This window comes from Pseudocercospora fijiensis (genome assembly GCF_000340215.1).
Source record: "Pseudocercospora fijiensis CIRAD86 unplaced genomic scaffold MYCFIscaffold_1, whole genome shotgun sequence".
NCBI classification, from domain to species: Eukaryota; Fungi; Ascomycota; class Dothideomycetes; order Mycosphaerellales; family Mycosphaerellaceae; genus Pseudocercospora; species Pseudocercospora fijiensis.
In genome coordinates this window covers 9,019,931-9,090,935 of record NW_006921532.1, presented here as the reverse complement: position 1 = coordinate 9,090,935, position 71,005 = coordinate 9,019,931, and the positions used below count along the sequence as shown (strand labels likewise).

General features: G+C 44.2%; 9 protein-coding genes across 9 annotated transcripts; 3 read left to right on the top strand and 6 right to left on the bottom strand.

The window, feature by feature from the left end:
* Positions 1-42,984: 42,984 nt before the first annotated feature.
* On the top strand, positions 42,985-44,006 carry MYCFIDRAFT_210012 (uncharacterized protein). The gene has a single exon (XM_007923722.1). The coding sequence runs from the start codon at positions 43,059-43,061 to the stop codon at positions 43,887-43,889; it is 831 nt and encodes a 276-aa protein (XP_007921913.1). The 5' UTR covers positions 42,985-43,058; the 3' UTR covers positions 43,890-44,006.
* MYCFIDRAFT_201819 (uncharacterized protein) lies at positions 43,968-44,777 on the bottom strand. The gene is made up of 2 exons (XM_007923721.1): positions 44,676-44,777; positions 43,968-44,619 (listed from the first exon to the last, which is right to left on the bottom strand). The coding sequence occupies exon 2, from the start codon at positions 44,572-44,574 to the stop codon at positions 43,996-43,998; it is 579 nt and encodes a 192-aa protein (XP_007921912.1). The 5' UTR covers positions 44,575-44,619; positions 44,676-44,777; the 3' UTR covers positions 43,968-43,995.
* Positions 44,778-47,585: 2,808 nt separating this feature from the next.
* On the bottom strand, positions 47,586-48,343 carry MYCFIDRAFT_181460 (uncharacterized protein; the record flags this gene model as incomplete). Its single annotated transcript, XM_007923720.1, has 1 exon — positions 47,586-48,343. A coding segment is annotated over one exon (166 nt), but the record flags the coding sequence as incomplete, so codon positions are not given.
* Positions 48,344-48,464: 121 nt separating this feature from the next.
* Positions 48,465-49,752, bottom strand: MYCFIDRAFT_149776 (uncharacterized protein; the record flags this gene model as incomplete). Its single annotated transcript, XM_007923719.1, has 1 exon — positions 48,465-49,752. A coding segment is annotated over one exon (1,287 nt), but the record flags the coding sequence as incomplete, so codon positions are not given.
* Positions 49,753-51,711: 1,959 nt separating this feature from the next.
* On the bottom strand, positions 51,712-52,459 carry MYCFIDRAFT_193149 (uncharacterized protein; the record flags this gene model as incomplete). The annotated part of the gene is made up of 3 exons (XM_007923718.1): positions 51,712-51,759; positions 52,060-52,128; positions 52,178-52,459. 3 exons carry the CDS (start codon positions 52,457-52,459, stop codon positions 51,712-51,714), a joined length of 399 nt encoding a protein of 132 aa, XP_007921909.1.
* Positions 52,460-54,950: 2,491 nt separating this feature from the next.
* MYCFIDRAFT_185566 (uncharacterized protein) lies at positions 54,951-59,527 on the top strand (the record flags this gene model as incomplete). The annotated part of the gene is made up of 3 exons (XM_007923717.1): positions 54,951-56,142; positions 56,282-58,618; positions 58,848-59,527. The coding sequence occupies 3 exons, from the start codon at positions 54,951-54,953 to the stop codon at positions 59,525-59,527; spliced, it is 4,209 nt and encodes a 1,402-aa protein (XP_007921908.1).
* Positions 59,528-59,617: 90 nt separating this feature from the next.
* MYCFIDRAFT_185565 (uncharacterized protein) lies at positions 59,618-61,287 on the top strand (the record flags this gene model as incomplete). The annotated part of the gene is made up of 4 exons (XM_007923716.1): positions 59,618-59,731; positions 59,906-61,004; positions 61,054-61,205; positions 61,261-61,287. 4 exons carry the CDS (start codon positions 59,618-59,620, stop codon positions 61,285-61,287), a joined length of 1,392 nt encoding a protein of 463 aa, XP_007921907.1.
* Positions 61,288-62,452: 1,165 nt separating this feature from the next.
* Positions 62,453-63,649, bottom strand: MYCFIDRAFT_210009 (uncharacterized protein). The gene has a single exon (XM_007923715.1). It carries the CDS (start codon positions 63,600-63,602, stop codon positions 62,991-62,993), a length of 612 nt encoding a protein of 203 aa, XP_007921906.1. The 5' UTR covers positions 63,603-63,649; the 3' UTR covers positions 62,453-62,990.
* Positions 63,650-64,454: 805 nt separating this feature from the next.
* Positions 64,455-65,491, bottom strand: MYCFIDRAFT_76524 (uncharacterized protein; the record flags this gene model as incomplete). The annotated part of the gene is made up of 3 exons (XM_007922275.1): positions 64,455-65,330; positions 65,390-65,428; positions 65,489-65,491. The coding sequence occupies 3 exons, from the start codon at positions 65,489-65,491 to the stop codon at positions 64,455-64,457; spliced, it is 918 nt and encodes a 305-aa protein (XP_007920466.1).
* Positions 65,492-71,005: the final 5,514 nt, after the last annotated feature.

Below are 71,005 nucleotides of genomic sequence, written 5' to 3'. Positions count from 1 at the left end.
ACTATTATAGCCGGCAATCGTAGCCGGTAGTCGAATAAGAGTATCCTTATAGTAAAACTAATACAGTCTCTAGTTTAAACTAGGAATCTATATAGTTCGAAAAAACCAAACCGGAACTAGGGAGCTAGTTCGCCGCTAAGAAACCAAACTATATACGTTTAGTAGTTCGGAAACCGAACTACTGCGGGGTCTACTTATTAGCGAAACGCTTAATAGGCTTAAGGACGCTAAATAGTATACGTCCTTAGACCTCTAGGATATATATTACCGTATTTGTATTAAGCGAGGCGACGAGTAGAAGACTGCGTTCCGTACGCGGTACGGGCACTTCGAGTATAAGGTAATGCCTTTTAAGCTTACTAATACTCCTACTACGTTCTAAGGATACATTAATAGGGCATTAGCTAGCCTTATTAATATTTGCTATATCGTCTACCTTAACGATATTCTTATCTATAGCAAAACGCGAGAGGACTACGTACGAGACGTACGCGCTATCCTTACGCGGCTCCGGAAGTTCGCCTTATATACGAATAGAAAGAAATATTCCTTCTAGAAGAAAGAAGTCGAATTCCTCGGGTTTATCGTTAGTACCGAAGGCGTATCGATAGATTAGCGTAGGGTAAACGCTATTACCGAGTAGCCTCGCCTATTAACGCTAAAGGAGGTTCAATCCTTCCTTAGATTCTATAACTTCTATCGGAGGTTTTACCTAAATTACTCCTAAATCGTTATACCGCTAACTGCCCTATTAAAAGGCGCCGTAAATAGCCGGAAGCTAGGGTAGGTCTAGTAGGGCGAAAGCGAGGAGTAAGCGTTCCGCTAGCTAAAGGCTACCTTTAGCTCGGCCTCGATATTGCGATACTATAATCCTACGAAGCCCCTACGTATCGAAACCGATACCTCTACGTTCGCCTTAGTAGGGATTATATTATAATAGAGCGAAGATAGGAACTAGTACCCTATTGCCTTCTAGTTACGGAAAATAGTCCTAGCCGAGATAAATTATAAGACCTATAACTAGGAGCTCCTAGCGGTTATCGAGTCCTTTAAGTATTAGCGCCCGTACCTCGATAGCGCCTAGTATACGACCCGCGTAGTTATCGACTACGCTAATCTTAAGGGCTTTATAAAGATAAAGCAGCTTATCGGAAGGCAGGTAAGATAGGCAACCTTCCTTATATCTTTTAACTTTACTATTAAATATCGGGCTAGTAAGCGAAATCTAGCCGATATACCTTCGCGACGTAGCGACTACGAGAGCGAGTCGTAGGCGGCGAATAACCTTCTCCCTATATTATAGTCGAAACTAGCTCTATAGTTAGATCTACCCGATAATATCGAGCCGATCGCAAATCGTATCTCGATTATATATATTAGGATACGAGACGCTAGTAAAGTCTATAACACTAGCGGAACGTAAGGGCTTTATTAGCAGTCCCGTAAGAGTAGCGGCTACTATCGTTAGTAACGACGGACCCCTACTACGCGACGCCTAATATTATCCTTAGTTTCGTACGTACCTTATAATAGTTAGAGTAAGCGAGAGGAAGAGGCTTATACGAGACAAGCTTACCGTCGGATAGCTTAGGCTCTTTAAGTAGTTCTAACCTCCCGGCTAGCTATTTACGTCGTAGTAACCTTATCTATTACGGCGATGCGCTATATATCCCTAAGGACTACGTATTACGTACGCAACTAATATATATATACTACGACGACCCCTTAGCTAGACACTTCGGTAATTGGTATAGCTAAAGCTATAGACCTAATACGCCGAAAGTACTTCTAGCCGAAAATAGCCGAGGATATTACGGCCTATATCCGTACCTATAGAATCTATTAACGGTCGAAGGCGAAGCGCTATCGCCTATACGGCGAGCTCGCTACTCTACCTATACCGACCCGACCTTAGTAAGAATTAACGATAGACTTTATTACCGATCTCCTACCGAGCAAGCTCGGTACCTACGTATATACTACGATCCTCGTAATAGTCGACCGCTATACGAAGATAAGCCTCTTTATCCTAACGACGAAGAAGTATATAGTAGTAGAACTCGCGGATATCCTTTAAAGGGAGGTAATTAGGCGTTTTAGAGTGCTATTAGGCATTGTTAGCGATCGTAGATCGTTGTTTACTAGCTAGTTTTAGAGCGACTTCTGCTTCGAAGCGTATATAAAGCGTAGGCTTAGTATAGCCTTCTATCCTTAGACCGATAGGCAAACCGAACGCGCGAATTAGACCCTCGAGTAATACCTTCGATACTACTACTCTAAGAATTAGGATAATTAGGCTAAACTATTGCCTTAGGTAGAGTTCGCCTATAACAATAGCGTCTATCCTACGTTGCGTATAAGCCCCTTTAAAATGCTCTATAGTTTTAATCCTAATTTAATACTAAGTGCGAATAAGCTACTAGCTCGGGACGAGCTAACTAAGAGAAGGGTACTAGTAGCTATCGACGCTACGGAGCGACTATAATAAGTATATAAAACGCTTACGGAACGCTAGTAGAAAGCAGCAGAATACTAGGCTAAGCAATACAATATATACTATACTACTAAGATATATAGTATAGGTAACTTAGTCTTGCTATCGACAAAGAATATTAGCTTAGATATCCTAAAGAAGAAACTTAGCCCGAAGTATATAGGGCCTTTCTATATTATTAACGTAGTCGGAGCGTAGACGTACCGCCTAGCACTGCCGTTAAGTACGAAGATCTATAATGTTTTCTATGTTTCCCTCCTTAAGCCTTAGTATAGGCGCGATAGCGAGGAGTATAAGATAAGTATACCCGTCGCTAAAGGCGATAAGTAGTAGGTAGAAACAATCGTAGCAAAGAAGATAAAGAAGCGGAAGGCGTACTACCTTATTAAGTAGCGAGGTTAGCCTAAAGAATATAACACTTAGGAGCTAGCTATCTATATTAAAGATTCTATAGCGTTAGACGAGTTCGAAGCTTAAGCGAAGCGTAAGCGTAGGTAGTAATTAAAACAAAAGAAAATAAAACTTAAGAAAAATAGTAGATACGTACTCGTTTCGCTACTAAAAAAGGCCTATTAGCTTAGTATATATAAAGAAGGCGCTGCGTAAGCGCGGCGACGGCGAGCCGCCCTCTCTACTTATCCTTAGACTCGACCTCTTCCTCCTCCTCGATGCCTATAGCGGCATCGATAGTAGCGACGGCCTTAGCGCCGACGCGCTAGGCGAGGTTCTAGTACAGTTAGTATACGAAGCGCAAGCAAAACGAGGCTATAGGAAAAACTATACAGTCTATACCTAACGACTAATCTCTACTAAACTAGCTAGGTTAGTACCGATATACTCGAAGGCACTAAGGAGGTTAACGTCTGTAAGGGACCCGCTAGCGGCCCCCTTACGGGCTAGGGCTTTACTGCCTAGGGTTACCTTATTCTTATTAGTATAAAAGACATTAAGCGCAGATAGGATAACTAATATCGAGATTAGTATATAAAGCGTAAGCGAAGCGTATAAGGAATATACGTACGACTACGGAGTCTAGCTTAGCCTAGAGTGCCTCTAAGGCTTCGTCTAACTCCTCGATAGAGTCGTAGCCGTCTAAGTCGTATAGGTCGCGCGTAGCGCGCGCGGCGCGAATACGGGATAGTAGCGATACGAGCGAGCGAGCCGTAAGGGGCGTATAGAGGTAGTAACTATCGCGGTAGCGATCGCAGTTACGCTTAGTAGTAGGGTCTATATTGCCGCCTATATAAACCTTAGTTAGGTCTACTAAGGCGAGTTAGTTACGAAGCGTAAGTGCGTAGCAAGGGGCGAGAATACGTACCGTTAGCTATAACGTACTTAAAGCAGCGGGTATAGCTCTCTAGGACTTTTAGTAGGCGCTATACTAGCGTAGTAGATATCGAGGGCGAAGCGCCTACGGCGCGCTTGCCCGAGGTACGCAAAGGAGTAGCTATACTAGTAATGTTTTTTAATAGATAACTAAAAAAGAAAAAACTTTTAAGTAATACTAGGGGGGCGTAGGATACGAGTAGGCGGGGCGCGGGCGGGTAGTATTCGGAGCGCTTAGAAAAAGAAGAAGTTTTTATGCGGGCTTCGAATGCTTTAAATACTCGCCTCGCTTTCGGATAGCTTACGTTCTCGCGTAGCTACCGCGTTCTTAGAAATTTAGGCAACCTCTAAATAGTACTAGAAGCAGCCGCGCTTTAAATCCGCAAAACAAATAGTAACTACGAGACAAATATAACGTATATAGCAACCGTAGTACCGTAGAAGGTACGCGAGAGATACGTATATAAAGCGTAGGGCGTAAGAATAGTATAATTTACTATATTGCCCTATAGCTAGGATAGCTATACTAGGGGAAGGAGATAATTATAAGAACCTAAGTAAATAAAGTCTCCTATCCTGCCTTAGCAATCCTATATAACAATTATATAATATTATTACGTATACTACGATGCTAGACCGCTAGCGTAGAGCCTGCTTAGCGTAGGTACGGAGATGCCTAGCTACTCGTACGGATTTGCTCGGTCGACCGGCTCGGTAGATATACTAGCCGGGCGAGCCTAGTTAATAGTAAACGCTCTACCCTATTCTTAGAAAGGTATAGTTTAGTTCTACTTTCTACTATAGCGATTAGTAGAGGGTATTCTATACGTTGCTATATACCTATTTTCTTATAGTTCTAAACCGTCTACCCTTCGTAGCGGTCTATAGAATCTCGAAAGATAAACTTAAGCAATCCGAACGCGCTAGGCGCGGGAAACGCGTAGAATAATACCTTAGGAGCGCCTATAGTATTAGAAAACGACGCGGCGATATAATAAGACGAAGCTAAATATTAGGCGTACCGAGAAGCGACCCGCCTACGGCTCGAACGATTTCTAGCTAAGTAGGAAGTACTTAGGCTAGAAGTATAGGCTCGAGAAGCTAAGCGAGAGAATACGCGTCTTCGTACCCTTAGAGACTATAAGAAGGGTTATGTTAGTAGGTAGATAGGGTAGTAGTAGGTACGAGTAGTATTCGATAAGGAGCTAGGAGGAGAAGGAGGAAGGCAGGCTAGTTAGCCTACTACTAAGCGCTAAGCGCTGCCTAAGGCATCGAGACCCTAGCTTTACTCGAGCCCGGTTACATACTAATTACATGTAACCTCTTTAGTCCTAATATACGCTTCCCTTCTAAAGGCCGCGCCCTCGTAGCCGGTCTTTGTTCTAGTCTTAACCTCTATTGCTACTAACTTAGCAGGTCTAATAAGCCGCTTAGTCCGCGCTAAATTGAACGTATAACTACCGATTATATAACTATATCAAACCTTACCTCTAATATAATACAATATTCAACTCTAGCTACGCTATCCTTATATATAATAAAGTAATATATAACTACGAGAATTGAGGGCCTTCGACTAATTACAATACGAGCGCGTCTTCCCTACTATAATAGGTAGACGTACGAGGTATTGCAGCCCTACCTCCGTTCTAAGTAATGTCGTACTAAGTTCTTTACGTCTACTCTAAAAGACCTAGAAATGTCCGCTCCGAGGGTTTGTCCGTTCCGAGGGTTGCTCTTGTTATTACGAGGGCTATTATTTACTATCGTAGTTTCACTAGCCCTAATTAGTTAGGTTTAGCAGCCTTTAATTGTTAATCTTATCTTATCTTTCAAAAAACATAGCTCGTCTAGTTTCTATAGGTAAAGGCTATTATAAGTGTAGTAGTAGAGGTTCGCCTCGCTTAAAGGGTTAGATAGATCGAGGAGTAACCTATTGTCCGTAAGATCGACCCTAGCTAGCTTAGCTCTATAGTTTTGCCCTTAGTTAGTCTATAGGTCGCTTAATCTTTTAGGCGGCTTAAAGTTTTAATTAAAGTTTTGATTAAAGGTGCCTTAGGCTCGTAGTGCAGGTAAGGTTGTGTCCGTAGGTGCAGTAATAATAGCAAGTAATATTAATAATAGCGGCGCTAGTCGTCTTAGTACTAACTTTATCTTCTAATTTCCTTCTTTAACTAATAACAACTCGGTAACACCGTTACTAATATAGCTATATCCTTCCTTTCTTAACTAGCAACACACTCCGCAATACTGTTACTAATATAGCTGCGCCGGCCGCGCTGTTACAAGCGCGACGCCGCCCTCGCCAATCGCCTAGGCCTCGAGGCCTCGATAGAATAAAGGAACAAGAGGGGGGACCTAAATACTAGGAGAAGGGCCTTATAGGGCGCGTTAGTAGAGAGGTAGTTTCCTAAAAGAGTAGTATATAGTTAACGCGTTATAGCGCGCTTATTAACACTCGGTGCGCGTTTACTATAGTAGTATAGTCTTATTGTCCTAGTTTGCCGGCCTCTGATTAGTTAGCTAATAGCACCCCGGGGGTAGCATTATTCCTAGGCGATATTATAGGCCCTTAGCCTTCTTCTTATTCTTTATACTAGTCTAATACTTATCTAATAACTTAGTTATGTCTTTAAAAGAGGCTTTAGCTTCCTACGAGTCCTATTTAGGCGAATAGCCTTGCTATCTTAGGAGGTACTCCTTTTTGCCTTACCTAGTCCGGTGCTTTAGAATACGTTCTATAGACTACAGTTCTTTACTATTAGCTAGTATATCCTCGGATTTAGCAGGTGCTTTATCCCCTTCGCGTAGGTAGTACGGCTTAAGGAGGGATATATAGAAGGTGTTATAGATAGTATAATAAGGTAGAAGCTATAACTAATAGGCCTAGGTGCCCCTAGGTTCTCGGATACAGAAAGGGCTAATATACCTTAGTGCGAGTTTAGGCCTTGTTTTGCTATTAGGCGAAGGGTGTTTGCGGATACGGAGGTTCTTCGTACTAAGTATAACTAGGTCGCCTTGCTTAAAGGTTATTAGAAGGTAGTGTTTGTTATAGTAGGCCTTCTAATAGGCCTAGGCCTTTGCTAGTTTATTAGCTATCTTAGCGTAAATCTCTCGCATCTTTTGAACCCTCTTAATAGCTGCTAGTGTCTTAGGTGTTAGTACTTAACGCGCTTCCCTTTCCTTACGCTCGGCCTCGAGCGATAGGGGGTCTTGTAGCATAGCAGCGTTCTAGCCTATTATAGCTATATAGGGTAAGACCTTAGTTAATAAATGCACACTATTATTATATACGAATTTAGCCGGTTGTAAGAGGTTAACCTAGTCGTTAGGATTCTCGTTAATGTAGCTGCGTAGGTATTGCTATAGGGTAGCATTCTGTCTCTCTGTTTGACCGTTAGTCTATAGATAGAAGGCTGTTAATAGCCGATACTTTAGTCTTAGCTATAGGCATATTTCGCTCTAATAGTGCGATATAAATGTCGAGCCCCTATCGGAGACTATCCCCTTAGGGGTTCCCTAATAGGTATAGAAGATGTTAGTCTATAGCGCCTTAGCTAGGTTAATAGCCGTCTAATCCTTTCGGGCAGGAATGTAACGAGTGCCCTTAGTAAACCGGTCTACGATAACTAGGATAGCATTATATATATCCTTGCTTCCCCTACGCTTAGTAGGCAGAAGGCCTATAATGAAATCTATTATAAGCTTAGCAAATAGCTTCTTTAGAATAGGGAGTAAAGACAACTCGCCAAATGGTAAGTGCTTTAGTGCTTTAACTCGTTAATATACGGTATACGTGTTTACGTAGTCCTTTATGTCCCGCTTACTATTTAGCTAGTAGTATGTATGCGATAGTAGCTCGTGCGACCTCTCTATACTATAGTAACCGGCAAGCTTACTATTATAGTGTCGCTTAAGAAGTTCTTATCGGATCGAATGTTTAGCGGGGACATAGTATCTGCCCTTAAACTTTAAATAACCTTTGTTATCGATCGACTAGTTACTCTTACTAGATCGAGTCGTTCGCCTACTTATAAGCTTGTCGATACGTTTAGTAGCAAAGGCGTCCCTTTGCTAAGTACGTAATAGCTTATCTGTAAACGATTGACTATCCCTATTTGTAAGGTTATTTAATAGTACCCTCGCTTAGACCCCGCAGTAGTTCGGTTTCCGAACTACTAAACGTATATAGTTTAGTTTCTTAGCGGCGAACTAGCTCCCTAGTTCCGGTTTAGTTTTTTCGAACTATATAGATTCCTAGTTTAAACTAGAGACTATATTAGTTTTACTATAAGGACACTCTTATTCGACTACCGGCTACGATTGCCGGCTATAATAGTAACTCTGTTACATTTACTACGCTCTTTTGCCGTTGCTAGGGCGTAGTTGCCGTTGCTAGGGCGTAGTTGCCGTTGCTAGGGCGTAGTTTTGCTATAAGGACACTCTTATTCGACTACCGGCTACGATTGCCGGCTATAATAGTTACTAGGTTGTATTTACTACGCTTTATTACCGTTGCTAGGGCGTAGTTGCCGTTGCTAAGGCGTAGTTGCCGTTGCTAGGGCGTAGTTGCTATTGCTAGGGCGTAGTTGCCGTAGTTGCGAAAGCTTACCTATATAACGTTACGTAGGCGGCAACAATTAGGGCTTCGCGATATTCTTATACTTTCAACTTCTTCCTCTATACCTATACCGACAATAACTACTATACGCTACGCCCCCGCCCCTTTCCCTTATAATAGTAAGAGAGAAACGCGCCGCGCGCTAAATAGAAGATAGAACTAAAGACCGCGAGTTTATTTTGCCTAAGCGTCTAACTAAAAAGCGTAAGACTAAAGAAGAGTACTCTACGAAGAAGAATTCCGTACAAGACCGCGAGAGAAAGGACAAGATAGATAAGGATAAAAGAGCTAAGGATAAGAGAAGAAAGGCGTAGAATAAGGCATTCTATCGATAGCTAGCGCCTATAGAAAAAAGTGAAGGTTAGAATAAGAAGACAACCTAAGAGAAGGCTAAGAGGAGGAAAGAATTGCGGCTAGTTTTCGAGCGTAAAGTTCTAGTAGCGTAAGTCAATCTAGCTAGCGGCCGTAGCTAGCAGCTATAGCCGGCAGCCGTAGCCGGCAGCTATAGCCGGCATATTTTTCTTTAACACGTTAACTAATAGCATTTAGACCTATAGCCGCTACCTCTATCGATACGACCGATAGTAACGGAGATATTTAGATAGCCGAGAACAATAATACTAGAGTTTAGGATGCCGCGATAGAGCTTAATGCTACGAATAAAGGAACTAAAAAAAGCGAGGAGATACTATACGTCGATCTAGTAATAGGTGTAGTCTTAGGGCCTAACGCTATAGACGATAAGCGCTAGGAGTAGATCGAGTATAGTTAAAGAGACGAGATACTAGTAAAGAGCTAAGGCATAAGTCCTATTAATCTAGAAAATTATAGTTAAAGCTACTACGAAAAGCTAGCAAGGATTAGAATCGAGACTAGTCGTCTTTATATCCTCGATATAGAGTAGAAGTTTCTTTATTAGTATTAGAGCGAAGCCTTTGCGTCTATAAAGGCAAAGTAGCTTACGATTAATACGATCGGGGCTAGGTATCTAGGGACGGTAGAAGTGTTACTATAGGAGGAAGGGGTATAGGTAATTATTCTATACTCGGCATATATAGCCGGCGTTCGTAGCCGGTAGATACTAACAGTTAAATAGAAAGCGTTTCTCGAAGGCAGAGTGCTACTACTATATAAAATCTTTACTAAGGTAGAGAGGGCTTATATCCGGAATCTAAGCTGCTAGTAGGATAGGTTAGCGTTAGAATTCTCTAAATCTCTATATAAGCCTCCGAAGGATTACCTATTTTAGCGATACAGCTTTATCTCGACTACTCCGTAGGTACCCGAAGAAGCTCGAGCGCTCTTTAAGGTCTTTACTAAGAAGCGGAAGGAGTTCGAGGATTAGGATTAGTTAATAGAGCTATTAGTTAGTCTTAGGTTTCGTAGTTAGACTCGGCCTAAGCATTTGCTTATCGAGTATCTTATACCGAAAGAGGATAGATTAAGACTAAAAACGAGCTTAGATTCGTTAGGTATAGTAGCTCGGTTCCGTTAGTAGGAGAGAGCCGCCGTATAGAAGGCAAAATTCAGGTAGTTAGGGTAGCTAGGAAAGAAATTCTAGTAGTTAGGCTAGCTAGGGTAGCTAGGAAAAAAAATCTAGTAGTTAGGTAGCTAGGAAATAAAAAAAAAAGGTAGCTAGCTATTTACTACCTAGCTATTCCTAACGATACGATGCTATAAAAGAAAGGGTGTTTCTCTATAGCTACTAGTATACATCTACTACTCCTAAGTCCTTACCTTACCGTACGAAACCTTAAAACATGCCGACCGACATTGTATATATACTAGGCGCTATACTAGGAAGGGTAATAACGAGACGATAGTCGAAACAGTCTAGTATACGAGCGAGATTGCGATAACGTCGAGAGGAGGTCGCATACTTACCTTCGAGCCTATCGAGTCCTAGACTACGATTAGGGCTAGATTTATCCTCTCCGAATCCTAGTAGTAGGAATTCATTATAGGGTACTACTACCTAGTCCTTACCTTTACGGAGTCTAAGCAGAAGGTTATTCGGAGACATAAGAATATCGAGTATTAACCCGGAAATCTTCGAAAAGGCTAGCTAGGCGTATCTTTAGAAACCCGAGTATATAGAGCAGTTCAATTAATAGGTCTATAAGATATAGTTCCCTTTATACTTACGTTCGAAGGAGTGTAAACTCCGGAAGTACTCGATACGATAGGGGAGTAAGGAGCGAACGGATACATTCTAGAAGTTCTTTATAGAGGGGGCATTATACCGTTATACGACTTCTCGACTTAAAGGTTAACTAGTAATTGTCTACAACTTCTACGGTTTAATCTTAAAATACCCGAAACTAGGGGATAGGAACTTATCGCCTACGAACTATCTCTATTCTAAACGGTATCGGGAATCTTAAGGAGAGAGGAAAGTTAATATAGATATAGCGTTCTAGAAAGAGGTATATCTTCTAAAATGCCGGCTATAGCTACCGGCTATAGCTGCCGGCTACAGATTCCGGCTACCTAAATTAACCGTAGAGATCTAGCTTATTATTATAGGCTACGCTTAAGGAAGCTCTAGGATTAAAGGCTACCGATTTCTCCCCCGAAGACTTTAAGCAACTAGCAAACGAAATACTAGCTATAAACGGTCTTCCGGAAGACTTCTACGAAAGGGAGTCTATATAGAAGACATACCTATATCTTATAAACTACCCTCCCCTATTTCTCGGCGCGATAACCTAGCGTATTATATTCGAAAAGAACAAAGAGGCTACGTTAGACGATATTCGGGAGATCCTCCGTAATACTCGCCGAGTAGCTATTACTATCGATAGCTAGTTAAGCCGGACTATAAGAGCCTCCTTCCTCTCGATTATACTATACTTTATCAATTCGGATTAGAAACTCTAGGAACTTATAATCGGATTCCCTAAAATTCTAGGTTCCTATACTAGTAAGGATATAGCGAAGCTTGTCTATACGGTAATAGATAGGGTTAGCGTAACAACGAAACTGATCTCGATTACTACGGACAACGCTAGTAATAATCGAACATTGTATAAGGCGTTATATATACAATTCACTCGTATATATCTTTAAAATTACTAATTGTATCGATAGGGTCGAGTACGTAGAGGAGATTATAAGGTCTATAATCTAGCTTAATCTTCCGAATATTAAGCTCGCTACGATTCCGGATACGCACGACAATACGCACGATAATAACGATAAAGAGGAGCCTATTAATAGCCCTAGCCCTATTAAATCGGAGCCGACGTCGTTGCTAGTTATATCCCTATAGAAGTTTCCCTACCTCGCTTATATAGTTTAAATCGCGATCCGAGCCCTCTTTAAGACGCTTAAAATTGCACTATTAAACGACGACTAATAGAAGATCCTAGATAAGGATAAAGCAAAGTCGAAAGTCGAGAAACTTATTATAGTAATAAGACGGGATAAGGCAGAGAGCCTCGCTCTCGTTTTATATAAGGTATAACTTTTGTCCGTAGCCGGTACCTATAGCCGGTAACCTAGTATAGTTCTAACTCTTTTTCTCTAGCTTCGTCGTCTAGTAATATATACGAACTCGAGCTTATAGAGATATAACCGATTCGAGGCTATTTAAAAGAACCTAATCGAGCGCCCTAAAACCGATGCCTAGAATATTGTATAGAATAAGCGATAGCAAAAGCGGCCTCCTTAGCGCCTACTCCGTTTTACCTAAGACGTTAAGACCCGGTTCGATTCGACTTTCTATATAGTTACGAGGGGATATACTTTACGTACCGCTCTCGAGATCTATTAGAGTTCCGAGGGTATTAAGTAGCTCGGCCTTACCGCCGCCGAATAGCGCTAAGCAGAGTATCTCGTCGATATTAGTAAGTATTACGCGAAGGTTACTACTACGATTAGAAGAACCCGAGGACCGACGATCTACCTTGTCTTTATATACTATAACTAGCTCTTTAACGAGCTCGAGGAAACCGTAGCTAAGCTAGCTAAGAAGAGCGTTCCCTAGAAAGTAGCTATAACGAAAGCTATAGACACCTCCTATACTAAGTTATATAAATATTATAGTACTACCTTTAACTCGTTCGGGGATATCTATAGCGTTACGTACTTGCTTAACCCGGTAGAAAAGGATATATACTAGTAGAGGCCGGAATAGAAGGCGGACGAGGTATAGCCGAAGCATTACTAAACTATTCTAGAAAAGATGTTCTACGAGCGTCGGAAAGAAACTAGTCTAAATATAGCTCCTATAAAGAAAAAGAAGGTTTAGAAGGCTCCGATATTATATCTATTTCGTAGGTAGGAAGTAGAGGCAGAAGAGGAAGCAACTACTAAAGTAAATAAAGAAGAGTTCGATCTCTATCGGCGCGCGAGTAAGTATAAACCCGTAGGCTCGGAAAGAGGGCTAATAATCTCTAGATCTTACTAGTCTTCTAGACGAATTCGGAGACGATATTCTCGCTATATAGCAGCGGTTAGAGCCTAAGTTTCTAACGATAGCGTCGGTCGCTCGGGACGTCCTCGCTATCCCGAGCGTAGGTATAGGCTATAAGAGGTCTTTTAGTATCGCTCGTTACTAGGGCCGCTTTAATCGAATATACTCGCTTACTACCTTCGAATCTATTATAGTATTCCGATACTATCTCCTCTACTAGAATCGCTAAGGTAGGTTACTAAAGATTATACTAAAGGAGTTAATCGAGGAATTAGAAAACCTTAAGATCGAAGAAACCTAGGAGCGCGAAGAGAATGCGAAATTTAGTCTAAGCGAAACCCTAATTAGCGATAACGAAGAGGAGGAGGGCGGAGGTAGAAGGCGATACCGGGTCGAGAAGCGGAAACGTATATAGGCTTAGAGTAGCTTTAAGGAGACGAAGCGTTTATATATAAGGTAATATAGCCGGCGTATATAGCCGGCATATATCCGAAATATATTTCGAATTCCTAGGACCTAAACAGACTAGTTGCTATAGCAACCGACCCCGCTTACCTACGGACTATTTCTAATTCTCTATTCGCTCTTCCTCTCCTTCTTCCCTTTCCCTATATTCTTAAAGACAAATATACCTTAAGGATTCGGCTCTTCGGGCCTTCCTAAGCCGGCTACCTCCCCTTCCTTAAGCTACTATCCTTTATTCGAATCTAACGATAACCTAATAAGGCGGTTTAATAGAAGACTATTTGTTCTAGAAGGCAAGAAGTATTAATATCTCCTTACGATTATATGCTTATTAATTTTCTAGGTCCTACCGATATACCCTCGTCGCCTAAACGCGTAGATAAATATCTTTAGAGGCTAAAGGGCAAGGGTAAAGTAAGCTAAGTATAGGGAGACCGTAGCGAGAACGAGATATCGGAAGAGTAAGGCTCTCTATAGTATATACGAAGGAAGGGGGTTCCTCGGAAAACAGTACCGAAAAATAAGAAGGCTATAGGTAGATAGGAGAAGGCTAAAAAGAGTAGGCGGACGAAGACTATCGCGAAGAAAAGTTATCTTTCTATTAAAAGAAAGGGAATAAGGCAGGACTCGACGACAAAGAAGCGGCGCTTTAAACTAGGTACTATTACCTTTCGCTAGATCCGGCTTTTCTAAAACAAAAGAGGGACCGAGCTTTTAATCCCTAAGACTCCCTTCTAGCGACTCGTCCGAGAAATTATATTAGATTTTTAGTCTAGTATACGATTTACGGCTAAGGCGATTAGTACTCTTTAGGAAGCTACGGAGGCATTTCTCGTAACCGAGCTTAAGCTTTTAAACCTCCTTACTATCTATACGAAGCGGGTTACTCTTTAAAATAAAGATATATAGCTTCTAGCTAAAATTCGGCGTCGGTTTATAGCGGATTAGTTAGAAATTGTATTTAGTCGTTAGATTAACCTAGGAGGAGGCCTATTTTCGCATCCTTTTACCGGCTATAGGTACCGGCTACATTTCTAATTTTATCTCCGCGCCGTCCCTAAATCTAAGGTACGAAGTAGAAACCTAGCGCTCTATATTTACCCGGCTATTATAGAGACGAGCTATATTTAGATTAGTTTCTTCGTATATCGCGACCTAGCGGGTAGTAAGCAAAAGGGCGATAGAACGTTTATAATACGTCTCTATTTAGACCTAAAATACAAAGGTCCTAAGGAGCCCTAGCATCCTAACTATAAGGAGATTCTTTAGTATTAGTACTTTAATCCTCTATACTACGAGGTAGATAGTAAGCCTACGAGAGAGAAACTTTAACGAGAAATTCTCTATAATACGTAGCGCTATTGTATAGCTATAGACACGTACTAAGTCCGGCAACTCGAAGAAGAATTAAGATAGCGTATTAGCGACCGAGGAAGAGATCGATAGTATACTAGTAGAGTCGAGGTCTTATAAGCGAAGTATAAGATAATATAGGCTCTTAGTCGTATAGAGTAACGTACTATATAAATAACTAGGCGTACTACTCTTATTCACTTACGACCTATATCCTAGGATACTCTTCTCGTACTTTTTATACTCTTTTCTAATACCTTACCTATAAGCGCTCCGCGACAACCGAGTAAATATAAGCTATAGGGTTTCCGCTCGGTACCTTAGCCTCCGAGATAGGGCGGAGTTGAATTTAGAGCGATAGCCGGCACTCGTAGCCGGCATATAGAGACGGTAGTAGGCCTTTTCCTACTAAATGACTAGCTTGTTTAGTATAGCCTACCTAATATTTCTTATATTTACTAGCAATAGGCCTAGGTTACTTATAAGATTACTATAGCTAGTAAAGGCATTACTAAAGAATATCTATACTATAGTAAGATACTATTATTACGCCGGCTATTTATTAAAAGGAGGCTTTCGCCTATTACTATACCGGCTATATATGCCGGCTATATTTCAAAGTCTCCCGTACCTGCCTTTTTTAGCCGTACCTGCCTTTTTTAGCCGTGCCTGCCTTTTTTCCTTGCTCTAACGTTACTATAATATAGGCTTACGCGAAGCTTACTCTATTGCCTAGCGATACCGCGATATTACCGCTATATTTAACCTTCGTATCGATACCTATACCTCTACGCTCTATATCTACTACCTCCGCAATACCCTCGCTCCGCGCGCGCCTTCGTACACCTTCGTAACGCACTTTTTTCCTTAATTCGACGACTTTTATAATAGCGAGTCTACTTAACTAAGTTACGACGCCTCGTAAGAAGGGACCTAGTACTTCTACGGGTCGCAATAAGACCGGAAATAGTAGAACGAGTATAGTATATTAACGTAAGAGGGCTGCTGCTACTGCCGCTAGCTCCGGTGCTAGAAAGGGCGTCGCGAGCAAGGCTCCGCGTAAAACAACGGCGGGCAAGGCTCTACGTAAGACGACAACTAGCGCTTCTACTACTAGTAGTAATCGTGCGAAGCGTCGATAGCGCCTAGGAAGTAAGTCCTATTTATAGCCGGCAGCGTAGCCGGCAGCGTAGCCGGTAGCGTAGCCGGTATTCTTACTGTCTTTTTACTAATCCTTCTTTAGCCGTAGCCCTCCGTAAGATTCGGCAGTATTAGAAGAGTTCTTAGCTCCTAATCCGCAAAACTCCTTTCTAACGACTTATTCGCGAAATTGCCTAGGATTATAGAACGGACCTTCGCTTCTAAGCCTCCGCGATAGGCGCCCTTTAAGAGGCTATAGAAGCCTACCTAGTTCGTATCTTCGAATGTATGTTTCTCTTCTACCTCTTTTCGGACTATACTAATACTATTTTAGCGGTCAACCTTATAGCTATCTACGCGAAGCGTATAACGATTATAGACAAGGATTTTAAAGCACTCGATCAGATTCTAAAAGGCTAGAATGTCTATATTCGAGACGGTGCTAGATAGGATAGATGTTCTAGTAGAAAGGATGTTCGTAGTATTATCTACAAGCTTTTCTATATACGAAATGAGCCGCTATTATACGGCGCTATATACCGCGCTCTAAATACTCTCTAAGTATATATATATAGTACAGTATGCTTTATTAGCCGTACGGAATAGAAGTCTCCTAAAATCCCGTTAGTACTAAGGAGTAAAAAGGCCGGCTACGCTGCCGGCTACGCTACCGGCTACGCTACTAGCTACGCTACTAGGTTTTTTAAAGAACTAAAAGAAGATAGACATTCCGGTTGATTTGTATTAGTTTAGATTTTTATAAAAAGAAAACAGGGAAAAATAAGGAAGGTTAAAGAGCCTAATAGTTATAGTTATAGGCACTATCCCTGTTTTCTAGAGCATATTATATACCTGCCTTCGCAACTCTACCTAATACTCCCTCTAAATATCCTTATACTCTACCTACTAAAAATTCAACTAGGTACCTAGACCTATAGCTACCTCTATATCTTTCACTATCTTCTATAGGTTGAAGGCCTCTTCTATAGCAGCCTCTACCTCCTTATATAATACGAAGTCACTACCTGCCCTACCCTTTATATCTCCTAAATAACTAAGAGTTCTAAGGAACGAACTAGCATTCGGCCTTAGTATAGCGAGTAACTAGTAGAACGTTCTACAGAGCTGCCTTATAGCTCTTTCATATACTATGCCGATACCGAGGGAGGAGCTATCCTAGTACTTAATATTATCGAATAGTTCGGTAGGAAAGTGTATAAACTTCTTAAGGAGGAGGACTTCTAGGGAAATCGATAAGTTCTACCTAGATCTAGATAAAGACATTCTACTAAGCAGTTAGGGAATTGAACCGTAAACGAAAGGATGAAATTCATACCTAAGGAGTACAGTTTCCGAACTAAACTATAATGCCTTGTATATATGTGTATATACTTTTGATTAGTTAGTGCCCTTAGCTAATTATCTATAGATTTGAGGTTATATAAGTACCTTTATACAACTACGTAGCCTAAGTAGGATTCGAAAATTCTATAAGTACTAAGGACTAAAAATGCCGGCTACGCTGCCGGCCACACTGCTAAGTCTTATAAAGGGCTTACTTGAAGCTACGTATACATTCGTACACTTCTTAAAAACCGATAAATTATACAGTTCGAACTAGCTACTTATATAGTTGCTTAGCAAACCAACCCAAACCAAACTAGAGTTTCGGCTTAGCAAACCAAACCAAACCAACCCGAACTACTGCGGGGTCTACCCTCGCTATTAAACGAGGTACGTATTGTATATATCTAATAGCACTAGCAGCCGGATTAACTATAGCAGTACTTTAATCGCTGTTACTATATATAGCGATATCGACTAGGGAGTTATTATAACTTCTCCTGTCTGTATCCTTAATACGCACTATTAATATAGTAAGAGCATTAATATGCTTCGAGCCGTCGCGGAGTCCGGTAAGCCGCTTATCCTACGCGTACTTATTAACAATACGGGCTATAGCAATCTTATGCTACAGGGTTGGAAACAATAAATTAATAGATTGCTAAGTCTCGCTATTGTAATTAGGTCGCCTCGATAGGCTATTAGCAGGGTTACTTACGCCTAGCCGATATAATATATTAAAATCGAACCTAGCGAGGTAGACGGCCTATCTAGCCTATCGACCTATAACCCTAGTAACCTTCGTAATTCTACGGAGGTTGTTATAGTCCGTATAGACCTAAATAGGGTGCTAAGCACTATCGAGATAATAGCGCTAGTACTTAAAGGCTTCTACGATTGCTAAGAGCTCTTACTCGTAGGTCTCGTAACGACGCTTAGTATTAATTATCTTCCTTAAGAAGAAGGCAATCGGGTGCTAGTAATTGTTATTAGCCTGTTGTAATATAATAGCTAATACAGCAAACTATAAAGCGTTAGTCTTAATACGGATCTGCTTGCTTAGTACGAAATAGTATAACAAGGGGACTTTGGTAAAGCGCTTCTTTAAGCCGTTAAAAGCGGCTTGTGCTCTGTTAGTCTATTTGAACTCTCTAGTTAGGTTGGCCTTGGTTTTAGTAAGCTTAGTTGGAGGCATTATATGCCGTAAATGGCCCTTAATAAAGCGACGATAGAAATTAGCGGAGCCGAGGAACGACTGTAGCTCCTTAATTAACGTAGGAATAGGCTATTTAGTAATAGTTTTAATCCGATTAGGATCAGCCTTAATACCCTTAGTTAATATAAGGAAGCCGAGGAATAATACCTCTTTAGTAGCAAAGGTGCATTTAGAAGGCTTGCAATACAAGCTATAGGCCCGTAGGCGGTCGAGTACCTTACGTACGGCGGCCTAATATTCCGCAATGTTAGGTAAGTGTATATAGACTAGGATATCGTCTAGATAGACTACGTAGAGGTAGTCTAATAGGCCTAATAGGGCCCGATTAATATAGGACTAGAAGGTCGCAGGGGCATTAGCTAGCCTAAATAGCATAACTAAATACTTAAAATAGCTATAACGAGTGCGGAAGGCTGTCTTCTATTCGTCGCCCTTACGAATGCAGATACGATAGTACGCATCCTTAATGTCTAGTATAGTATAGAAGTAGGCCCTAGAAAGGCGATCGAGGGTCTTATTAATAAGCGGAAGTAGATAGCGGTCTTTAATAGTAATAGCATTAAGCCTACGGTAATTAACGTATAACCGTAGGCTACTATCCTTCTTTAGAACAAACAGGATTAGTGCACTAGCAGGGCTGTTACTATACCGAATGCGGCTATTAGCTAGGTTCTCCTCTAGGTATTTACGTAATATAGCAAGCTCTCGCTTACTAAGGTTATAGAGGGGACTAAAAGGAACCTCTTTGCCCTCTATAATATTAATCTTATAATCCGTCTCTTTAAATATAGGCAATGTCGATGCTAAGTAGTATTTGAACACATTAATATAGGTCTCTCGAATAGGCTCTAGTATACGCTCGAGCTAATTAGGGTCTATGCTATTAGGGGGCATAGGCTTATTATCGTCGCCTAATAGGTCGACTATTAGGTCGGCTAAGGCAGAGGCTAGTATTAGGTTGCTAATAAATAGAACCCTAATATCGTTAGGACACTCGCTAATGTTAATATATTTAATGTCCTCTCTTCTAGCGATTCTAAATCGCTACTATTAAAGGCCTAGGTCTATAACTATAGCATAGTGCTTAAGAATAGGGTTGCTAATAATAATAGTAGCTCCCCTATGTAGGTTGTCTATATCTACCGCGTAGGCAGTAAAGTCTAGTAGGCGTTTATTTCCGAGGTCGTCCTTTAGAACTATAGGAATATAGTAGGCCCTATAGGTTAAGTGCCGAGCGTTATTAAACTAAGCAAGGGTTAGCATATTAGTTCTAGGCAATTGTCGGAGGTCTAATTGCTTAACTAGGCAGTAGCTAATAAGGGTACTAACTAAATTCCCTAGGTCTAGCATAACCTTAGTCTTATAGTTGTCTCTATATGTGTCCTATATAAGACAGGCGCGTGTAATAGCTAGTATAATATCGATAGTTTTACGCCGCATAAGGCTAACAGTTAGTCCGGCGCTTACTCTTTTTTCGAAGGTTAGCCTATAGGGGTAGCGTTAGCGGCTGAAAGGTGCTTACGGTGCTTAGCGGCAGTACGGTCGATTCGGGCCTAGTCCTTAGGTTTGTCGCATTAGCCTAGCAAATAGCTAGTGCTGTTACAATTAAAGCACTTCAATCTAGTTAGGGGGTTGCTATAGCCGCTATTGCTACTATTGTTAGTTAAGCGATTAGTACTATAGGGATACAAGCCCCTTCTACGGCCCCTATTACGGCCTCCTCTATATAGCCGTCGGCTACGGCCCCTTCTACGGTCGTTGTTACTATTCCTATTGTTAGTATTATTGTTCTAGTAGGAACCTTAGTTTCCTCCGCGGCTACGATAGGTAGCTAGGCGCATCTTAGATTCTAACCGTTATTAAAGCTAAACAGCTCGTTTAGCTGTCTCTACTTCGACTATGAATTAAATGCATGTAAGATTAGCCTGTTCGAATACACGGCGGCGGTCTAATTTAAGGACTAGTTCCTATCTTAGTTTAGGTCGTATCTTAGATATCTAGATAGAGTCGGTCTTAGGTAGCAAGTCGTCCTTAAGGGTCTTTAGATAGGCCTCGAAGGATCGAGAGGTTTAGTCGGCCTTTTGTTTAGTACGTAGGTATTAGTCTTAGGCGTGCTACTAGCGTAATATAGGGTTGCTAAGGGTATTTAGTATAATAGTCTTATAATCCTGCTATTGAATAGCGGTCTAGTCGTAAAGGGAATCAAAATGGTTATCCTATATACGCTTAGGGTTACCGTTAATGTACTATATAGTATAGACGACTAACGAATAGTCGTCTAGAAGGGCCCTCGGTGCGTTTCGCTAGTTAAGCTTATAGTTACGAATATAGTCGTTGTATTGCTTTCGACTAGAGCTATTAAATACGGTGCAGTCCTTAAGTTTAGCATCCTTCTTCTAGACTAGGACTAATAGTAAGGAAGGCCCTATTGTCGGCTTAGTATTAGTTGTTAGGGCCCCCTAAAGGCGGCGAATTTCGAGGAGGTTGTCCTTTAGCTATTATTCTTAACGTAGAGTAGCGAGCCTGTTTTAGGTAGCTTCTTGAAGTCTCGCTACTAGCTAGGGGCTAAAGGCTAGTTAGCTATATCGTCGATTAATAATGTTATTAAGTATATCGTTAACAGGCAACTCTAGGTCGTTACCTAGAACTATAGGTTCTTCGGCAGGCCTAGTAGTAGGCTCTTTAGTAGGTACCTTAGCAGGTGCTTTAGTAGGCACTTTAGTAGGTACTGTGCTACTAGCGTTATTGTTGCTAGCGCTGCTAGCGGTAGCACGGTTATTGTTACTTTGTAATAAGCCGGCTATTGTAAGGGGTAATACCGATAATATATTATAGGCCCCTAAGATGCGGATGTAGCGGAATTAGTAGATATCGGCTTAGTGCGATTGATTTAGTATAATAGGCCGTATAGAAGGCCTTGCTTAATAATTAGTACGGTTGTTTTAATAGAATAGTACGTATAGGTCCCGTTCTTCGGGCGCAATATAGTTAGATTAACGGTTTTCGGGGCTATACCGCTAAAAGCTTGAAATACAGACTATTTAGCTACTACCCTTAAAGGGTAGATCGAATACTATATAAGAAGGGTTATGTTAGTAGGTAGATAGGGTAGTAGTAGGTACGAGTAGTATTCGATAAGGAGCTAGGAGGAGAAGGAGGAAGGCAGGCTAGTTAGCCTACTACTAAGCGCTAAGCCCTGCCTAAGGCATCGAGACCCTAGCTTTACTCGAGCCCGGTTACATACCAATTACGTATAACCTCTTTAGTCCTAATAGAGACGCCGGCGATACGCTAGCTCCGAGTAGCGGTACCGCCGGCGAGGGTCCTATAATAACCCTATCCCTAGGCGACGACGATAACGAAGACGAAAAAGAATTAGCTAACGAGTTAATTTAGAGGCCTAAATCTTAGAGAGCTAAATCTATCTCGTATTAACTACCTCTTTCCGGAAGTACGCTAAGCGTAGCTACTATACCTAGTATAAGCTATATAGTTACTAGTCTTGCGGCTATTAAGCCCCGCCTAAAGGAACCTAAGCCCTTTAAAGGCGATACGATTAAGGAGTCGAGACGATTCCTTCGAGAACTTTCTATTACCTTTACGCTATCCGGAGCTACCTATTATACGGACGAAAGCAAGGTACTTTATAGTATTATATACCTTATAAGCGATACGTAGGAGCGATAGTATAATAAAAACAGCTTTAAGGACCTATAGAATTATACCTACTAGGACTTTAAACCCTTCTATCGGGACTACGTCGGGGACCCTATAAACCGTATACTAGACGTAACCCTCGAGTATAAGGCAGCCCGTTAGCGTAAGGGATAGTTAGTCTAAAGCTTTGCCCTTAAGCTCGTAGTACTCGAAGATTAACTTAGTATAAGAAGGGTTATATTAGCAGGTAGATAGGGTAGTAGTAGGTACGAGTAGTATTCGATAAGAAGCTAGGAGGAGAGGGAGGAAGGTAGGCAAGTTAGCCTATTACCAAGCGCTAAGCCCTGCCTGAGGCACTAAGACCCTAGCTTCACTTAGCCTAGTTATATACTAATTACGTATAGCCTCTTTAGCCCTAATATACGCTTCCCTTCTAAAGGCCGCGCCCTCGTAGCCTATCTATATTCTACGACCTCTATCGCCGCTAACTTAGCAAGTCTAATAAGCTGCTTAGCCCGCGCTAAATTAAATACTTAACTACCTAATTATGTAACTATGTCAAACCTTACCTCTAATACAACACAATGTCTAACTCTAACTGCGCTATTACTACGGCTATAGTAACAATAAGGTGCTATATAGCTATATAAATTGAAGGCTAGCAACCAATTACAATACGAGCGCACCTTCCCTACTACAATAGGTAGGTATACGGGGTATTGTAGCACTGCCCCTGTTCTAAGTAAGGTTGTCTAAGTTCTTTGCGTCTACTCTTAAAAGACCTAGAAATGTCCGCTCCGAGGGTTTGTCCGTTCCGAGGGTTGTTCTTATTATTACGAGGACTATTATTTACTGTCGTGGTTTCACTAGCCCTAATTGGTTAGGTTTAGCAGCCTTTAATTGTTAATCTTATCTTATCTTTCAAAAAAACATAGCTCGTCTAGTTTCTATAAATAAAGGCTATTATAAGTATAGTAGTAGAGGTTCGCCTCGCTTAAAGGGTTAGATAGATCGAGGAGTAACCTATTGTCCGCAAGATCGACCCCGGCTAGCTTAGCTCTATAGTTTTGCCCTTAGTTAGTCTATTAGTCGCTTAATCTTTTAGGCGGCTTAAAGTTTTAGTTAAAGTTTTAATTAAAGGTGCCTTAAAGTTTTGATATAGGTAAGGTTAATAATAGTAGCGACTAGGTAATGTTAATAATAGCGGCGCTAGCCGTCTTAGCGCTAACTTTACCTTGCTTCCGGTCTCCTTCTTTAACTAATAACAATATTAGCAATACCGTTACCGATATAGTCGCGTCGTTTTCCTTCTTCGAAACAGTAATACACCCCGTAACACTGTTACTAATATAGCCGCGCCGGCCGCGCCGTCCTCGCCAATTGCCTAGGCCTCGAGGCCTCGATAGAATAAGGGAATAAGAGGGGGACCTATAGGGCGCGTTAGTAAAGGGGTAGATTCCTTAAAAGAGTAGGCGATTAATTAGCGGTTGTAGCGCGTTTGTTAACACTCGGTGCGCGTTTGCTATAGTAGTATAGTCTTATTGTCCTTCGTTGCTAATAGTTGCTTGCCTCTAATTAGTTAGCTAATAGCACCCCGGGGGTAGTATTGTTCCTAGGCCTTCTAGTAACATTATAGGCCCTTAGCCTTCTTCTTGTTCTTTATACTAGTCTAATACTTATCTAACAACTTAGCTATATCCTTAAAGGAACCTTTAGCTTCCTACGAGTCCTATTTAGGTAGATATCCTTGCTATCTTAATAGGTACTCTTTCTTACCTTTCCTAGTCCGGTGCTATAGGATACGTTCTACAGACTATAGCTCTTTACTATTAGCTAAGACTTCTTCTAACTTAGCAGGCGCTTTATCGCCTTCGCGCTAGTAGTATAGTTTAAGGAGGGAGATATAGAAGGTATTATAGATAGTATAATAGGGTAGAAGCTATAACTAGTAGGCCTAGCTATTGCCCTTCGGTTCTTAGATGCGAAATAGGCTAATATATCTTAGTGCGAGCTTAGGCCTTGTTTTACTATTAGGCGATAGGTGTTTGCGGATGCGGAGGTTCTTAGTACTAAGTATAACTATATCGCCTTGTTTAAAGGTTATTAGTATATAACGCTTATCGTAGTAGGCCTTTTAGTATTCTTAAGCCTTTGTTAACTTCTTAGCTATCTTAGTATAGATTTCTCGCATCTTCTAGATACGTTCTATTGCCGCTAGTGTCTCTAGTACTTAACGCGCTTCCCTTTCCTTACGCTCGGCCTCGAGCGAGGTAAATAGATCTTATAGCAACGCGGCGTTTTGACCTATTATAGCTATATATAGTAAAACCTTAGTTAATAAGTATATACTGTTGTTATATACGAATTCTATAGGCTGTAGGAGATTGACCCAATCCTTAGGATTCTCGTTAATGTAACTGCGCAGGTACTGCTATAGGGTAGCATTCTGTCTCTCTGTTTAACCGTTAGTCTATAGATAGAAGGCTGTTAATAGCCGATACTTTAGTCTTAGCTATAGGCATATTTCGCTCTAATAGTGCGATGTAAATATCGAGCCCCTATCGGAGACTATCCCCTTAGGGGTTCCCTAATAGGTATAGAAGATGTTAGTCTATAGCGCCTCTGCTATATTAATAGCAGTCTAATCCTTGCGCGCTAGGATATATCGAGCGCCTTTAGTAAATCGATCTACTATAATAAGGATAGCATTATATACGTCCTTGCTACCCCTACGTTTAGTAGGCAGAAGGCCTATAATAAAGTCTATTATAAGTTCTACAAATAGCTTATAAGGGATTAGTAAGGAGGACAACTCGCTAAAAGGCTAATGCTTTAGTACCTTAACACGTTAGCATACGGTACACGTATTAACGTATTCCTTTATATCCCGCTTACTATTTAGCTAGTAGTATATGCGCGATAGTAGCTCGTACGACCTCTCTATACTATAGTAACCGGCAAGCTTACTATTATAGTGTCGCTTAAGAAGTTCTTATCGGATCGAATGTTTAGCGGGGACATAGTATCTACCCTTAAACTTTAAATAACCTTTGTTATCGATCGACTAGTTACTCTTGCTAGATCGAGTCGTTCGCCTACTTACAAGCTTGTCGATACGTTTAGTAGTAAAGGCGTCCCTCTACTAAGCACGTAACAGCTTATCTATAAACGATTAACCATCCCTATTTGCAAGGTTATTTAATAGTACCCTCGCTATTAAACGAGGTACGCATTGTATATATCTAATAGTACTAGTAGCCGAATTAACTATATTAGTGCTTTAATCGCTATTACTATATATAGCGATATCGACTAGGGAGTTATTATAACTTCTCCTATCTGTGTCCTTAGCCCTTGCCTTAACACGCACTATTAATATAGTAAGAGCATTAATATGCTTTAAGCCGTCGCGGAGTCCGGTAAGCCGCTTATCCTACGCGTGCTTATTAACAATACGGGCTATAGCAATCTTATACTATAGGGTTGGAAACAGAGAATTAATAGATTGCTAAGTCTCGCTATTATAATCAGGTCGCCTCGATAGGCTATTAGTAGGGTTACTTACGCCTAGCTAATATAATATATTAAAATCGAACCCGGCGAGGTAGACGGCCTATCTAGCCTATCGACCTATAACCCTAGTAACCTTCGTAATTCTACGGAGGTTGTTATAGTCCGTATAGACCTAAATAGGGTGCTAAGCACTATCGAGATAATAGCGCTAGTGCTTAAAGGCTTCTACGATTGCTAAGAGCTCTTGCTCGTAGGTCTCGTAACGACGCTTAGTATTAATTATCTTCCTTAGGAAGAAGGCAATCGGGTGCTAGTAATTGTTATTAGCCTGTTGTAATATAATAGCTAATACAGCAAACTATAAAGCGTTAGTCTTAATACGGATCTGCTTACTTAGTACAAAATAGTGCAATAAGGGGACTTTAGTAAAGCGCTTCTTTAAACCGTTAAAAGCGGCTTGTGTTTTATTAGTCTATTTGAACTCTCTAGAAGGGTTAGCCTTAGTTTTAGTGAGTTTAGTTAGGGGCATTACATGCCGTAAATAGCCCTTAATAAAGCGACGATAGAAATTAGCGAAGCCGAGGAACGACTACAGCTCCTTAATTAACGTAGGAATAGGCTATTTAGTAATGGTTTTAATCCGATTAGGATCAGCCTTAATACCCTTAGTTAATATAAGGAAGCCGAGGAATAATACCTCTTTAGTAGCAAAGGTGCATTTAGAAGGCTTGTAATACAAGCTATAGGCCCGTAGGCGGTCGAGCACTTTGCGTATAGCGGCCTAATATTCCGTAATGTTAGGTAAGTGTGTATAGACTAGGATATCGTCTAGATAGACTATATAGAGGTAATCTAATAGGCCTAATAGGGCCCGATTAATATAGGACTAGAATGTAGCAGGGGTATTAGCTAGCCTAAATAGTATAACTAAGTACTTAAAATAGCTATAACGAGTGCGAAAGGCTGTCTTCTATTTATCGCCCTTACGAATACAGATGCGGTAATAGGCGTCCTTAATGTCTAATGTAGTATAGTAGTAGGCACTAGAAAGGCGATCGAGAGTCTTATTAATAAGCGGAAGTAGATAGCGGTCTTTAATAGTAACAGTATTGAGCCCTCTATAATTAATATATAGGCGTAGGCTACTATCCTTCTTTAGTACGAATAGGATAGGGGCGCTAGCAGGGCTGTTGCTATACCGTATCCGGCTATTAGCTAGGTTTTCCTCTAGATACTTACGTAATATAGTAAGCTCTCGTTTACTAAGGTTATAGAGGGGACTAAAGGGAACCTCCTTGCCCTCTATAATATCAATCTTATAATCCGTCTCCTTAAACATAGGCAATGTTAATGCCAAGTAGTGTTTGAATATATTAATATAGGTCTCTCGAATAGGCTCTAGTATACGCTCGAGCTAATTAGGGTCTATACTATTAGGGGGCATAGGCTTATTATCGTCGCCTAATAGGTCGACTATTAGGTCGGCTAAGGCGGAGGCTAGTATTAGGTTGCTAATAAACAGGACCCTAATATCGTTAGGACACTCGCTAATGTTAATATATTTAATGTCCTCTCTCCTAGCGATTCTAAATCGCTACTATTAAAGGCCTAGGTCTATAACTATAGCATAGTACTTAAGAATAGGGTTGCTAATAACAATAGTAGCTCCCCTATACAGGTTGTCTATATCTACCGCGTAGGTAGTAAAGTCTAGTAGGCGTTTATTTCCGAGGTCGTCCTTTAGAACTATAGGAACATAGTAGGCCCTATAGGTTAAGTGCCGAGCGTTATTAAACCAAGCAAGGGTTAGTATATTAGTTCTAGGCAATTGTTAGAGGTCTAATTGCTTAACTAGGCGATAGCTAATAAGGGCACTAACTGAATTCCCTAGGTCTAGCATAACCTTAGTCTTATAGTTGTCTCTATATATGTCCTATATAAGACAGGCGCGTATAATAGCTAGCATAATGTCGATAGTTTTACGCCGCACAAGGCTAACAGTTAGTGCGGCGCTTACTCTTTTTTCGAAGGTTGGCCTATAGGGGTAGCGTTAGCGGCTAAAAGGTGCTTATAGTGCTTAGCGGTAGCACGGTCGATTCGGGCCTAGTCCTTAGGTTTGTCGTATTAGCCTAGTAGATAGCTAGTGCTATTACAATTAAAGCACTTCAATCTAGTTAGGGGATTGCTATAGCCGCTATTGCTGCTATTGTTAGTTAAACGATTAGTACTATAGGGATACGAGCCCCTTCTACGGCCCCTATTACGGCCTCCTCTATATAGCCGTCGGCTACGGCCTCTTCTACGGTTATTGTTACTATTCCTATTGTTAGTATTATTGTTTTAGTAGGAGCCTTAGTTGCCTCCGCGGCTACGGTTGTTAGATAGTCGTATTTTAGATTCTAACCGTTACTAAAGCTGTACTATACGCTCTGTGGTTTCTACTTCAATTATAAATTGAATTCGTATAAGATTAGCCTGTTCGAACACACGGCGACGGTCTAGTTTAAGAACAAGCTCCTACCTCAATTTAGGGCGTATTTCGGAGATCTATATAGAGTCGGTCTTAGCCGGAAGGTCGTCTTCGAGGGTCTTTAAATAGGCCTTAAATAAGCGAGCCGATTAATCAGTCTTTTGTTTAGCTCGAAGGTACTAGTCCTAAGCGTGTTATTGCCTTAGTATAGGGTTTCTAAGGGTGTCTAGTATGATAGTCTTATAGGTTTTCTACTAAACAGCGGTCTAATCGTTAAGGGACTTAAAATAGTTATCCTAGGTGCGTTTTAGGTCGCTATTAATGTACTGTATAGCATAGACGACTAGTAAATAGTCGTCTAGTAGAGCCCTTAGTGCGTTTCGCTAGTTAAGCTTACAGTTACGAATGTAGTCGTTGTACTGCTTTCGACTAGAGCTATCGAATACAGTGCAGTCCTTAAGTTTAGCATCCTTCTTTTATACGGAAGGTCCTACTACTAGTTCTAGTCTAGTAGTAGTTGTTAGGGCTTCCTACAGGCGGCGAATCTTAAGGAGATTATCCTCTAGCTATTGTTCTTAACGTAGGGTAGTAAGCCTGTTTTAAGTGGCTTCTTAAAGTCTCCCTACTAGTTAAGGGCCGAAGGCTAGCCGGCTATATCGTCGATTAACAATGTTGCTAAGAATGTCGTTAATAGGCAATTCCAGATTATTACCTAGAATTACAGGTTCTTCTTTAGCAGGCCCTCTAGTAGGCTCTTTAGTAGGAGGCACTTTAGTAGGTGCTTTAGTAGGCACTTTAGTAGGCACTGTGCTACTAGTATTGTTATTGCTAGCGCTGCTAGCGGCGCCGCGGTTGTTGTTACTTCGTAATAAACCGGCTATTATAATAAGGGGTAGCACTAATAATGTATTGTAGCCCCTTATAGTACGGATATAGCGGAATTAGCGAGTATCGGCCTAATATGCTTGACTTAGTATAATAGGCCGTGTAGAAGGCCTTGCTTAATAATTAGTACGGTTATTCTAATAGAATAGTACGTATAGATCCCGCCTCGGGCGCAATATAGTTAGATTAACGGTTTTCGTAGCTATACCGCTAAAAGCTTAAAATAAGGACTATCTAGCTACTGCCCTTAAAGGGTAGATCGAATACTATATAAGAAGGGTTATGTTAGCAGGTAGATAGGGTAGTAGTAGGTACGAGTAGTATTCGATAAGAAGCTAGAAGGAGAGGGAGGAAGGTAGGCAAGTTAGCCTATTACTAAGCGCTAAGCCCTACCTAAGGCACTAAGACCCTAGCTTCACTTAGCCTAGTTACATGCCAATTACGTATAGCCTCTTTAGCCCTAACACTTAGCGACTATAGCGAGGAGTATAGGATCCGCTATCTCCTCGTTAAACTCTAGCCGGCGATTTATAGCGCGATTATTAAATACTACGCGGTACTAACGACGCGTTACGAACTCGTAGAGCTTGCGACGCGTATCGAGACCCCTAATAAGCCGTCTAGCAAACGTAAGGATCGTAACTACGATAAAACCGGAAGTAGTAAAGGTAAGAAGCGCCGATCTAATAGTTAGGCCTGTAAGTAGTAATTAAATCGCGACCGTAAAGCAGGCGGAAAGTATACGAAGGGCGATAACTCGTAAGGCGGGTATAATATTAGTAAGGTCGAATATTATAGCTATCGTTAGAAAGGCTATTATAAGAATGCGTACCCGAACCGCTATCTCTAGAAAGACGATAACCCTACGGTACGTAAAGTAGCCGCTAACGCTAAAGAAAAGAAGAACGACTCGAAGGCTAAAGGAAAAGATAAGGCACCTCCTAAGAGCTAGTAATAGGTACTAAAGCCTAATAAAGTAGCTTAATAGTAGTAGTACCTATAGGACGCGTACGCGGAGTAATCGTTATATAAGAAGGGGAAGTAGCCGTCGAATACTTATTAGATAATGCTACTAATATTAATATAGTATCTTAAGAATTCGTTCTACGATAGTAGCCTTAGCGGATTATTAATGCTATACTACCTAGTACCGATAGTTTCTAGGGCGACCGAGGATACTACTACGGAGCGTATTATTTACGCTTACGGATCGCCGACTCTATAGGCTAAGAACGCATTACTACCGGAGTATTCTACGCTTTCGAGATGCCCCTCCCTAATATTATCCTTAGTAGGCCTTAGAGGCGCGATTAAAAGGTAATCGTCGATAGCTTAATAGATACCTAAACCTATAGGACCGAAGCCGTAGCGCGTACGATACGCGTACGGGAACTATAGGAATTCTAGAAGGATGTACGTAACGCTCTACATATATACATATATACGATTTCGGATTAGCGTTCGCTAACTTCGCGATATTGCTAAGGGTTCTTCCTTACTAGAAGAATTTAAAGACTTCGAAGACCTCGAAGACGTCTTTACTATAACGCCCGAAGCGCGATATAAGCTCCCCGACGACGTAGAGTATACGATCGACGTAATCCCTAGTACGAAGCCGCTATATAAGCCCCTCTACTATTCTTTAGGAAGAGAGCTTAGCGACCTTCGTAATTACCTAAGCTTAGCCTTAGATAATAATTAGATCTAGCTTAGTATAAGCGAGGCGGGTACGCTGATCCTATTCGTACTAAAGAAGGATAGTAGTCTAAGACTCTACGTCGATTATAGGGGGCTAAACGAGATTACTATTAAAAATCGTTATCCCCTATCCCTTATTAGCGAAACGCTTAATAGGGTTAAGGACGCCGAATAGTATACGTCCTTAGACCTATAGAATACGTATTATCGTATCTATATTAAGTAAGGCGACGAGTAGAAGACTGCGTTCCGTACGCGGTATAGGCACTTCGAGTATAAGGTAATACCTTTTAGGCTTACTAATACTCTTGCTACGTTCTAAGGATATATTAATAGGGCATTAGCTAGCCTTATTAACATTTGCTATATCGTCTACCTTAACGATATTCTTATCTATAGTAAAACGCGAGAGGACTATATACGAGACGTACGCGCTATCCTTACGCGGCCCCGAAAGTTTATATTATATACGAATAGAAAGAAATATTCCTTCTAAAAGAAAGAAATCGAATTCCTCGGGTTTATCGTTAGTACCGAAGGCGTATCGATAGATTAGCGTAGGGTAAACGCTATTACCGAGTAGCCTCGCCTATTAACGCTAAAGGAGGTTTAATCCTTCCTTAGGTTCTATAACTTCTACCGGAGGTTTATCCCTAATTACTCCCGAATCGTTATACCGCTAACCGCCCTATTAAAAGGCGCCGTAAATAGCCGAAAGCTAGGGCAGGTCTAGTAGGGCGAAAGCGAGGAGCAAGCGTTCCGCTAGCTAAAGGCTACCTTTAGCTCGGCCTCGATATTGCGATACTATAATCCTACGAAGCCCCTACGTATCGAAACCGATACCTCTACGTTCGCCTTAGTAGGGATTATATTACAATAGAGCAAAGATAGGAATTAGTACCCTATCGCCTTCTAGTTACGGAAAATAGTCCTAGCCGAGATAAATTATAAGACCTATAACTAGGAGCTCCTAGCGGTTATCGAGTCCTTTAAGTATTAGCGCCCGTACCTCGATATCGCTTAGTATACGACCCGCGTAGTTGTCGACTACGCTAATCTTAAAGGCTTTATAAAGATAAAGTAGCTTATCGGAAGGTAGGTAAGATAGACAACCTTCCTTATACCTTTTAACTTTACTATTAAATATCGGGCTAGTAAGCGAAATCTAGCCGATATACCTTCGTAACGTAGCGACTACGAGAGCGAGTCGTAGGCGGCGAATAACCTTCTCCCTATATTATAGTCGAAACTAGCTCTATAGTTAGATCTACCCGATACTTTAAAGGGAGGTAATTAGGCGTTTTAGAGTGCTATTAGGCATTATTAGTAATCGTAGATCGTTATTTACTAGCTAGTCTTAGAGCGACTTCTACTTCGAAGCGTATATAAAGCGTAGGCTTAGTATAGCCTTTTACCTTTAGACCGATAGGCAAACCGAACGCGCGAATTAGACTCTCGAGTAATATCTCCGATACTATTACTCTAAGAATTAGGATAATTAGGCTAAACTATTGCCTTAGGCGGAGTTTGCCTATAATAATAGCGTTTATCCTACGTTACGTATAAGCCCCTTTAGGATACTCTATAGTTTTAATCCTAATTTAATACTAAGGGCGAATAAGCTACTAGCTCGGGACGAGCTAACTAAGGGAAGGGCACTAGTAGCTATTAACGCTATAGAGCAACTATAGAAAGTATATAAAACGCTTACGGAACGCTAGTAGAAAGTAGCAGAATACTAGGCTAAGTAATATAATATATACTATACTACTAAGATATATAGTATAGGCGACCTAGTCTTACTATTAATAAAGAATATTAGCTTAGATATCCTAAAGAAGAAACTTAGCCCGAAGTATATAGGGCCTTTCTATATTATTAACGTAGTCGGAGCGTAGGCGTACCGCCTAGTACTACTATTAAGTACGAAGATCTATAATATTTTCTATATTTCCCTTCTTAAGCCTTATTATAGGCGCGATAGCGAGGAGTATAAGATAAGTATACCCGTCGCTAAAGGCGACGAGTAGTAGGTAGAAACAATCGTAGTAAAGAAGATAAAAAAGCAGAAGGCGTACTACCTTATTAAGTAGCGAGGCTAGCCTATAGAATATATTTAATATAATACTTAGGAGCTAGCTATTTATATTAAAGATTCTATATATTATAAGTAAGCAACGCGTACGCAGATACTAGATATAAGACTTAATAGGTTCGATAAAGAGCTAAGTCTATCTACGTAAATCCGAATAGTTTTATATAGTACGCTAAGTGCTAAGTAGTAGGTTAGAGTCGCGTAGGCCGAATGCCTAAGGCTAGCGCTTTCTGCCTAGGGTATAGCCCTTTATATTACCCCCGTCCTCCTCCCCTTCCTTAGTAGGAACCTTATTTAAGCTTTCTAAAGTAACGCGCTCGTAGTTTCCTCCTTCGTAACTAGGGTTTCCGCTGCTTTCCGGTCGGGGTTGCCGTATCCTAGGTTTTAAGGACTATAACTTTCTTCGCGACTACTAAACCGCGCTCTTTTGTCTGCTTACCGCTTTCTAAAACGCGCCGTAATTGCCCTTTTAAACGCTTTATTTGTATTCGCGCCTTCCTTTACTTTAACGACCTTTACTTCTATATCGCTTTCTAGGAGTATTAATATTTCCCTCTTCTTCCTCTTCTTCTTCTTTTCTTTATATATACCCCTACTACTACTACCGTAGATAGTTGCCTCGTACCTATTAGCCTACTATAGTTAATTTAACGTCTATATCGTTATAGGAAGAGTTATATTATATAGAATATAATAGCGGCTTATAACTTTAATATAAAGGTCCAGCACGTACTTGTTAGATACGAAGGAGTTAGAAACAATAGTTAGGTATTACGGAAGGTATATTAGAAGGGATCTAACGTACCTGCTAGCAGGTTCTATATATTAGATAGTAGCTATTCCTTTAAGGATAAGCGGCTTCTTATACTATATAAAAGGACAAGGTATTGCCTTTAAGAATAGAAGGCTACTAGACGTAGGCCGGATAATAAGAAAGAGCTATATAACCTTCGGCACGCTTAGCTTCGTAACGTTATAGAGCGGCTATAGAGTAATATAGAAGCGCTTCGAGATTGTCCGTATCGGCGTTCGCAAGAAGTATTCTATCCGCTTGTAGTCGAGGTTTATTATATCCTACTTTATAGTCTACAACTTTATCCTTTACTATAGTAGACAACCGCTTCGTACGGAGCTACTAGCGGTTCTAGATCTACTAGTCGAGGAAGGGCTAGACGAGGAGGACGAAGAGCCCGTTATTATAGCGGATAACGAGGACCTATATTAGCGATTTCGAGAGGTATTTACGTAGGGAATATATAATAATTATAAGCAGTATTTAGAAGACAATAGAATAGACGAGCGAGAAGTCTAAGATCCGGAGTTTTAGGCGTAGGGGACTAGTAATATTAATATAATAATATAAAAAACAGGATTAATTAGATTGTATAAGGAGTTTAGTAAGGACCGCTATTTCTATATTCTAACCGTTATATTCTAGCTATTGCTCGCTCTCCTTCGATATTTAGTATACGTCTAACTACTAGGCTCTTAGTACTAGAAAGTAAAGTTTAATAATTCGTATCGCCGGGATATCTTTTCTCTATATATAAAAGACCCTATACGTAACCGCGATTTGCTAGCAAAAACTAATAACACCTCTATATAAATTAATAGTATAGACGATAGCGTATATTTTAAACGAAAAAGTAATCCTAATTATCGAACTTCTCGACCTTCGGTAGTATATTAGTACTTTAAAAACAACCTTATTACGCGATAACAACCTCTCTCTATATTACAGGAATATAACTAATTACTAACGACTATATCTATACGGCAGAGGGCTATTCTATATATACGGATAGTTAGTATAAGAAGGGTTATGTTAGCAGGTAGATAGGGTAGTAGTAAATTAGTATAGTATTCGATAGAGATCTAAGAGGAGAAGGAGGAAGGTAGGCTAGTTAGCCTAACGCTAAGCGCTAAGCCCTGCCTAAGGTATTAGGACCCTAGCTTTACTCGAGCCCGGTTATATACCAATTACGTATAACCTCTTTAGTCCTAATATACGCTTCCCTTCTAAAGGCCGCGCCCTCGTAGCCCTTTATATTCTTATTACGATCTCCCTATGCTAACTTAGCAAGTCTAATAACTAACTCGCTTCTAAGCTAAATTAAACGCTTAACTAACTAATTATATTATTCTGTCTAAACCTTACCTCCTACAATGTCTAACTTCTAACTAAGCTATCCTCGCTAATATAGTAACAATAAGGGGTTATATAGCTATATAAATTGAAGGCTAGTAACTAATTACAATACGAGCGCACCTTCCCTACTATAATAGGTAGGTATACGGGGTATTGTAGCACTGCCCCCGTTCTAAGTAAGGTTATCCGAGTTCTTTGCGTCTACTCTAAAAGACCTAGAAATTTCCGCTCTAAGGGATTGTTCTTATTATTACGAGGGCTATTATTTACTATCGCAGTTTCGCTAGCCCTAATTAGTTAGGTTTAGCAGCCTTCAATTGTTAATCTTATCTCTTTTAAAAAAACACAGTTCGTCTAGTTTCTATAGGTAAAGGCTATTATAAGTACAATAGTTAAGGTTCGCCTCGCTTAAAAGGTCGGAAAGATCGAGGAGTAACCTATTATCCGCAAGATCGACCCTAGCTAGCTTAGCTCTATAGTTTTGCCCTTAGTTAGCCTATTTAATCTTTTAGCTTAGTTAGTACGGTGCCTTAGGCTTATAGTACAGGTAAGGTTGTTTTTGCAGGTATAGTAGCGATAATAAGTAAGGTTAATAACAGCAGCGAGCAGGTAATATTAATAATAGCGACGCTAGCCGCCTTAGCGCTAACTTTACCTTATCCTTCTTTTCCTTCTTTAACTAGTAATATACTCCGCAACACCGTTACTAATATAGCCGTACGCCGTCTTCTAATATACCGCTAGCTCGTGCTACGACGCTATCGTTATTATTGCTATTCGCGCGCGCCGCCCTCGTCGATCGCCTAGGCCTCGAGGCCTTAATAGGATAAAGGAATAAGAGGTAGAGTCCTTAAAAGAGCAGTAACTAATTAACGCGTCGTAGCGCGCTAGGTATAGTCTTATTGTCCTAGTTTGCCGGTCTCTAACTAGTTAGCGAATATTACCCCGGGGGTAGCATTAATCCTAGGTCTCTCTTAGTAACATTATAAGCTTTTAGCCTTCTTCTTGTTCTTTACGTTAGTCTAATACTTATCTAACAACTCGGCTATATCCTCGAAGGAGTCTTTAGCCTCCTACGAGTCCTATTTAGGTAAATAGCCTTGCTATCTTAAGAGGTATTCCTTCTTGCCTTGTCTAGTCCGATGCTTTAGAATACGTTCTATAGACTATAGCTCTTTACTATTAGCTAGTATGTCTTCGTATTCGGTAGGGGCTTCTTTAAGGCCTCCGCGGTAGTAATACAGTTTAAGGAGGGAGATATAGAAGGTATTATAGATAGTATAGTATAGTAGAAGCTATAACTAGTAGGCCTAGCTATTGCCTTTTAGTTCTCGGATGCGGAATAGGCTAATAAACCGTAGTACTAGTTTAGGGCGTGTTTTGCTATTAGGCGACGGATGTTTGCGGATACGGAGGTTCTTCGTACTAAGTATAACTATATCGCCTTGCTTAAAGGTTATTAGCGTATAGTGCTTGTTATAATAGGTCTTTTAGTACTCTTAAGCCCTTATTAGTTTCTCGGCTATCTTAGCGTAGATTTCTCGTATCTTTTAAACCCTCTTAATAGCCGCTAGTATTTTAGGGGCTTAACGCGCTTCCCTTTCCTTACGCTCGGCCTCGAGCGATAGGGGGTCTTGCGGCAGTATAGGGTTGCTTCCTATTATTGCGAAATAAGGTAATACCTTAGTAGATAAGTAGACACTGTTATTATACACGAATTTGGCTAGTTATAGGGTCAACCTATCTATTAGGGTCCTTATTAATATAGCTTCGTAAGTACTACTGTAGGGTAGTATTTTGCCTCTCGGTCTAGCTATCTGTTTATAAATAGAACGCTATAGACAGGCGATACTTGAGTCTTAGCTATAGGCATATCTTACTCTAATAGTAAGATATAAATGTCGAGCCTCGGTCGGTAACTATCCCCTTAGGGGTCCCCTAATAGCTATAGAAGATGTTATTCTATAGTAACTTAGCTAGGTTAATAGCCGTCCAATCCTTCCGAGTAGGGATATAACGAGCCCCCTTAGTAAATCGATCTACTATAACAAGGATAGCATCGAAGATGTCCTTGCTGCCTCTACGCTTAGTAGGCGGAAGGCCTATAATAAAGTCTATTATTAGTTCTACAAATAGCTTCTTTAGAATAGGAAGTAAAGACAACTCGCCGAATAGTAAGTACTTTAGTACTTTAACTCGTTAATATACGGCACACGTATTTACGTAGTCCTTTATATCCCGCTTACTATTTAGCTAGTAGTATATGCGCGATAGTAGCTCGTAAGACCTCTCTATACTATAGTAACCGGCAAGCTTACTATTATAGTGTCGCTTAAGAAGCTCCTATCGGATCGAATGCTCGGTAGGGATATAGAGCCTACCCTTATAGCGCAAATAGCTATCGGCATTAATCGACTAATTCTTACTAGATCTAGTTTTGCGACTATTAGTAAGCTAATCTATACGGACCGTAGCAAAAGCGTCCCTTTGCTAAGCGCGTAACAGCTCGTTTATAAACTTGAAGGCTTAGCTATCTCCGTCCGCAAGTTCGCTTAATAGCACCCTCGCTGTCTTGCGTAGTACGTACTATATGTATCTAGTAGCACTAGCAGCCGGATTAACTATAGTAGTGCTATCGCTATTACTATATATAGCGATATCGACTAGGGAGTTATTATAACTCTTCCTATTAGTGTTATTAGCCCTTGCCTTAATACGCACTGTTAATATAGCAAGAGCATTAATATGCTTTAAGCCGTCGCGGAGTCTAGTAAGCCGCTTATCCTACGCTTACTTATTAATAATATAGGCTATAGCAATCTTATACTACAGGGTTAGAAACAATAAGTTAATATATTAATAAGTCTCGCTATCGTAATTAGGCCGCCTCGATAGACTATTAGTAGGGTTACTTACGCCTAGCCGATATAGAATATTAAAATCGAACCTAGCGAGGTAGACGGCCTATCTAGCCTATCGACCTATAACCCTAGTAACCTTCGTAATTCTACGGAGGTTGTTATAGTCCGTATAGACCTAAATAGTATGCTAGGCACTATCGAGATAGTAGCGCTAGTACTTAAAGGCTTCTACGATTGCTAAGAGCTCTTGCTTATAGGTCTTATATCGACGCTCTATATCGATTATCTTCCGTAAGAAGAAGGCAATCGGGTGCTAGTAATTGTTACTAGCCTACTGTAATATAATAGCTAATATAGCGAACTGTAAAGCGTTAGTTTTAATACGGATCTGCCTGCTTAGTACGAAATAGTATAACAAGGGAACTTTAGTAAAGCGTTGCTTTAAACCGTTAAAAGCGGCTTGTGCTTTGTTAGTCTATTTGAACTCTCTAGATAGATTAGCCTTAGTTTTAGTAAGTTTAGTTAGAGGCATTACATGCCGTAAATAGCCTTTAATAAAGCGGCGATAGAAATTAGCGAAGCCGAGGAACGACTGTAGCTCCTTAATAGATATAGGAACAGGCTATTTAGTAATAGTCTTAATCCGCTTAGGTTTAGCCTTAATACTATTAGTTAATACAAGGAAGCTAAGGAAGGCTACCTCTTTAGTAGCAAAGGTGCATTTAGAAGGCTTGCAATATAGGCTATAGGCCCGCAGGCGGTCGAGCACCTTACGTACTATAGCCTAGTACTCTATAATATTAGGTAAATAGGTATAAACTAGAATATTATCTAGGTAAACTATATACAGGTAGTCTAGTAGGCCTAGCAAGGCCCGATTAATATAGGACTAGAATGTTATAGGGGCATTAGCTAGCCTAAATAGTATAACTAAGTACTTAAAATAGCTATAGCGAGTACGGAAGGCTGTTTTCTATTCGTCGCCCTTACGAATACAGATACGATAGTACGCATCCTTAATGTCTAATATAGTATAGAAACAGGCGCTAGAAAGGCTATCGAGGGTCTCGTTAATAAGCGGGAGTAGACAACGGTCCTTAATAGTAACAGCATTAAGCCTACGATAATCGATATATAGGCGTAGGCTACTATCCTTCTTTAGTACGAACAGGATAGGTGCACTAGCAGGGCTGTTACTATACCGAATACGACTATTAGCTAGGTTTTACTCTAGGTACTTACGTAATATAGCAAGCTTACGCTTACTAAGGTTGTAGAGCGGCCCGAAAGGAACCTCTTTGCCTTCTATTATATTAATCTTATAATCTGTCTCTTTAAATATAGGCAACGTCGATACTAAGTAGTGTTTAAATATATTAATATAGGTTTCTTAAATAGGCTCTAGTATACGAGCAAGCTGATTAGGGTCTGTACTATTAGGGGGCATAGGTTTATCGTTATTACCTCTAAGTAGGTCGGTAGTTAGATTAGCTAAGGCAGGTATTAAGTTGCCGATAAATAGGACCCTAATATTATTAGGGCACTCGCTAATATTAATATATTTAATATCCTCTTTTCTAGCAATTCCAAATCGCTACTATTAGCTACCTAAGTCTATAGCTATAGCGTAGTACTTAAGAATAGGGTTTCCGAGGACAATGTCGGCTAAGAGATTGTCTATATCTACTGCGTAGGCAGTGAAGTCTAGAAGGCGCTTATTGCCGAGGTCGTCTCTTAGTACTATATAAATATAGTAGGCTCTATAGGTTAGGTGCCGAGCGTTATTAAACTAAGCAAGGACTAGCATATTAGTCTTAGGCAATTTTCAAATTTCGGAGGTCTAATTGCTTAGCTAGTCGATAGTTAATAAGGGCGCTAACTAAATTGCTAGGATCTAATATAACCTTAGCTTTATAGTTAGTATCGCGCCTAGATATAAGATAGGTACGTATAATAGCTAGTACAATGTCGATAGTCTTACGCTGTACGAGGCTAACGGTTAGTACGGCGCCTAATCTTTTTTCGACTAATTAGAAGGTTAGCCTATAGGGGTAGCGTTAGCTACTAAAAGGGCTTTTCGGTACTTAGCGGTAGTACGGTCGACTCGGGCCTAGTCTCGAGGCCTATTATATTAGCCTAGTAAATAAGTAGTGCTATTACAATTGAAGCACTTGTATCTAGTTAGGGTACTGCTAGGGCCGCTCGAATTAGTGCCGGAATTAGATAAACGATTAGGGGCATATAGAAATAAGCCCCTTCCTTATCCTCTTCCTCGCTAGAGGCTTCCTCTATAGTATCGACCCCTACCTCTTCTACGTTAGTAGTCGTTGCTGTTTCTATTATTAGTAGTGTTAGTTTAGGGAGTACTTCCTTAGTTTCTACTACGGCTACGGTTGTTAGCGGCTAGTCGTATCTTAGATTCTAACCGTTACTAAAGCTATACTATACGCTCTATAGTTTCGACTTCTACTATAAATTAAATACGTATAAGATTAGTCTATTTAAACATACGGCGGCGATCTAATTTAAGGACTAATTCCTATCTTAATTTAGGTCGTACTTCGGAGATCTAGATAGAGTCGGTCTTAGCTAGCAAATCGTCTTTAAGGGTCTTTAAATAGGCCTCGAAGGATCGAGAGGATTAGTCGGCCTTTTGCTTAGTACGTAGGTATTAGTCCTATATATATTGCTATCGCAATATAGGGTTGCTAAGGGTGTTTAGTATAATAGTCTTATAGTCTTGCTATTAAACAGCGGTCTAGTCGTAAAGGGAATTAAAATAGTTATCCTATATACGCTTAGGGTTACTATTAATATACTATATAGTATAGACAACTAAGGAGTAGTCGTCTAGCAGCGCTCTTAGTGCGTTACGCTAGTTAAGCTCGCAGTTACGAATATGCTTATTGTACTACTTTCGACTAGAGCTATTAAATATAGTATAGTCCTTAAGTTTAGCGTCTTTCTTTAATACGGCTACGGGGCCTATAGGCAATAGTGCCGCTACTAAGTCGACGGTAGACGCTAATTAATCCTAGATACGTCGTATCTCGAGGAGGTTCTCGCGTAGCTATTGCTCTTATTATATAGTAGCGAGATAGTTACGAGCGGCTTCTTCTAAACGTTCCCTCGTTAGGGGACTAATTAAAGGGGCGCTATAGCGGCGACTAATAATATTAGTAAGGATATTAGCGTTAGTCGCGGTACGGTCTTCTTTATCGTTTTAGTTGCTTCTTAGCGCTATAAGGATAGTCTAGTCTGAATCTCGACCGTTAATAATACGGATATAGCGGAATTAGCGTATCTCGACGCGGTAGGTTTGCTTTAGTATAATAGACCGTATAGAAGGTCTTAATTAATAATTAGTACGGTTGTTTTAATAGATAATAGGTATAGGTCCCAATCGGGCGCAATATAGTTAAATTAATAGGTTTCTTAGCTATACTACGAAAAAGAATACTATCTAGCTACTGCCCTTAAAGGGTAGATCGAATACTATATAAGAAGGGTTATATTAGCAGGTAGATAGGGTAGTAGTAAATTAGTATAGTATTCGATAGAGATCTAAGAGGAGAAGGAGGAAGGCAGGTAGCAGGCTAGTTAGCCTAACGCTAAGCGCTAAGCCCTACCTAAGGCATTAGGACCCTAGCTTCACTCGAGTCCGGTTATATACTAATTACGTATAACCTCTTTAGTCCTAACAGTTAGGATATATATAGCTATTAATACTAGGTAGCGGCTAAGGTCTAGGTTTGATATCCTATAGCACCTAGCGGAAATACTCGTCTAAATAAGACCTCTTCTTCTTATCTCGTACCTACTTCCTTACGATAGCGATATGCCCTATATTAGGCTTGCCTACTTCTATCGCAAGGAGGATACGATCCGCTATACTAATACCTACTAGAATATCCTCGTCTATAATACGATTAGCGACATCTCCGGTATTAATATCTATACTATACTCTACGCGTTTCTTTAGCGCTTTAGCCTCTCTATTACGTACCCTCTTACGCTCGATAGTAGTATCCTTACGAGCCTACTAAGCGTCGTCTCGAGTAGCTTTAGGGAAGGCCGATAACGTCTATAATAGTAGAATCTAGCTCTTCTTTATAAGACTAAGTATAGTATTATTATCCTTCTTACCTTTCTTCTCGGCGTCTAATTTAGCCTACTTCTTAGTAGCCTCTCGCTTCGTAGTATACGCCTTTACGTACCGCGCGGCAACTAGTACTTATACTTCTAATTCTAATAGCATCGATAGATCTAACCCGCTATTAACGTCGGCTGTAATTAACTTATTTCGTTCCTTAGCGGTTATTCCTTCTAGAAGTAGTACTTTAGTAGTCGCCTTGTCTTCTTCCGCCTCTTTATCTTTACTATCGTTTTCCTCGTCCGATCCGCTAGTATCTGTATTACTATCTTACGTAGGATTAGTACTAACCCCCGCCTTGTTACCGCTCGCTATATTTAACTTAATAATATTAAAGAGCTAGGTTACAAACTCTAGACACTCGTCGCGCTACTATTTATACTCTAAATGCTTCTAGAAGTGCTCGTTAGTAACCTCCTTATTACTAGGCTTTAGAGGGTATCTATTCTAGCCGCTTATATACTTTAAGTAAGCGGCATATAGATAGTACTTCTCTTTAAAGATCCGCTAGCGCACCTTATAGCCTTCTTCCTTAAAATATAACTTAAACCCTAAGCTTATCTATATAGTAATATAGCGGTAGTATTTAATATAGAAGCTATTACTATAGTTTATTAACCCCTTATCCTTTAGCTTCTTTACCTCCTTTAAGAAGTATTCCTTATAGACCGCCTCCTATCGAATAATCTCTAGAAACTTAGAGAGTCGGAGTCGGAGCTAACTATAGGCTTAGTACTCGGCTTAGACTTCTTACTAGCTAGTATATTCTTACTAGTAGTATTCTTACGCTTCGTAGGAGTCGTAGAATTAGTCGTTTTAGCCTTCTTCGGCGCTATATTTAGTAGATACTATATTAATAGTAATATATAGATATAATAGCTTTATAATAGCTTAAATTTTGCGCGTTAGCTATATACGTGCTACGGTCGCGACTAATTTACCGCCTTAGCGACTAGTAGTGTATAGTCTTTCTAATCCACCGATTTGTCTAACTTAAAAAGCGGTTATCGGAAATTGATTGCATCGGTAGAAGATTACTAAGTATTAACAATCTACCGATCCACCGACGAGCAAGTAGACACACCCTAAGGGGTAGGGACTGCAGATGCGTCTGTTTTCCTTTATACTGGTAGGGCCCGCGGCCTCATTTTCTTCTTCTTCTTCTCGCTAGGTCTGACTTTTGGACTCAAATCTCGAAGCAATGCCCTTTACTAAGACATATTTCTTGTGTCCAACATCCGACTTCATACATCCACCACCAACTGGGCCGCTATGTCTTGGGTCTATAATCCGCTCGACGTCGACACCGCAATATCCTCTGAACAAAGCAAGCGTTGTATACATTCCTAATGAATTGCCACCTGTCGTGGAGACCGACTGGAAGAAGACAGTTTCCATCGAGAAAGGGCTAGGCGTGGGAGTCTATGCGCAATTCTTACAGCTGGCTACTGCTGGACTGCCCGTTGGCTCTGAGCTGGACGTTGAACGTTCCAACAAGGCGGCAGATACGTTTGCCTTCGACACAGTTACCACACTCGCGTTCGAACCGACTCAAGAATACGTAGAACGGGCGGTCAAGGCGCCAGCCGTGCAGGCATGGCTGAGAGAGCCGAGGCAGAGATTTGCACTTTTCAGTGAGCTTTTCCTCGTCACTGGCATGAAGCTCGTCAAAGGCGCCAAGATCAAATACTCGACATCACAGAGCACCGCAGTCAAAGGAAATCTCGGGATCGATGTGCCGACGCTGGGAATGACTGTTGGCCCAAAAGGTCATTGGACTCGTACCAGTGACGATGAGACGGAGTCCAATCGTGAATCGGAATTTGTTTTTGCGTTTCGAGTGAAAAGGCTCAAGATTGGCCGCAGAATAAAGCTTGAGGAGTACAGCAAAGGTGCGTTCATGAATGCTGGCGAGAAGAAGGATGATGACGAATGTGTATTGTTCGAAGAAGTGGACGGAGGCAACATTCAGACTGCTGAGACTGTTCCGGATGTGACAGAGAATGGCGATGTCTATTGCGTTCGCCCTTGATTGCTCTAGATGAATGCTGGAATGCGAACAGCTAGAGTATCAGTTAAGCATGCGCGATCGAAATTCCGTGAACAAGTTGACGCTTCAACAGCCACTCGTACACTGACTAGTATTTGTACATGCTTCGTTTGATCTCTTTGATTTTCCCGTACACATCCCCCCTTGTCGATCCGCTGTCGAAGAGCACATGAGGTGTGATGTAGTCATAGCCTGCTCCTCGCCTCTGCCTGACCATGCTTTTGAAAACTGCATCCATGGAATTGTCTCTCTTCAGCCACGGGCCCAACCTTTCTTTTTCTATGGCAATATGCTGATCCTCCTGTCGGACAAACGATAGGACCGATGCGGCCAGGCCAGCGGCAATTGGCGTGGCCACCGATGTCCCTGACATGAAATTGACGGTCTGATCGTGTCCGTTCATGCCAGCCGGCCAGTGAGAAGAGACATGCTCTCCAAGTAGACTGAAATTTACATCCGTGTTGCTTGCTGTAGGGTTGAAGCTAGACGGATTACCATTTCCATCTGTCGAGTGTATGCAAAAGACGCTGGGATATTTAGCTGGAAAAGCTCTGCCGAGGTTTGCTCCATCATTCGATGCCGCCGCGAACAACAGCGTTCGACTGTTGAGTGCATTCGAGATGGCTGTGCTCATCAATTCGTGATATTCACGGATGCCAAACGACATTGATATAACATCCACTTTCCATTGTTTCACGGCGTGGTCAATGGCCTGTAGATGTCATTAGCTTCGCACAAAAGTTTTCACTGGTATCAACATAGCTCTACCTTTGCAATGTCATCGTAAGTATTTGGATCCAGAGTCTCTCGCCGTGCGATTCTGGCAACGTAAATCTCAGCGCATGGGGCAACTTTGAGAAGGAGACCAAGAGCATGAGTGCCGTGTCCTATCTCATCTCGGACATCGCGCGGCTCTGTGCCATGCACGAAACTTCTGGCTTCCTTGATGCGTGGGCTAGGTAGCTGCTGGTCTTCGATCAGGAATGGGCTCTCTAGGTCCAGTCCGGAGTCCAAGATCGCTATCCGCACCGGTTCGACAAGATCTGAAACAGGGTCGACGTATTGATAGATTGAGGACAGCAGCATGTCCATCCATTTTTCTGAAAGGGGATTCCTAGAAGATCATCAGTACAGGATGTTACGATCCAGCAAAGAATAGCTTACTCTTGTGCAGGACCTGTTTGGTGGCTTGCATCAAAAAAGTGCAAGCTCTTCTCCGAAGGTTGAATGATATTGGGAGATTTCGCCAACGTCCGCAACACAACATCTGAATGAAGGGTCGCGTAGCTCACGGCCGCTGTGTCGGACTTCGAACGATGCGCACTTTGCCTCGCTGTCGGATTCGCAGGAGGCGCATCGACCTTGGCTGTGTGGGAGCGGACAACATCTCTACCAATAGAGCCCCAGCAAGACTCATTCTGTCGAGTGTCGAATGAACGAAGGTTGTCTAATCGGATCCCCCACGCCTTGAATATTACGGCCTCTAGTCGTTTGACGACATTTTGGTAGAAGAGCCGCTGGACGATAACGTCTTCGAAGTCAGCGTGCTTTCCGAGAGGATAGTACTCTCCAGTAAGGCATGCTTTCGTAGCAAGGTAGTAATCCACGCCCGCATCGTCTTCCAGCATTTGAAGTTTATCGAGGCACGTGTAGAAGTCATCGTTGACATTCCTAGGAGCCTGCGGATCCTTGGCCATCAGCTCCACAGGAGTGCAGTAGTGAAGTTCGCACAAGAGTATGCCTAACGCAAGTACGCTGGCGTTCGGATGAACCATGTGTTTCGAAGTGTCAGAGCTGTCCCCAATCTCTGTGCTGCGGGCTGATTTTATTGGAACGTGCTCGAGAGCCAGGAACGGCTTGGTTATGTCTGGTAGCTCTCCATCCTGTCGTGGCTCAAAGAACTGGATCATTGCGTGATTGAAGGAGAATTGCAGCCATGGTGTCTCCAAGAACGGAAGGAGTGCAGAGGCGAGTGTGACAGCCAGGACTCGCTTTCCCTTCAGTGGCAGGACTGATTCACCACGAAGCAATTCCTGTTGGCGATTGAACAACGCTGATAAAGACACTGTACGGGGCATTTGGTCGCTTCCAAAAGTCTTTGGTTGCGGGCGAAGCCGCTGAAATATCCCATCCTCGAGGGCGAAGTGTAGGCAATTCCGTTGGCCGAGCGAGTCCGTGATGCTTTGGCATATATGAGCAAATTCGGGCGGGCTGCTCATTATAGGCTCAGATGTACGCCTCCAAGTGCTGCTGTGTAAATTCCTACAATGACAGTGTTAGCGACCAGAGATCATCATCACTATGCCTCGATAACTTACTTGACCGTGATCTTAGCTTCTTGTGACGCACATGCAGGTACGGACCGCATGCCAAAGAATACTTCAAAACTTGCCTCTGCTTCAAGGTCCTTCTTGTGTTGGGGCAGCGACAGTCTCACGCTCAGTCCTGAGCATTTCTGGCAAACACATACCCAATGCCTCCTCAATGCATTGTCCAGAGACACCAAATGCCTCCTCATCAAGACGGCGAAGTCGGCATCAGGGTCATCTAGACTAGGTCCTTGAGTTGGCTCTTCGCGAGGCAGGACTCGGCGTCTCTTTTTCTCCTGTTCCAGATGTAGAAGTTCTTGAATGGCATCATCGCATTCTCGTCTGCGCTTGCCAACACGAATGATAGAGCCTGTGTCGGCATGTGGATCGAGCCCTGGGTTCTCGATCATGCGACGAAGCTTTGGATACCGCTCATATCTGGATTGTGGAAAGGTCTGCTACAATAACAGTCATTAGTGGACAGGAAACAACGTGCCAGGAGACTAAGGGACTGGCACTTGTATGCAAAGTACCTACGTGATCTGCTCCTGAATAATCCAAGTCGTCTGGGACAAGTTGTTCAAACGCTCTTAGCGTCCTTGCGACACTCTCCGGGTCGGCTTCATCGAGATCGTCGTGTTGGAGAAACGCATCTGTCCGTAGCCAAGCCTCACGCTGCCGTGATCTCAGCGAAGAAGGCTTTGCTGACTTTTGTGGTCGTTTTCGAACGAATAATGCAAGCACGGATTGCAGCAGGCTTTGTGAATCAGTTTCATCGGCCATGTTGACCCATTTGTAATGATGGGTCTGAAGCGGTTGCTTGACTGGAAGAACATTGATCGATCAGTAGAAGGGTGCCGTGAATTAGAGGAGAGATAGTCCTCAGAGCCTTACAACGAAAGATGATCTCACGTACTCTTAGCGTTAAGCCAACTGGCCCCTCGTGGATGGCATTGCGTGAGCCCATGCTTCTATGCCGGGTGATACTTTGCGGACACACTAGGGGCATAAGATAAGCTGCCGCCGAGCTCAAGACTGCCAGATTCAGCTGCGCGTGATTGGAGAAGGCTTCCAGTACTTGTAAATGCGGCACAAGAGTACACGGTCTGATTCGCTTGCAGTGGTACTGGTGGGTCGCCTTCATTGGCTTGTGAGGCTGAGCGAATCGCAACATGGAGTGCAAGACTGGGGAGGCCATGTATTGTATGCATGGAGACCTGATCTTGCCGTTGGCTTGTGGTTTTGTGATCACGGGATGATGACTAACAGAGATCTTGAACTCGGAAACACCAGCGGTCAGGATATAGCCGCCTACAGTGACTGCCCACGAGATTCTCCGTCAGCGGGTACATGTAGCATGTTGTTGTTACGTTGATCTCGGACCTGCATTGCTCGTCTTCAACTAAAGTCTACCCAATATCAAAGCTAGGTGGAAGCAAGTGGACTCATTCCCATGCAAATTCGAAAATATGCAAAAGGCCACTGTCAATCGAAAGCAATCTGGGTATCGTCACCGACCAATCGTCCATGCCGCTATGCTATTAATGCCACCCAAAGCAAGAAATCTTCACGCACAGAATTCCAATCTCGAAAACATATCGAACCGAGCGAAAGCCACCGCGGGGAACATAGATCAAACCCGTACGCAACGCGACGCGTGAATCGAAAAGCAGAAAGCCGAAACCGTGCGTAAAGAGAACGCCGATGCAGTTGAATATGAGTGCAGAAAGCGCCACCGGTCAATTCGGGCGCACAGCATGCATGAAACAGTGATTCTGGGGTCGTATGTGGTTGATGCCAAGCAACAACCCGTCAATGTGAAATAAAACGCCAACGCCGTTTCTCAAGGGGTATCGATGCTGGTAGCCCTACTGGAGTAAAGCCTCGATCTGTCCAAGGATTTACAAGAATTTGTGAAGGTGGTGTACGTGTGCGACGAGACCAGCTCAGTGGGTTCGCGGTCATTGGTAAGCGCCGTAGTTCTGGGGCATGCTGCCAGGAGTCGACCATCCTTGCATACCTGGCTGTGGCCCAGCTCCCGACTGTGGTCCCATGTTGTACTGCGGATTCGGCTGGTACATGCTCCTGTTCATGCCTGAGTATGCCGGATTGCTCATTTGGTTCATTTGATTCATCTGATATTGTTGCGGCATCTGAGGAGGTGGCATCGGAGAATTATGCTGTTGCTGTTGTTGACCGTACCCAGATACATGTGATTGTGAGAGTGGTGAAGGCTGAGGTTGAGGAGGTGGCCACATCTGGCTGGGGTTATATCCGCCATAAGAAGGCGTTTGTCGATGACCGCCCATGCCCATTGGAGACCCTTGCATGGCATTCGTTTGACGTTGCATTGCCGCCTGAACAGGAGATGCCATCGGGTTCTGCTGGTTCTGATAGTTGGGATAATTTTGCTGTAGCATCTGCGAGCCAGAGTGTGAAATCGATTCCTGCTGACGATGCTGACCAATACCTGCAACGGCCTGTGGACTCTGCATGGTTTGAGGGGCGACTGTGCTACTCGTCGCCTGCTCGGTTGAACTCTCTGTGGTGGGCTGCTCATGTGGTCTTTTCCAATAATTGTCCAAATAGCCAAAACGATGATCTCTCTGTGCTGCCAGCTGCTTGTTATACTCAGCAGCGCCGGCCGCTTGACTCATGATTTCTGCCGTACCACTGGACTGTGTACGGTCGATGTATGGTGGTCCTGTAAGTTCCTGTCTCGGTCTGATGACATTCGCTCCTGCGACGCTGGCTCGGAGGTCCTCACTAGGGAGATGGATCATGGGAAGCGGCGCCAGTGAGACGGGGCCCATGCCTGGCGGGCCTCCGTCAATACCTGGCGCATTGCTGTAGATGATCTCTCCCTGCGGCAGCGAAGTAAGAGCATGAGTGTGTGCGGCGGCCTCAGCAGCAGCCTGTTCCCTGGCCTTGGCTGCTCCTGGTCGCTTCTCTCCAGCTGGGTCTTCCTCGGTGAAGCCTTGCTTCCTGGCCTTGGCTTCCCAGTAGTCATCTCTAACGCGTCTACCACCCTCGATCAAACGAGCTCCAAATTGTCGAAACATGGATCTTGCCGTGACGATGGCAATTTGTCGCGATCGATAAGAATAAGGGAGTATTTCTTGGTGAATTAGGTTGTCTTTCTCCTGTTGATTCGCAATGATCTTGAACAACGAACGATTCTTGTTGAATAGAAGATATGAATCTCTGTATCCTAGCACGCGTGCGCACTCGGTCGCAAGCATGAAGAGCTTCTCGCCCCGGTTGGGGACCTGGAATGTCCGGCATTTGTATCTACGGCCGTCGAGAGGGTATCCGTCCTTGGAGACCTTGGTCTCTCCGTCGACATCAATTTCACGAGGTATGTATTCGTCTCCTTCCGGTCCGAGTTGGTCAGTCGTGTGGTCGCGTACAGTTGGTAAGGCCTTCACAACCGGTGGCTTCGCTGCTGAGCCGGGCGTAGAGCGCGCAGGCGACGCTTGGGTAGGCGAGCCTTGCGGTAAGGCGGATGTCTTGATGTGTGGGGTGTGCACAGGCATGGCTGCTGTGGCAAGCGACATGTTTGAGGAAGGCGCGGGACTTTCACCTGCCTTCAGTTTTCGAACTTTGTTGGTCTTGGCGTCATCTGATTGGACATTGTCAGTGTTCCTGCGTGCGCGTTTCCTCCTCTGAAGCGTAGAGCGGATGCCGCGGTCTGGCAGTGTCGCTGCTCGACGACAGATTGATGTTTGTTTTGGGTATGAACGTACCACCTTCGCCCTCTTGACCAGTTGCGCCGTAGCTATCGGGCGAACGGCTTCGCTTGATGCCACGAGGGCTCGACGTGGACAGCAGGTTGGGAGCAATCGTGCTTTCTGCAAGAGGAGCACATGGATCAGCACATGCGACAATGTTAAAGAGTCCAGGCGGACGCGGGTCTGCGCCGTCGTCGCTGTAAACAAGCCGCCGCACGCCAGTCCGATGAGGCCAGTGCTTACCGGGCGCATTCAAAGCTGCTGGATTGATCGTGCGCGAGTCTTCCATGTCAAGACCGTGGTGTAATGTAGGTAACGCTGAGATGCTCCGATGCGACACGGCCAGCATCACATCCCGCGACCTGGCATGAGTGCGCGGAGAGTCGGAAAGAGGCGTCGCACAAGGTCGTGGTCTTAATCACTGCCGTCTCAAACGACGCGACGGTGGCGGTGAGGCCCTGGAGATACTCGGGGTTGCGCGCTGCTGGAGCATGGACAGGAGCAGCGACGGCGGTTCTCGCGAGCGCAATGTCGAAGAGTGGAGATACCAGAGCAGAGCTCGCGAGTCGCGACTAGGGCCGAAGCGCTGCGCAGCTGCACGATCCGAAAGTTTGAAGTTTCGCAGATAAGCTCGCGGTTGATGCTGGAGAAACCCTGACGGCTGGGGCGAGGGAGGGGTGGAGACGGTATTGCTGGACGACACTGAAGAGCTTCACTCATGCAAGGTCGTCGAATCTCGAAAGTGAGGGTCGATGCAGGTGGCACCGAGCGCTGCAACACCTCTCGCACAGAGCGTCTTAGCGGGCGAATGACGCACAAGCCGCTCACTGCGCTGGGCTGGGCTGAGCTGCGCTTCTTGTCAGCATCTCATCCTTCACCCCGCCGTCGCCGGTGACAGTAATATCCCGGAGTCATTGGGAGCATTCGTAATGCCGCTGCGAATTGCAACAAAACACTCGGAGCAGCCCGCGTTGCCTTCTTTGCGGCCCTATACGGCTCGCTCACTCCAGGCCATCGAGCAGTATGATGCATTTGGTTAATGCGACGCTCCCTCCCTGTGCCTGGGGTTACACGTGCCGCCCAGAACGCTGGCGGAGGACGCAAGGGGTTTTGCGCTGGGCAGCGTTGTCCGAGAAGAGAGGCCCAAAAACCAGGCCGGCAATGAAGGATAGATTGTGTGACTGAGCCCGGTGTGCTGGCGCTGCTCGCGACGGCGACGATGGATTTGATAGGAGACAAATTGTACTCACTGGTGAAAGTTGCGCCAAGGTCCTGTAACTAAAGTAGCTTGCGCAGGCGGTCTGTCTCGAAGAGAGTAGTTGCACCCCAATTCTTATACTGGATGTTGTTGATTCGCCGTCGGGAGGACCGTTGGCCAGGGCGGCGGTAGCGACAGTGCCGTGTCGCTGCAGACGAGCGTCGCTGTGAAAGCCGAAGCTGTGGTGGTCGGCTGTAAGGTGTTGGCGTTGGATGGAATCGGCCTCTCGACTTGAGACGGGCCTGAACGTCCAACGGTTGCAAACCAACCCGCCGTTCAAATCGTTCAACGGGAGATCGCCTGAGGCTGAGGGCCAAAAGGCACTACGTCGGCGTTCGCGTTGCTGGAAAGGTGAAAAGAACACTCGCGACAGGCCTGCAGCGAGCAAGGCTTCCTTTCTTTGGGCAAGCAGAGCGGAAAGTAATGCACGCCTGCAGCAATACAATTTGCGCAGCCTATCGAAGACGCCCGGCGGGGAGGTGCTGGTGGCACTATAAGCCACACGTTCAGAGGTCAGTCTGCTCATCTGTGATCGAACCGTCCCGCTCGGACGCCTACGCAGTATTTCTCACATACAATCTCACTAAGGTGGGCGATCGAGCCGCTTCAGGGTTTGCTGCGGCGCCATCGCGTACGCACCCAGTTCCTACGCTCGCGACAAGTCGACCCGAAACATGAGGACTTGGCTCTCAGCGATAATGCATCTGGTCTTTCCACCGGGCATACAACGTCGCAGCTAGAGCTTCGCCACCTATGGACACTATCGAAAAGCATCATGCAAGGATGCACATGGCCAATGATCACGACGACGCACAAATGAGGGGCGAGGCGACGTCCAGCCTTGGAGCTCTTACCTGAGCACTGTGAATCTCATCCCGCGCCTCTGTTTCTGGCGAATCTGGTCCTTCGGAGTTGTCGCCAACCTGATTATTACAGGAGAATGCCGACCGAAACGAGTCATTGCGCAGCTACCTTGAGCATGATTTGCTTGCTGAAAGTGACGTTCTGTCGGACAGCTGCATGCTGAAAATGCAGATAGCCGCTGTTCTGCGTGGAGGATCGCCGGTACATGACGATATCCCACGCCTTGAGAGCTGCAGCCAGCTGCAAGCCAGAAACTCTTGCTTCCTTCCTCGGCATGAAGCTACTCTCTGCTGCTGTCCGCCGTTGCACGCGCCGCTCCGCAATGTACTTGCCACATGTATCATTTGTCAAAGTAGGCCATGGAGCGGTGGAGCGCACGATCGAGGGCATGTGCTCCGGCGTTGATCTGGAGAGTCTGGTAACTCGAATCCTTCGCCTCTTCCCTGACATGTCGCATACGTGAACCAGGATATGATATAAAAATCCCGACACGTTCGGCTCAATCATTGCAATCATTGTCTCGGTCAAGAGAGCACATGGCCTGGGGCATATCGATGTTTCGGGTAGGTACTCTGATGCAGCTGTCCGCCATGCAGGCAGAGAAAGATGCTGTGTCGACCATTCACCATGGCTCTATGCAGTGGAGCCATGCTTGATAATCATAGGTGCAGCTGCATAATGCCTTGCGAGCTGTGTCTGACGGACCGTCGCGCAGCAACATTGCCGATGGAAAGCGTCCTACTATATGTACGCATAGATGGCTGACCAGATTCTATGAGCATAGATCGCATGAAACGGGAAATCGAGACGTAGGCCGATGCTTGATCACACGACTTTGACGGTCCTTCGGCTTCCATACCGAGACCGACAGATACACCATGAACGGCTGCCTCACCAACCGCGAGGCTTGCGCAAGCCCTGTCGCGGCTTCCCGTTGTCTCAGATGAGTTTACGAGGCTGAGAAGCCAACGCCTTCAGACCGTCCACGCAATAATCTCTTCGAAATGGCAAAAGCATTTTCTGGAGAATTATTGGCCCAATCAGCCCAGCAGATCGATCCATACGCACGCGTTCTTTGGCTCGACTCCACTTCTGGGCTTTCGGCTTGCATATTCGCCTTTCTCTGGTAGAAGCTGACCTGACCTGACCTTGGAAGCGGACGAGGGTCACATGAAAGCGCGCAGGATATAGTGCTGCATCATGACTTTGGTAGCCTGCAAATCATGCCATGCGTATGAAGGCCTTCACCGCTGCGTTGCAGCAAATCAGAACCGGTCGCGCCAAAGCGACTGCATCCCAGCCTCTCATGTGTTGATTCCGTGGTTCCGATTTCGTCCGTACTCAGTATACTCGCGTCTGGGCCAGACAGACTTGCGTGGACGAGTACGTCGTGAGCGCGGAGGCGGCTCCTGTGCAACTTCCGAGCGCGCCGAGATTGCCGAGTATAGCAGCGCGACGCACTGTCAGCATTGAGGGTAGACGAGACCAGCCCTGGCTGACGCATACTGAGTGGGAGAACATGCTTCACGCTGCAATGCTTCTTGGGCTCTAGGGCTGCACGGCGCATTTTCGAGTCGGGTTCTGACCGTTTGTGGCCATTGTCTCCTTCACTTTTTAGCGCAACTTCGGCGCTACTGCTCAATCTTGCGCAACGTCGTTAAGTCCAAACCAAAGCATGTCCGACCATACCATTTCCCCCTCTGAGAGTAGCATTTGTTAGCTCCCATTCCACGTAGCTGACCATCTTCCCACTTGCTTGTCACGCGCCAGAATCAAGATATGACTCGTTTTCAGTTGCCCTGGACCAATCGATGCGTCTCGCTATGCCGGAAAGTCGTGGGGTCGAATGCACCCAGCTGCAGAGTCACGAATTCTAATTTGGTCACTGGCACCACGATGGCAATGGCAATGGCGATGGCCTCGAGACTGTCTACAACGAGCGTTTCGATCGTGCAGCCGTATTTAGAGAAAATCTTGACCTCAAACTCTCGGCTCCATTTGCAGGTTGACGTCCGGCCGAGTGGCTTGGTAATGCTTGATCCAGCTGAGCAGGCTCCTTGTCTTTGTAGACAATCCAGGATCAGGTGTAAGCGAGGGCTCCATGGTCCGAGGAGGATAGACGTCCTAGACAGGTGAGTGGCAGCAAGGTCAAGTGTTCTGCCCGGACGTCTGCGGCAAAGCCATGGCGTTCAGAGCATCCTCCTGGCCGAGTACCCACAGCAGAAAGGTATTTTTATGATTTTTTCTCAGATGAACAACGGAATGGTCATTGTTAAGATACTTGTTCCTGGCAGCATGCTGTGAAATGAGGAGGCATGAGGGAGACAGATCAATGGCTTATATATGTGCAGCGAGAAATTTAAGTTCAATGAAAGGGGAAACGGTGTGTGACGTGTCAATCGTGTCAATCGCTGCGACGTCCCATTCAGCTCGTCAATCCCCGAAGAGGGCGCTCTGAATCCAATAGCTAGCTGCTGCGCCTTGTGATTGTGGCAGAAGAATCATATTGTTCGTCGAATGACTGGTCAACGCCTCAGGCTCAGTTTCCGGTTCGTGGTGCTCTTCCTGGTGAGAGCCTGAGAGGCCATATGATGTCTGTTCACTGCCAGCAGTTGCTAAGCTCGGAGCACAATCGCAGAGCACATCTGTGGCCGTTCACTCAATTCTAGGCCGTATGATGTGTGTGTGTGCATGCGAGATCGAGGTCTGTGTTGCAGGTGGTGTTTGCTGTGGTATGGGGGGAGCAGTGCAGTAGAGGGAGGGAGAAGGTTTGAGAGTTTGGCTCTGCGTCAGCGGAACAATTTCCGCGCCGCGCCCAAAATTTCTCGAGCCCACCACCAAGCACGAACTTCAGTGCAAGCTATTGCGGCTCGATGCAATCATGGCTCTACAAGAGAGGCTGGACAAGATTCGCTCGTCGCCTAAGCTTCAGAATCAACAGCAAGCGTCTGTGGTTCTGAAAGCTGTCGACGAGACCCTCCAAGCACAGAAAACCGATCCGACGCCGACCGCATATTTCGCCGCGCTGCTGTCGCTGCTAGGACAGTACATTTCCAGCGAGAAGGGAATCGTAAAGAAGGAATTCGCAACGTCTGTAGTCTACTTGCTAGACCTCGTTACCAGCCATGTCCCAGCGCCACTCCTGCGATCGAAGTTCCCGCAAATTCTGAACAGTCTTGCGCCGGCACTGGCGCACCAAGACGCAGATGCGCCGCTGTTAAGAGCAAGTGTCGGTTGTCTGGAGTCGTTGCTGATCGCGCAAGACACTCAAGCATGGGCTTTGCCTCAATCTCCTACCAGCCCGAGAGGCGCTGTGGGTGGCCTGCTGGCCTTGACTGTGGATCATCGGCCGAAAGTTCGAAAGAGGGCGCAAGATGCACTGAGCAATGTGTTGAAGCAGCCTCCGCCGAGTCCATCGCTGGATCATCCAGCTGCGGACATGTGTGCTGAGACTGCTTTGCGACATCTACAAAACGCAGCGGAACAAGCGAGCGGCAAGAAGAAAAAGCAGCGACACAGAGACGAGAGCCAGCATGATCCGAGTCTTATGCACGCTTTACAGTTGGTTAAAACTGTAGCGTCTGCCCAGAATGGCTGGCCGAGCAGAAAGATTGATGCATTATGTGAGCTGTTGCTCAACATCTCGAAGGGCAGCAACGAGTTTCTGACCATGGCTGCTTTTGACATTTTTGAGATCATCTTCGCTGGACTGGCTGACGAAGTTTCTTCGTCGAAATTGCCAAGGTTACTGGAAATCATCACTGAACTACAACCTTCTCAAAACGACACCCAGCTCCTGCCTCCCTGGATTGCTGTACTAAGTAGAGGCTATGATGTTTCCTCGCAAATTGAGCCGGAGGAGACGTTCCAGAAGCTGCCAGATCTTTTCGACAAGATTTCTGCCTTCCTCGCTTCCTCCTCGCACAACATCCGAGTATCGTCTTCTGAATGTCTAATTTCGCTCCTTCATACTTGCATACCAGATTCTGTGCTTCTGGATGGCTCGGTCATGGATGATCGTGTCCTGGAGAAGATGCCATCGTGCGCGGCGCCATGGGCAGGCAGGAGCAGAGGTATTGATGGAGAGGACGACGATTCTGTGTGAGAGGTTGATCGCGGCTCCGGCAACGTCGTCACGCGTCTGCCGAGGCCGATGATTCCCGGGTCGTCGTCGACCTCGCAATGATTCGTTCGCTGGCAAGAAGGAAGCAGATGCTGTTCTCGGGGCAGCGATTAAGGCAGCAGGACCTAAGAATGTCCTAGCAGTTCTGCCACTCAATCTTGGTGGAAGATCTTCAGGGCCAGGCCGTGCCTGGCTGCTTCCCATCATGCGTGACTCTATCAGCAACACCGAGCTAGGACACTTTCGCTCAGAGCTTGTGCCTCTCAGCGAGACCATGTTCCAACGCGTGCTCAATCACGGCAACGCTGAGAAAACTATGGAAGTCAAGATCTTTGAGACAGTGGTCGGTCAGATCTGGTCTTGTCTTCCTGGATATTGCCAGCTACCACTCGATTTGAAAGATACTTTCGACCAGACTTTCGCCGAACTCCTCAGCAATCTCCTCTACCAGCAGCCACAGCTTAGGACCGACATATGCAAAGCCTTGCAGAACTTAGTCGACACCAACAAGGTAATTGCGGAGCTCGAAGAGGAGCACGAGGACCTGGTACAGCAAGGACGAGTTACAAAAGCTGATGCTCAGCAAAACCTGAATTATCTTGGTGAGCTCGCCGGCCCACTTCTCGCCATCCTATTCAACGTGTATAGCCAGACGCTGCCTCAGAATCGCGGCAATCTCTTGCAATGCATCAATGCCTATCTCAGCATCACTCCAGAGCAGGAACTTCTCGAGACATTCCAGCGTGTCGCAGCTCTGCTTGAGAGCTCCTTGGCAGAGTCTGGTTCTCAGACACAGGCCGATAAGCAGAAGACAGCAGGCAAAGATGGCAAGGATAAGATGCCGCCGACTTCACATACGCTGATGGACCTGGTCATCACAATGTCTACTTATCTCCCGCGAGAGAGCTTTGCTGGTCTTTTCAATATGGCGGCCACTGTGGTAAACAAGCAAGACGATCCCCAATTACAAAAGAAAGCATATAAGCTTATCCCACGACTCTCTGAATCAGAAAGTGGCCGCTTGGCTCTTGCTGAGCGTAGTGCAGATCTTCAGCAGTTGCTCATCGATGCAGCACCGAAGACATCGGCACCGGCACGGAGAGACCGATTGGCATCGATTGCAGAGATCATCCCTGGCATGCCGAAGTCTGACTTATCCTTTATCTTCTCCATTCTCTCCGAAGTCGTCATCAGCTGCAAGGAAGTGAACGAGAAGGCTCGCACCGCAGCGTTTGATCTCCTGGTGCTCATGGCAGAAAAAATGGCTGAAGGTGGTACAATCATCCAGTCAAAGGTTCCGCACATGCCGACAGATGCTCCTTCAGCAGCAGCGAGTCTAGAAGAATTCTTCACAATGGTCTCGGCAGGCCTTGCTGCGACATCGCCGCACATGATCTCAGCAGCCATTACCGCTTTGACGAGACTTTTGTACGAGTTCCACGGGCGCTTGTCTGAGCAGACAGTCTCGCAGCTTGTTCAGACGATGGATACCTTCCTTGAATCCAAGAACCGTGAAATCGTGCGTTCCGCGCTTGGTTTTGTGAAGGTCTGCATCATTTCTCTACCGAACTCACTGGTACTCCCGAGGCTGGAAACACTCGTTCCAAATCTGATTACATGGAGCCACGAACATAAGCAGCACTTCAAAGCAAAGGTCAAGCATATCTTTGAACGGATGATTAGGCGATTCGGTGTCGAAGTCGTGCAACGATACACGCCCGAGGCGGACCAGAAGCTGATCACGAACATTCGCAAGACACGAGAGAGGCGCAAGAAGAAGCGTGACGCGGAAGACGGCGAAGATGAAGCACCTGCCCAACCACGCCAGGGCAAGTTCGAAAGCGAATACGACCAAGCTGTCTATGGCTCAGCATCAGAGACAGAGTCCGATATCTCAGACGATGAAGTGCTTGGTCGCTCAGTTGCAAAGGGTCAAAAGGCGAAACAAAGCGGACAGCAGTATATCGTGGAAGATGACGAGGAGCCTCTTGACTTGCTTGATCGCAAGGCCCTTGCCCACGTGTCATCTACGAAACCTTCAAAGAGGCGCGAAATGCCCAATGGCTCGACCAAGAAGAAAGCCAAGACTGATCTTGATGGAAAGTTGGTGTTTGACGAGGGTTCAGATATTGAAGTGCTCGACTTTGATGAGTCGGGAATGATCGATGGCCAGGAGCCAGGCGATGGAACACTCGAGGGCGGCATCAATGCTTACGTCGAGGCCATCAAGAGCAAAAATGCACCACAGCGAGGTCAGCGTGGCAAGTTGAAATTCAAGAACGTGCGTGGCGATGATGAAATGGATATCGATGAGGACGATGCCATTGCTGCGAAGAAGAAGCTTGATGCGAGGAGGCCTAGCAAGCACACAACAAAAAGGAGAGGACTCGGTGGGGAAAAGACGAAGAGCGGTTTTGCTGGGGACGGTAAGATTCACAAATCGCCCGGTCGAGCTTTCAAGCACGGCCTACAGAGTCGGCGAGGAAGGGGAAAGAGATAGATTGCGAGAAAAGTCAGTGTTGGACGTGGTCGTGATTTCACAGCTAGCTTAAGCTCCGCGGATCGCATTCGCATGTTCATGATGCAAAATGATACCCATTGCTCTGGTCCAAGTCATTTCCACATCTCTAGCTTTTTTGATGTCCAAACACTTAGTCATCATCCTCCTCGCCCTCATCGCCAACGACATTGAAGAACTTCAAGCTGTACTCGCCCTTGGAGGTGCTGACAACACGGAGCCAGTCACGGAGCTGCTGCTTCTTGAGGAACTTCTTGGTCAAGTACTTGAGGTAGCGACCAGAGAACTCCTGGTGGGCAACGACCTCGATGCGTCCATCGCCGAGGTTGGAGACGGTGATGGTGTCGCCAAGGTTGCCGGTGCGCCCGTCGACCTTGATGCGCTGCTGAAGGAAGGTCGCGAATGCGGATGGGTCGAAGATGCGGTCTTGGGTGGGCTGAGTAGCGTTGATGATGAACTAGAAGACGTACAGTCAGTGGATAGCCTAACGAGAGTAGGCATGTGTTTGGAAATACCTTGTTGGTCACCTTCTGGCCCTTCTTCGCGCCACCGGCGGTTGCTCTCTTCTGTTCAAACACTTTTCTCAGCCTACTGCACTATGCCGAACTGCCATTCAAGGCGTCGGCGGGCAGCAAAGCGGTATACGTACGGTTGCAGGCATTTTCGCTGTTGTCGGTTGATGCGACGCAAAGAAATGGGTATCCTACGTCTGGTGCGACTTGTGGTGTGGTCTGGTCGTGAAGTCGGTCGTGGCAGAGCAGAATTTCGAATGTCGCTGCCGAAAATGGTCGCCAAGATTTTGCGGGTGCTTACATAATGCCGCCTTTGCATGGCGAAGCAATCGGGAGTCACATCGACTCTCTCCGTGAAAATATCATGCTCGTCTCGGACAGAAGATCTGCTCGCAATGGAGTATCTCATTCGCTTCATTCAGACGCACGAGACCTTCAGAAGGGCTGAAATCAATGCACTTGCCGAGTTGAACGGCCTCACCATCACATGGCTCATTTACTCTGACAACGTAGGTAGTATGCAGTAAGGTCAGGCGAAGGGCAAAAAGACATCGCGCCGTTCGTAAGTATACCTCAGTCGGCTTTCATACATTCATCCAGGAGGGTTTATACTACGTACGTCTCTCCCTTGACTTGCCCTTCGCCTGCCTCTCCTGTCTTCCTGCCAAGCTAACAGGTCTCAGTCTCCTTTCGCCATTGTTCGCTTTGCCGGACAAGTAGATTGTATCGAGGCCTGCAAAGCTTTGATCTCTCGCTCGGTTCTGACATTCGGCATACATGAGCTTTGGGGAGCGGGCAAGACCTACGATGAGTTGCATGCAGATATTCGCCATCGCACCGAGCACCTTTGGGAGGAATATCGAACGCCTTCATTCCGTTTCGAGGTCGATTGCTGTCATGGAAGCCGTTCGTCCAGCGAACAGCGAACGATCATGGAGTCTTTCCACTACATGGGTATGGAAGGGCCAATCGTGATGACCGATCCTGATCATCATTTCACCATCTTCGAGGACTATGATCTTCATACGAAAGTGCCCAGGCAACTTTACTTTGGCAGACTCATGGCTGAAAGTGGTCGTAAAGCAATCGCCAAATATAATCTGAAGAAACGCAAGTACATCCACACCACATCGATGGATGCGGAGCTGTCTCTCATCACTGCCAATCTGGCATTGGCTGCGCCTGGACGACTCGCCTACGATCCTTTCATGGGAACTGGTTCGTTTCCTTTGGCCTGTGCCCATTTTGGTTCAACAGTCTTTGGCTCAGATATGGATGGCCGCAGCATCCGAGGCAAAAAGGATCGCAGTGTCATGGCAAATTTTGTGCAGTATGGCACGACCGGCTTTTATCTGGATGGCTTTGCTGCGGATCTAACAAATACACCCTTACGCGCCTATCGATACCTGGATTCAATCGTATGTGATCCGCCTTACGGTGTCAGAGAAGGTCTTAGAGTACTTGGGAGCAACAAAGCGTCACTCCAAGCAGAGGTGTTGCTAAAGGACGGCACTCTCGCGCATCTAAAGAGTAACTACATTCCACCGAAGAAACCGTACAGCTTCCTCCGCATGATTGATGACGTTCTCGACTTCAGTACGACTACTTTGGTTGACAATGGCCGACTATGTATGTGGATGCCAGTTGCCGGAGCCGTCGAGGATGAGATCGACCCAGATGCAGCTGCAATATCTGATGAGAGACCCACCGAGAAAGAATATGCAGTTCCCGAGCATCCGTGTCTCGAATTGGTGAGCCACTGCAGGCAAGACTTCAACAAATGTGAGATCAAGCCCTGCTCTTGGGCCTTGTCTGATGCTAATTCGTTCAGGGTCGAGAAGGCTGTTGTCGTACCGAAGACGAAAGGATAGTGAGGTTGATGCAGTGTCGCTTTCTGCATATCGACTACGTCGTGTACAGCTGCAAGAAGACCCTGGGAACAACGCGGGAACAGCGGATGACTTGAACGATTTTCGCAAAAAGGTGAAGACTCCTTATGATTGTAGATTATCACTCGTCCGCTAATAATCTTCATTAGTACTTTCAAGGCTTCAAAGACTGCTGATGAGAATCTTCTGATTAGCCACTGCACCAATCCCCCGGAAAACAACGCAATGATCGTGCGACAATTATCTCGCAATACACCGCTTCAATCTGGAGAGGATGCTCGGATTCGTTCACATCACGAGTCCTCATCGCGTGTACGCCGGATGCCGAGATCGCCACTGACACAATATTTTCAAGCGTCATAGAACCTAGGATGCAGACCTTGACAGCGAAGAACCACGACGTCCCATCCCGCAATATCGGAAAACCCTTGCATCGATAAAAGAGCCCCCTCTTATAGGAAGCTGGCAGTTCATGAGACTCGAACCACATGATATTTCTCAATGCGACCAAGTACTCCCCAAGAGATCAACACACCTGCATCCACGACTCTCGCTTGCTGCCACACCATTGTTTCAACATATGACCTACTTTTCCGTGCTACCCCGGTTCATACCAGATCCCTGGTATTCCTCTATCGAATCACTTGATCACGTTCTCGGGATCACCTTTTTCCTTGGAGACAAAGATTTTTTTTCCAACTCGCAATCCTTGGCTGATTGCACATCAAGCTCGAAGGCCATGTGCAGCTGTCTGTGAAATGTATATGCCTAGTCCGCCTTATTACCAATGATGCCTACGACAAGAAAAAATCTAGCTAGTAGCAACTGGATTCTTATGCCGTTTCTGGTAAGAATACGCCGATGAAAGCCATGACCACCACAAAGGCCCTGGTGGATGCCAAGTTATGTATGCATTATTCCAACCCTGTTCCGTTGAGGTCGTTGCCTTATAGGAAGTGATACCACCGCTTCGTCACACGAGACTTTCCGCGTTTCGACGACTGCTGACGTCGCGAGATACTGGAGCGCGCGCTTGTCAAAGAGTCTCACGGCGGAGACCTTCGAAGGGTCGTACATCAACACGTATGGACGGTGGGAGATCCCCTTTGCCATTGTCGCCATCATCGCGCAAAGCGAAACCTCGCGTGCCTCAAGAATGTCTCTGGATGTAGCCACAGGGTGAGTCGACACCACATGGGAGTGGACCGCAAGGACTGAATAGCTGGTCATGACAGCGAGGTCTGGAACATCGATGATCTGTTCAGCTATCGACCGCGGCCTCGTTGGCAAAAACACCCAGAACGAAAGAAGTGAGCCAAGTACACAGATGATGAGATCTTTGTCCGAAGCGAAAGAATTACAGGTTGTCCCACTATGTACTCGTCGATTACATACTCGTTACAATTCCAAGCTGTCGCCTTTAACCCAGCAAGGCTATTACCAATTACCATATTACCGATCTTACGCGTATAGACGTTGCTCATGTCTCAGCAAGTAATCTCCGATTGGTGCTCAGTGAAGCTGTCCGTGGGTATCTCGGTCCCCAAAGCCAATACAATGCCAATTTGATGTCCCAGTGGTTGCCCAAACTTTTTTTACAAAATCCACCCAAGAACGCCAGAAATCCAGTAGTTGCGCGTCATGAAAGCTGTGCCAAAGTAAAGTCGTCAAAGCATTGCAAAAGTAATCAAGGCAGGTAGTCCCAAGCCGATCCAGACGAGACCTTTCGTTCTTCTTGACGGCGGAGTCTTCGTTGCTTCTCTCCTTCAAGCAGATATCCGAGTACAAATCCATGTTGCATGGCGGTATTCATGCTTTCAAGCTCTGAGTGACGGCGATCAGGTCGCCTGTGCTGACGCTCAAGCCTTCGAAGGCGTTCCTAAGAGCTCGAGTGCTTTCGCGAGTGGCCTCCATGGCTGCTGCGCTCCGAGCGACCAGATGAAGTCCGGCCATGTCTCGGTCTCTCATAGTATCCAGAAGTTGGCGGAGGTACGACTGTTCCCATCTCAGCCACGGTCGTCAAGATGTCCCTGCTAGATGCGGATCGCTTGTAGCTAGGCCGAGACCGCTCAAAGATGGGCGTAGTAGGCGGAGTCAAGTAACCACGTTCATATGCTTGGTTGTAAAGTCTCCGGGACGTGTCTTTCGCCGACTCATTGATGGCAATGGGCGGCGCGTCCTTAACGTATGCTTTGGGCCTGTCTGGAACGTTGCTCCGACGGTGCCTAGGCGGCGGAGACTCGTCGAAGAAGCGGACGCTCTTGTTTGGTGATGGGAGAGGCGAGCGGCCTCTGTGCGAAGACTTGGACCGGGGGTGGGTCGAACGGGAGCGAGAAGATCGAGAGCTCTCGCCAATGCTCAGCTCGCTGATATCTGGCAGCTGCTCGGAGCGGTACCTCCTGTGACGTGGACGATGTCTCTCTGGAGACTGTGGCAGGGTGGTTGGAGCTCCGGCAATCACGTTGGGATAGATCATTGAACACCTCATCATGTCGCCGGTGTTGGTGCTAGACTTCTGCTGTGCAGGTCTAGAAAGTCGGTGCCTGTGTGGGTTGGTCGGGCACGAGTAAGTGGTGGAGGGAGCGCAGTCATTTATATTGGTGTCTAGGGTCTTTCTAACTACAGCCATCAGTGGCGGGATGACGGATCTGAGGCAGGGTGTATCGATGGTGTGCGTGGGCGTTGGGGCAACTTTCGTTGGCCGCGATTAGGGAACAGACGTTGGTGGCGCGATGATGACAGATGTTTCCACACTTGTTCGAGAATGCGCCTAGGATATCCTGCGGGAGGGTGCTAGGTTGATCCAAGAAGTTGTTTCTGTTTCAAGCCCCCGAATCAAGAGTCAGGCTTGCTTATGGGCAGGGAAAAAGCTTAATCCGCGATTGACTTCCGTACTACGCAGCAAAAGTTGGCTCTCACGGAAAGAGCGAAGAGCGGTCCTTCATGACCTACCATGCAAGGAAAGTCAAGCGGCGGCCATTGCGTGGAAGGAGCGCTTTGCGTGGAAGTGGCTTGAGCACCTGTCACAAGTGTCGTGGCGCCTTATGGCCGTGCTCTTACGCCCCAGGCAATATGGCATTCGCAGATTCAGTTCGTGACGTTTCGTGTGTATCTTATGCGTTCATTCGTGTTCGACGCGTGGTCCGCACTCCGCATACGGAAGCTCTTTCCCACTCAGCCTCCGCTTCCTCTACTGTCCGTACTCGATGCTTCGTAGCCAAGCCTGCCCTTTTGCTGCTCCCCAGTTGCCGAACGCCTCGCTCTAGCAGTGTAGCATTACGCAAAGCATTCCATTGTCATGTCCACCTCTCCTTTTCTCTCCTCGATTCATTTGTGAAAGATGTTACTCTTCCATCGTCTTCACAACTTCCCATCCACCCTTGAGCTTTTCCTTCCACAAGCTGACCCTGTTATCTCCACAAGACACGGCCAGCACATTGCCTGCCATGCTCCAGCTAGCACGCCATACCACAACATCCAGGTTCAGCTCTTCACTCTTCCAAGCGCTAGCATCCGCAATGTCGGCGCCGGCGGGCAAAGTCCATATGCGCACCGTGTGATCCTGTGACGCGCTCGCGATGTATGTTTTCGAAAGCGGCGTGGGCGACCAAGCGACATCTCTGACCCAGTCCGCGTGCCCTGTCAGAGTCGTGATGTTATCGTAAATCTGAGTGTTCGGGTTGTACTGCCAGATCTTGACTAGGTTGTCTGAACCGCCCGTGACGAATCTGCGCTGAGGTCCTGCCGTTTGTGGCCCAGTTTGTGCGCTGGTCAATTGACCTGGCAGGATGGCAGGACTCCACGAGACCGAGTTGACGCCCAGACCGTGAGCCTGAAAGATGGCGTGACTGAAGTTATTGTTCTCAAAGGTTAGGACGCTGACGTTTCCATCGCTGCTCGCAGCTGCAAGATGGCAGCCCGTCTCAGGTGGCGACCAAGCCACGAGGTTGACTGATGCAGTGTGGTGGGTGAACTCATATATGCGCTGCCATTGGTTGTTTTGCTCCCGCCAGATCAAAATGCGCCCATCGTAAGAGCACGAGGCGAGTATGGTGCCGTACTTTGGATGCGCCCATGCAACTCCCCATACTGCGCCCTCGTGTCCTTTCAGAGTCTCCGTCAATCTGTGTTGCTCGCCCTCTATCTCGAAGATCTTGATGGTCTTGTCGGAAGAGCAGGTTGCGAGTCGTCGCCCGTAGTAGTCAAGGACCGCATCGTGCTGTTTGCGTACTTGTCAGCTAATCTTGCTAGAGCTCAGGTGGAACGTATGATGCGTACAATCACATCATCATGACCGGAGTTGGAGATGACGGTCGTCTATATAGCTGTCTGTTAGCTATCTGGCTCTGCATTGACAATGATGCAATGCTTCATTACCATTGTGGAGAGATGCTGCCCGCGATCGTAGCAGCCACTGGGTAGAAGAGGCTATCGTTGGTCAAGTGCAGGGTGTGTGGAAGGTGTATGTGACACCTTTAATCAAATGGACAGGAAATAGGGACACACTCCACGTCAGAGAAATCTGCGGTTGACCACGCTAAAAGCGGAGTTGACCAACGTCCGTATAGCCGAGTCTATGCGTAACCGTGCATATGGTTAGCCGCAAATTAGCGCCTACGTATCTACTTTCCTACTAATCGACTAATTCTTTCCCTTCCCTTTCCTTCTACTATACGAATGCCCGCTTCTTAGACTATATAGATTACGAGTACCGAACAAAACTACTATCTAAAGTACCGACTAAAGCTATAGAGACTCTATTAACCTTTCTTCCCTATATATAGGAAGATTATGAATATAAATATTCTAATAAGCTCATCTCGCATACCGAGTCTATTAACGAGCGCGTATATATAAGTATATAGATATATATACCCTTTAGCTTACCGAGATATAGGCCTCTAATGTCTTTACGTTAGGAATGCTTACGGAAGAAGATCGCATCGCCTTAGAGGCTATAGAAGACAAGTAGCTAGAAAGCAATATTATAGGCTTAGCTATAGCTAATAGTATGCCTATACTTTCTAATAAAACTTAGCTACTTCCTCGACCCGGGCCTACCCTTATTACAAATGCTATATATACCCCGCTTTCTATTAAGTATATCGAACATATTGCTACGATACTAGAATACCTAAGTAGTTATAACTATAGCTATATATATGTCGTTCTACTTGCGGATTACTATAACTATACCGATCTTATCCTAGAGAACGTTATAAAGATTCCGGCCGTTCTTAAATATAGAGTATATATAGGCGTGTATATTGTTATATATATGCTAATATATATTAGATGTAATATAGGGCAAGGCAGCCCTATTCCCTAAAGGAAACTAAAGCGTCGTACTTTAATAGCGTATCCTATATTCGGGTACGGAAGAATTGTAGCGGTGTTAAGATATGTTAATATACTTACTTATATCTCCGGGAGGGCGCTACGCACTATCGCCTTACGGACGAGTACCTAAACTAGAGGGTTAATTCTATACCTCCGCTCGTAAGGATATTCGTACTAAAAGGAGAAGAGACGCAATACCGGGTAGAGAACTTATATACGTATATATATCCGTAGTTGGATAGTTTACCGAGTACTAACCTACGGGCATAGGCTTTAGCATGTAGCACAAGTAAGATTCCGGTCGAGAAAAGCCTACGACGATTAACGCGAAGATTGTAGTTTAACGTACGAGGAGGCAGAGACGCCTATAAGTAATTAGTTATATATATAGGCATATCTATAGCTAACTGTATAGACGCTGGCTAGTTATTACTAGTACTTACTCGTATATACTAACTACTATGCATACCTACGACTATTATGCTTCCGCTAAGTTATTCTAAAAGAAGGGAAATAGTCAATCGATATACTTAAGGACTTCTTCTAAAATCCACTAGTAGGTCCGACTAACGTTTGTACGGTTGTTAAGCCGACAAAGGTAGTTCATACGATATGCCGTAGGTACGTCTAGACCTATAGGTATAGATTAGCTAACACCGCGTAGAAGTCGATCACTTATAAGGGTAGGGCAAGCTCGTTACGTAAGAGTGTAAGGTTAAGTTCGATTTTATCGTCCCGCGCGATCCTATAAGGACGCCCTATATAATAATCGTATCTCGGGGCAAATATACGTATATACTACCCCCTCCGACGAAAGTCCCTACTCTTATCGAGGAAGAGCTAAAGGAATTAATTAAGAAGTGCATTTCGCCGGACCTAACAACGGGTATATATATAGCTATACCTATAGACTTCCGCTTACGTAGTCCTTAGCCCGATTCTAGGTCTATCCGATATTGTAGCAGTTCCTTAATAAAAAAGGGGTACTATTACTTACTAAGCTCTATATTGCTTTGAATAATACTTCGCGCTTAACCGCGATAATAGTAAAGCTCAAGTATACGGAGTATAGTTACCTTCGCGATATTAACGTAGTAGAATAGGCATACAAATAGCAGAAACTCAACCCGAAGACTATACGTCCTTATCTATAGCTATAGATGCTAATATACGCTAATTTAGTAGCAATATATCTAAGACGTATATATCTCCCCTACAGGTATATAGACAGTAGTATGCTTTTATAGGGAACAAGTAGAGATCTTTACGTCTCTCTAGTTATTCGACGTCGATATGTCCTATAAACGTATCGCAGGATCTAATATAAACGAGGTTATCTTTGCGGTTGAGTTAGGTTAGAATAGAAAGCGTATATATAGGCTAACCTATAGCTATATACCTGCTAACAAGATAGTCTTCACCTTAGCTCGGGTTATCTACAACGAGAAGAATACTAATCGGATATATTATCTCGTATAGAAGCGCCTATTTACGACCTTAGCGGCTGTCGTAGGTGTAGGCAGATGTAGGTAGGTATATATCTACGGGGATACGGACGGGTAGCACTATATCGCAGTCGATTAGCTCGGGTGCTAATATACTAGTATCTATACCCTAGCCTATGCCCGTACCTATACTAACCTATAGGCCTTAGTCTCTATCTACACGAAATCGACCCCCTCTATACGGCGGAGTATTACCTACAGTATATACTTATACTCTATCGTATACACTTTATTAGGAACGTAGATAAGGTTATAAGCAAATAGCGTAGTAGGGTTACTATAAAAGAGCGAGAAGATATACTATCCCTTATCGACGCTCCGAGTAGGTAGGAGTACTATACGATTATCGGCATCCTCTAACGTACGTCTATATATATAGCTATAGACATTCGCTAATATATATAGGGTCTTGGAATAAAGATCTCCGTAACTAGGCGACGAACAAGAAAAACGATATTATTGCAGCCGCGCTTAACCCCGAGTATACGCTTATAAACAAGGACATATATAGAAGCAAACGGGCGGATATAAATGCTAACGAACAGACAGGATATAAGTTATACTCATTCGGAACCGACCTACCTTTAATAATAGGTATTTCTAGAGCTACGACTATAGATATACGCGATGTCGATTAGTTCTAGGGTTAGACCGACTACCGCGTAAAGCATACGTTAGTAAATGTCTCTATCTAGTCTAGACACGAGAGGGCACTATAGAAGCAAGGTAAGAGCTACCTATTAGCAGATTTATGCCCGTACTAATAGCCGTAGTTGTAAAGAAGACTAGATATAAACAGGAAAAGGCTGTAAGGCTAGCGTACTAAGAGCAGGCCTCTAGCAATCTCTATAAGTATAGGAGTAACAGTAAGGATAAGCGTACTACTAGGGTTAATAATGCGCATCGCGCCGCTAAAGCTTAGGTTGGAACAATTCCTACCCGGAGGACCCTCCTAGAATAGGAAACACGTTTACAATTACGGGATATCGAGCCTAGCCTACCGCTATATCTACGACCGTTATAACGCCTAACCGGAAGTCTAAGCCCTACGCCCGCCCTACGACCGTTATAACGCCTAAGCCTACTACCCGGGATTCGCCTATATATAATCCCTATCCGGGATCCTAAACTAGAGGTTACTAGCCGGCGACGAAAGCGAGCGAGTACGGAAAGTATGCCTCTACCTTTACGCGTTCCTACGCCTAGAGAAAGGGGAAACTAGAGATTAGTTACTAACACCGCTATATTAGGACCTAGCCGCATTAGAACGCCTATAGGTACGCCTATAGATATGTCTCGAGACGGGATTCAACTTTAAGATCAAACCCGAATTGTCCCTAGCTATAACTAGCCGATAATTAGACAGCTAATACAGCTACTAACAATGCCGCTAATACAGCTACTAATAGGACAGCTAATGCAGCTACCGATAGGACAGCTAATACAGCTACCGATAGGACAGCTAATGCAGCTACCGATAGGACAGCTAATGCAGCTACCGATAGGACAGCTAATGCAGCTACCGATAGGACAGCTAATGCAGCCCCTAATAGGACAGCTAATGCAGCTACCGATAGGACAGCTAATGTAGCCACCGATAGGACAGCTAATGTAGCCCCTAATAGCTATACCAATGGCCGCGACAATGCCTTCCTTAATGCCTCCGGTTATATAACCTACCTTAATATATCCGCCAATACTAGCAGAGATCGCTAGTTTATAGGCGGAGTATCTACGGGCGCAGCTACGGGTATACGACGAGATAGCTCGCTAGTTAAGAGAGGGTCGGAGATAGCTATATATATAGGTTGTATTAACATCTTTTTGGCATATATCACGTATATAGACATAGTCGAGCATATATATATAGGCATAACTCGAGGGAGAGCCTTATCGTGAGCGCATAGGTATGTTCAAAGGGTAGATAAACTAGGCTAAAATTACCCTAATATTGAAATAATATTAAGCCTTTATTACTAAAAGGAAATGCAGGCGCATGCCTAAAGCGTAAGGTATGCGCATACCTATACGCAGCCGTATACAGAATAGAGGTAGTAACTAGAATAATAGTAGTAGAGATAAGTAATATTTGTATTAATATATAACGAGAAAATTTAGAGAGAGAGCGATATCGTAATAACGTAAAATGTAATAGCTATAGAGTATTATTAATAAGTATAGATCTAAAAAAATAAAAAGATCTTTTTAGCTATATATATATAGGGCCTTCTACTATATAGGCAAACAAGTTAAACTATTTACTTTATATTACACTAGCGTAATAATCTTATACTAATATAAAATAATACTAAGCCTTTATTACTAAAACGGAAGAACAGACGCATATCTAGAGCGTGAGATATGTGCATACCTATGTAGTGTCTTATATAGAATAATACGTAAAGGGATAATAAAGTAGGACAAAACTAAGCTTTAACTATAATAATTATATTAGAGATAATATCTCTATTAATATATATATAACGAGAAAATTTAGAGAGAGAGCGATATCGTAATAACATAAAATATAATAGAAAAAATATAATAGCTATAGAGTATTATTAATAAGTATAGATCTAAAAAAATAAAAAGATCTTTTTAGCTATATATATATAGGGTCTTCTACTATATAGGCAAACAAGTTAAACTATTTACTTTATATTACACTAGCGTAATAATCTTATACTAATATAAAATAATACTAAGCCTTTATTACTAAAACGGAAGAACGGACGCATATCTATAGCGTGAGATATGTGCATACCTATGTAGTGTCTTACACAGAACAACACGTAACAGGATAATAAAGTCGGATAAAACTAAGCTTTAACTATAATAGTTATATTAGAGATAATATTTCTATTAATATATATATAACGAGAAAATTTAGAGAGAGAGCGATATTGTAATAATATAAAATATAATAGCTATAGAGTATTATTAATAAGTATAGATCTAAAAAAATAAAAAGATCTTTTTAGCTATATATATATAGGGTCTTCTACTATATAGGCAAACAAGTTAAACTATTTACTTTATATTACACTAG

What these genes read in the sequence shown, in the direction of transcription:
- MYCFIDRAFT_210009 (XM_007923715.1), bottom strand. Translation starts at nt 63,602, where the DNA reads ATGATGAGGTGTTCAATGATCTATCCCAACGTGATTGCCGGAGCTCCA.
- MYCFIDRAFT_210012 (XM_007923722.1), top strand. Translation starts at nt 43,059, where the DNA reads ATGCCCTTTACTAAGACATATTTCTTGTGTCCAACATCCGACTTCATA.
- MYCFIDRAFT_201819 (XM_007923721.1), bottom strand. Translation starts at nt 44,574, where the DNA reads ATGTCGTTTGGCATCCGTGAATATCACGAATTGATGAGCACAGCCATC.